The 72,089-nt window shown below is 37.4% G+C and overlaps 2 pseudogenes; one reads left to right on the plus strand and one right to left on the minus strand.

Annotated features, from left to right (window-relative positions):
- Positions 1 to 2,836: 2,836 nt before the first annotated feature.
- On the minus strand, positions 2,837 to 2,956 carry LOC129883787 (5S ribosomal RNA; annotated as a pseudogene).
- Positions 2,957 to 12,581: 9,625 nt separating this feature from the next.
- Positions 12,582 to 12,699, plus strand: LOC129883932 (5S ribosomal RNA; annotated as a pseudogene).
- The last annotated feature ends 59,390 nt before the right edge of the window (positions 12,700 to 72,089 follow it).

Raw genomic sequence — 72,089 nt, forward strand, 5'->3', positions numbered from 1 at the left:
ATGTGTTATGTTTTACATAATCAGTACCTATATCGTCCTGACCTCCCTTTATTCGGGGGGGGGGGGGGGCATTTTATGCCCACAGGTACAAATACTTACTTTGGAGATCTGCCAGCTTAGGACTCCCTCTCAGCTATGTCAGAAGTGCTCCACTATTCCGGAGCCTAGCTTTTGGTGCGATCATATAATATATATGGTTGTTTATTCAGAGGTACGATGGGGGACCTGCACCTCCATATATCACTGTTAATATTCTTAGAGGTCTGTAGACATATGTAGGTGGGTTGTTTACGAGTTTGATTCAGTTGTGCCTATATGGCATAATAAATGTTATTGTGTTAAGGCAGCCTTGTCGTCCCTTGCATGACATGGTGCAAATGAAAGAGGCTATATGCAGAAGAATTTGCTATCACCCTCTGGATTCTTGTGTATAGTTCTTATAGTTGAGATTTATGTATACGGGGGTCCAGGTCAGGCCCCAGTCACGGCCTATGGAGTTAGGTTATAACAGAAGTGGTATTAGAGCGGTCCTTCCTTGGAATGTCTACAGACCGTGTCTAGTAGAGTCTTCTTTATCAGTGTGTTGCATGCCACATCTATAAAAAGGAGGCTACAGGGCATTTAGGATGTCACCTTTCCTTTATATCTAAGATCGTGCAATAGAGCCTAGCCATAGGACATGAAATTCCTTTTTCTAACTTTTTGTTTAAGCTGAAGAATGACATTGACAGAAGAAAATGACGGATGATATTAGAAGCTACCCAGTATACAGGTAAGTAATGGTGTGAAGGAGGCATGCTGGATAAGGTAAGAAGATTAAAATGTAAAGTCAAAGATTGAAGGGAAAAGTAGACAGGAAAGTGTAACGGCTGCAGTTCTAGTTGGACATATGAGGTAAGTCCATTATTTTATACTATTGTTGATATTGGGCGCCTTGTGTGGCAGTGATATGAATATCTATATGTTGGCCCTATGAGGAACTGTTGCTATTTACTGAGTGCATGTTTAGGATAGTAAGGAATATAGAGGAAACTCTGCCGAAACTTTTTTGAAATAAAAAGAGAATGAGATATAAGGTTGTAGTATATCTTGAGAGATTGTATCCACGGTAACAATAAGATCTGACTAAACTAGGAGTACAACTAACTTTGTGAAATAAGTAAATTGCGTTATGGATGGTAATTAGAAGGTTTATATTGATATGTTGAGAAGAATGATGATGGATATGAACATCTTAAGACTACCTATAAGGTATTAAGGATGAGAATGATGAGGAAGGATAAGGTGGTTAAGTACGCTTTCTCCACAAGGTAGAATTAGTCCAGTGTAAGGATCGTGAATAAAGGTCAAGAAATATTACCCTCCAGGATTAACCATGAGCAAAATATAGTGTGAATATAATGAGGATCTTCATGGAAGTACGTAGGTACTAGTAACGAAGTAACTAAAGAATGTGATTGTGAGTAATATTAGGAGTTAGCATCGAGTACACGATAAGGATGAAAGCGCATGAAACAGAAAGGGGTATTGTGTATATGTACCTCCACCATGGAAAATAGTAAGACCCCTCAAGGATGAGGGAGGTAGCTCTGCAAGATCATTGATGCATTGTGAGTCCATTAAGAGGAACAAGTGGTATTCAATGGGATGAAGATAGTGTTATAGAAAAGCTAGAAACACATGTCATTAGAGTATAAGTAACCCTGAATGGAGAATTGGACATGATTATAAGCATTAGTGACGTACTGATTGGGATGAAGAAAATACGGCTTCGACTAAGCTACTACATTAGTTATATGACTCGAGTACCAGTAGTTGGACTAGATTGTGTACTATTTATCGAGAATTCTAAGTATTCCATAGTTGTATTAAGGTTTCTTATATGGGCAACCTAAAGTATAGATGAGTGAACAGAAGGTGTAGACATTTTGCAGTATGTCAAATGTGTTGGAACAAAATTATATGCATATGAATAGTTGAAAATAAATAGAGGATGACATGGGTACACCCTAAAGAGAGGAAGTGGATAAGAGAAATACAAGCGTAAGAGAAAATCAATTAACACTGTCATATGTTGACAGGACCGCTTAAATTTCAAGAGAGATCCCATACTAGTACGAGTTAGCAAGAGCTCAAGTCCAACAATAAATATATAGAAGCCGCGGTATCTGAGATCATGTGAAGAATCATGGGTGCCTACAAAAAGGGGTGAATACGATAAGAGAGTAGGACTGAGCAAACTAAGGATCGTGTAAAGGGTAGTAGGGTCGTGTTTAGGAAAAGATTAAGAGATGGCAACAACATCATTGGCTGCTGATATGGTGACATTCAAGTAGCAAGGAGAAAGAATAGAAAAATCTCTTATGGTAGAAAATGAGGAGACCAATAAGTACGTAAACGAAGAAAAGAAAAGAGTAGGACAAAATAGCATTGACGCGAACAAGTTCTAGTGTGAAGTCAATATGTAAAGCAAGATAGGTCGGGAAATGAAAAGATTATGTCTATCTTGTACAGGTTGTATCAGAATGGTTATGCAACCTATGGATATATATATGTTGAGTATAGGGTCAAGTGAAAAGTACACAAGAAAAGGAGATAAGATATTTTGGATACATTACAGAGAGATGTCAAGATGGGTTAGACCAAACTACCAAGATGGGGTGAGTACTAAGGGAAAAATAGGACCTAGCCATGGTTGAACCAACAATCTATCCTGATGTCGAGTGTAAGACAGAGGCGAAGAGGGCAAGGTGAAGCATGAAGACTAGCGAGAAGATGCTAAGGTAAATCTTGGGCTAGGTTGAGTGCCTTCGAACATTATCACAAGGATTGCAATGGAACATGACACGAGGACTTCCCAGGGGGGTCACCCATCCTAGTACTACTCTCGCCCAAGCACGTTTAACTTCAGAATTTAGGTGGGATCAGGTGTGTTAGTGCTATTATGATCGCACAAGAGCAATGACATGAGATTATGTACCTAGAGTGTTATAAGTTACGGTAAGGGAATTGTAAAAGAGCTTAAGCAAAAAAAAAGGATTAGTCGATTACTAATAGATGGCGCACTTGTATGCCATAGTTCTTCAACATAATACTAGTTAATGATAGGAAAACCACGGAATGGCTATATAGGTCATTGTGTGAGGGGACTTCAACAAAACTTGGTAGCCAACTCTAATGGGCAAAAAGTAAAAACCTAAAAAGGTTAGGGTACCAATTGATGTCATCTAAAGAAGGTAAGAAGTAATATACGAGGTCGAAGATTCCACAACACGACCTTGGCTACAAGACTCAGTTTGCACTCCCTGGATAGATAATTCTATATGTAATGTTATCTGTATATTAACAAGAACAACCCATATTCCTCCAATCAAAGACTACCTGCTCAGCCAAGATGGTGTGAAATTATAGGTCAAGAGGGTGGTAGGAACTTACGGAGTTCCCATAAGCTATTGTCCTAGACGAAGGAGCCCAAGTTACAGTTAACTATCGAAGATCAGTTTACGAAGAGATTGGGAAGACAGATAGGTCTTCTTACACCATTTTACCCTCAGACTGATGGACAGACTAATCTTACTAGATAAATATTAGATGATATGTTGCGGTCCTATATAGTTGACTCTAAAGGTAGCTCGGACAATTTCCTACCACCTATCAAAAGTACTTACGATATTAACTATCATTCTAGTATCCAGATGGCCCCATATGAGACTTGTTATGGCGGAAGTGTAGGTTGCCAATTGATTGGTTTGATGGTAGTAAAGCGCAACTAATACGCCCAGATAAGGTTCAATAAGTGGTATAAAAGGTGAGGCTTATTCGAGAGAGATTATTAGCAGCTCTGAGTTGACAAAAATCATATGCAGATAATCGACATCGATATCTAGAGTTTCAAGTTATAATTAAGCACTCTCAAAAGTGTCATCCACAGATAAAGTAATGAGAGCCAACAAGAAAGAGGACCTTAGTCCGAGATGCATCGGCTCTTATTGGACCCTCTGCTGAATAGACAAGGTTGCCTGTGAGTTGGACTTACCAGCGGATCCAGAAGCAGTACATCCAGTCTTCCAAGTATCGATGTTTCGCAAGTGTGTTGGTGATCCGTCCCAAGTATATTCCGCAAAGGATATCCAGGTCATAGAGGAGTTTTCCTATGAGAAGCAACAGGTCACCATCCTAGATTGGTGGAGTAAGGGGTGGTAAATTAAGGACGTAGCTTCCGTCAAGGTGTTATGGCAAAACGAGAGTCGCGAAGAAATGACCTGGGGAGCTGAAAGGGAAATGAAGCACAAATATCCGTACCTATTCTCTACATCTATAGGTAATCCCAACCTTTGGAACTCTGATATTGATTGCTCGGTGAAAGTATGTGTTATTGTGATAGAATAGAGAAACTCTCTATATAGTCGGTATAAGATCTTGAGGAGTGTTTTGGTTCACATTCAAGGACGAATGTTCTGAAGGGGGAAAGGATGTTACACCCCGTACTTTTATACCTTTGAAGGTTCTTAAGCTTTTTAAGTATCTTGAAAGGTTCTTAAGTTTTTGGAAAGATTCTTAAGTTTCTTAAAGATTCTCAAGCTTCTTAGAAGTTACCATGGGAGCCGGATTGCCCATAATGCTATCAAATAACTCTAAGGAGGGGAAAATATGACACATCATGATAGAGAAGATTGGAAATAGCGTTGTAAGAATCCGGAAGAAGTTGGAGACCAAATAATGAGTCGTAGGACTCGACTTACTTATGTAAGCTACTAACTTGAAAATCTTACATACTTAAGCTACTTGAGTACATACCAAGTTTAGGTAGCAAGGATTACATAGGTTCGTAAAGTAAGACGAGATTATGAACCCATGAGGAGGAAAAAAGAGTAACACGTGGAAGCATGAGAGAGTGCCACATGGCATCAGTAGGAGCAAGGGGTAGACCCCACCTTGTACATTACAGCCTATGGTAGGAGGAAGGGATGTGCTGGTCTAATGAGGGCTTGACACATGTCACTACTTAGGGCTTGACATGTGTCACCACTTAGGGGTTGACACGTGTTACCCCCTAAAGTAGACTATATATATATATGTTATGACTCATTCTTATCTACAAGAAAGTCATTTATTTCCCTAGTCAAGAGACTTCTAGAGAAAGAAACAAGAGGAGAAAAATCTAGAACTTGAGAGAGAGTAGGTTCGGCCATGGAGAAAGAAAGGTAAGCCTCCTATTTTGTTCTATAAATTAATTATCTAGGGTATACCATGATGTTATAAAGATGTTAGTAATGTAAATTTATGGTTTGGAGCAGCACCAAAATGTTAGCAAGAAGCCACAAAGGTTTGACGAGTTTCAGGCAAGATAAGGTTTTTCCTTTCAAATTGGAGTTAATGATGATGTTATAAAGTATATTACATGTCTTAAATAAGGTTGGAAGTGGAAAAATTGCATAAGGATTCTGGATGTTATAAACAAACTGAATTGTGGTGCTGTAGTTGTAGTGGTTGGATGGAGTGTTGCAGGGCTGGAAAGTTATCTAAAAGGGGTTTGGGTATTGGTGGTTTCATCCACACAACCCTCCATTTCGTACTGTTAAAGGTTTTGCGAAATAAAGATTAAAAACTCTATTTTGATATCGTAGCTTCAGGCGAGTTGTTTGGAGTTTATATTATGTAATGTTGAAGTAATTTACTTGTGTATATTTTGCTGGTTGTTTTTTTGGTATGGTTTTTGACATGGTGGTCGAGTTGAAATATCAGGGATGTTAAAGTTATAGGGGAAATGCTACTCAATTTTTGGTAACTTCGGAACTAGTAATAAACTAGTCGAGGGTATTGGATACGGAAATGATTCCTATGGGTACTTGGTTGTAGAGTTGGAAATTGGAAAGTGAAATTTTATTAACCTTAGTATTACTCTCATATTAATAGGTTAAGTAGATAACGAGGTGATCTAGGTTACAGTTAATCCACAGAAAGTATGTGAAGCTTACCCTTTCTTTTCTTTTGGCATGTCTTAGACTTAAGTTATATTTATACAAAACTTGAGAGTTATTCCATTCATAAAGCTCTGAGTATGAGTCAATACCCTTGTTCACTTCTGGATATTAGAACTCCTGCACTAAGTTGACTCGTCGCCTTTCAAGTCTTCTGTAGGATGACGAGTAGTACATATAAGGCCTATCTCTTTCTTTCGTTGAAATTGCTTAAGGTATGTGAAATCATGTCTGATATGAGTTTAGAGGTAATTCTATTTATAGGTTCCGAATATAATTCGTGACTCATAGTAACTTCTGAATACTAACGGTCCTAAAGTAGTTAAATTACTACTCTTGAGCCATATATATGTTGAATAGTAAGTGGAGATATAAGCTCCTATTCTAAAAGGCTCTGAGAGGATAAATATCTCTAATTTCATAAATTGTATCTTGCATTGCATAAGCTATGTGTATGATTGCATAAGTTGTGTCTTTGATTGCATAAATTGTGTGGCATTATCTTGGTACATGCCTATAGATCCTGAGGCCTTAATTGATGTAATCCCTAATAATATCTAAAGGGTACCTCGGAGAATTACTTTCCTGGTCTTCAAGTGACGGTTCACTTGAGTGTTTCATTGAGTCTTAGGAGATGATTTAGTTGCATATGGTTTTTCACTACTCTACTCGTGCATATGGTAACCTTCTTTCACCGAGTCCCATAAGGGGCCGGGCCTAATATAGTGCGCAGCTTTACAACTTCTTTCATCGAGTCCCGAGCCGGTTGCGGTATGCTACCGTGACGTGATGGGTGATACCACGTATAAGGATGGGATGCTATATATGATGATATGATGATATAATGATGCGAAAATAATATGAGTATTCACTATATCCTGGTCCGGATAAAATATAATGATTATGACACCAGTCTATAATGCTTTGGGTACGGTATATGGTGATATAAGGAAGGAACACTTAGTCCCTCACTAGATGGCTGGGTATGGTATATATATATATATACGACGCGGGTACGCTATAGATGTACGCTACTCTCCTCACCGAGTCCCTCACTAAATGGCCGGATACCGTAGGTAGGCATACATGTGCAAATATAATAATACATTTATGACACCGAACCCCATAATGGGCCAGATATGTTATGATATATATACGATGAGGCTATGCCATGTACGATGGTATGATGCCTTATACGATGACACGATGAAGAGATATATATGATGAAAAAAGATGATGATATGATATTATGATGAAAATGATTTTACTACATAAGATGCAGGCACGGTAATGGGTTAATTAATACAGTTGTCCCCTGCATCCTTATTTCAGTTATGGTCTCAGCTATCAGGTGTTATGTTTTACATACTCAGTATCTATATCGTACTGACCTCTCTTTCTTCGAGGGGGGGCTGCATTTCATGTCCGCAGGTACAGATGCTTACTTTGGAGATCCACCAGCTTAGGACTCCCACTTAGCTATATCGGAAGTGCTCCACTATTCCGGAGCCAAGCTTTTGGTGCTGATCGTATAATGTATATGGTTGTTTATTTAGGGGTACTACGGGGGCCCTGTCCCACCATATGTCACTGTTAATATTCTTAGAGGTCTGTAGACATATGTAGGTGGGTTGTTTACGAGTTTGATTCAGTTGTGCCTATATGGCATATTATAAATGTTATTATGTTAAGGCAGCCTTGTCGGCCCTTGAATGACATGGTGGAAATGAAAGAGTCTATATGTAGATGAATTTGCTATCACCTTCTGGATTCTTGTGTATTGTTCTTATAGTTGAGATTTATGTATATGGGGGTCCAGGTCGGACCCCAGTCACAGCCTAGGGAGTTGGGTCGTGACAAAAGTAAAGAGTATACGGCCCGAAGTATATACATGCTACAACCCTGGAATTTATTTTTAATTTGATTAAATCTCAGTAAAATCATTGAATAATTTTTATAGTGTTTACAATAGTTTAGAATTAGAAATACAAAACTCAACTCTTTTCAACACACACAAGTAATTTATTCATTGCAAAGTTAACAAGAGCCTCATTAAAGTCCTTTGGGTTCGATAATAAGGCTCTGAAAAGATTTATTTTTCTACTTGTGAGATCGCATACACTTGTGTGGGCTTTGGTAGAAACAGTTGCTACTAGAATTCCCTTAGGCAACTACAATGTCTACCGAACCAAACCCCATCTTAAAGTCCTCTCGGTGCTAAGTCATTATTCCAATGAAACTTTCATGAAAATATAGTCATTAACATCATTTAGAAATATAATAATAGATATCAAGTCATCTCTATAAAGATAATATAAGAGTAGCTCATCTATCTACTTCATCATAGTAAAATTATAAGAATAGCTAATTAACTTGCTTGATTCATATAGAATCCTTGAATTGGTGAGAATTGTCCTTATGACCACTTTTAACATGATAGTGTAAGAATTGTCCTTATTACACCTTAACTTTTCTTATAGAATCATTGAAACATCATTCATACTTTCTTTGCTTGAAGCATCTTTGAACATCATTCATAAAGCTTTCATTTAAATAACTTGCAAATGATGACAACTCATAAATCATGCTTGGAACTAACATATAGAATAAGTCTTCGAAATTCATCTTGAAATCATGCAATGCCTTGTCAATAATGCACAATTATGCTAATATCATTGAAATATATCATAATTAAGAAGACCCATTGCAAATCATGAAATTAGGAATTTTCAAAGAAGAAATCATAAGAGATTTTAGAAGAAAACTTTTGAATTCCATGGATGAAAGGGTACCAAAGATAAAATCCCACATACCTTGACCTTTAGGAACCCTAAATTGCAGAGAATTGAGGCCTGAACTTGAAGAAATTCTTAGAATTGACATGAGGAAGAAGGAGACTTGGAGAGCATATTTTTAACGAGAAGATTTTGATTTAGAGAGTTAGGGAGAGAATGAGAGGGTTAGGAGGACTTATGATAGTTAATAGGTTATAATAAACGCAACAAAACTATCCATATTTATTAATGAAAACATAGAGAAAGACCAAAATACCCCTAACTTAAAACTAAAACGGTACCTGGATGAGATACTTACCTCGGTCTGTGAACCTTATCACAAGTCATGATGGTGATCGTGGTCTTGGACTTGAGTTCTGGGAAATAAGGCTTTTTAGGGGGTAGGACTTCACGAACGTCACTACGGCAAGTGGTGCCTTCGCATGATAGGCACCCGGATAGGGGCTTGGGAGTTGGGTTTCATAGACCCCACCACGACATGTGGTACACATCACGAGACGTAAAACGATCCATGAAGCATTTTGGAGAGAAATACGGGCCATGAAGAGTCTCATGAAGGATCATCTGATGCTAAAAACTGAGATTTTTCTTGGAAACTTCTTTTGAACCTTGTTTCCTGACTTTCCAACTTCTGGGTGTTATAATATCTCCCCCTTGGGAAAATTTATCCTCTAATAGGACTCAAACTATCATAAATGGTATAGGAAGGGAACTTAACAGCCCAACATGAATGCAAAATATCTCGATAGTGCATAAATAATGAAATAATCAGTCTCAAGTTAAAACGTGACTTTAAATCTATTTTCTAAACATGAATGCATATGAAAACATATGAATGACTGATACACATTATTTGGGCTGAATGGATTATGAAGAATTAAATACCTCAACTAAGAATGAAACAAAAGAGATGAGTATATCAGGTCATCATATCAGCTTCCGCTTCCAATGAAGCGCCCTCAACCTGTTGTTCCTCCATAAGACTTTAACTAAAGCCACTTCTTTATTTCTCAACTTCCCGGTCTAAGATCTCAATTGGAATTTCCTTATAAGTGTCATGACCCAACCTAGGACCTAGTCGTAACACAATGATCAAAACCCCGAAGGGCTCCAACCAAGCCATTTGTACATATCATAAGAACACAAAGGTAAAATATAAAAGCATAAACATCATACAAGAGTCTAAAACATGAATAGAAATCTAAAAATGTCTTATGACAATATAAACTCAAACATATGTCCAACTAGATACCTCTAAATATGAGTGTGGGCGGGGGCTAAGATATGTCCTTAGCTCACCCTTAATACACGACATAAACAAAAGTCTTTTGAAAAGAAAATAATAAGTAACTTGAAACTAGTCCCAAGTCAATGAGGACTCACCACAACACCATCAGATGGATAACACCTACTATTACATGGAAGATTAGGATCTTCAACCTAAACCCCTACATTATGAGACAATGTAGATAAAAAGTATGCATTAGTACATTGGAATGTACTAAGTATGAGGGCGTGACATGCAACGTAAATTATGGAATGCAAACGTCAAGTAAATCAAATGAAAAGATGGAATACGTAAAGTCATAAAAAAATTATATTGACCAAAGCATTTCAAAACATAAATTCAAAATGATAACATACTTAAGAGATCATATATATGTGGGATAGGAACCATAAATGACAATAAAACTATGCGAGCTATAACATGGAATTCGATGATCCCCACATCGAGAAGGGGGAGGCTACTTTGCCAAGGTAGACTCCTAATCATGAAAATGTGCTATTTGTGGATCCACTAGCTAGGCCAAAAGGCAACCCTACGGTGGTGCGTAGTTATAAGACAAGAGACTTTATATAAGGACTCCTTGATTCGAGCCCCCACCTCAAGTCCACATTCGGTGGTAAGTTAAATCTCACGGAATACATACATAACATAATATCATAATTTCATATATCATAATCTTGATCATAGGCTTGAAATCATAGAGTAGCTCATTTTTATAACATAAGTGCAATGTGGGTATTGTTCTTCCACATTACAAATCATACATACATACACATGATTCATACTTGAAAATTAGGGTAAAACTTGGACACATAATCAATTGAAATTAGGGTATGACATGAATGCATGATCAATTAACTTGAAAATCATGAAATTAACTTGAATATATGCATGGTCATAAACTTTATATCAACCCATACATAATTCATATAGATAATATATTTTAGAAGTATAAATCAAAATACTCATAACTTACATAATGAACCCTAGAAATCAAAATAGGAGAATTTATGGAAAAACACTTTAATTTAATTCAATAACCATCAATTTATATCAAAATAGAATCATCACCATATTTTAAATTAAAATTCATGAAATTGGAATAGAGATCACAAAACCCATAAAATACCATACTTTAATTTGATTGAAAACCTTGAAAAATTGATTGGCCTTCATGGATGAAAGGATCTATGAATCAATACCCACATATCTTCAGTGGGAACACCAATTAATTTGGAAGAACTTGAGAATTTTGATGGAGAAATTGAGTGAATTTGCTTGAAATCTTCAATAAAAACCCTTGAGAGCCTTTTTGTTGAGAGAGAAATATTTGATAGATGAATTGTAGAAGAATGAATAGAATTAGAGGTTTAGGTTAATTTATAGAGTTGAATTAGGCCCTAAAAACGTCTAGGTTCATTAACTAATAATTTGAGAAAAGTCTAAAACTCCCCTTTAAAAAAACTCAATTCGGACAGAATTGCTTCCCAGGTCTGGAACGTAGACCTGTCGCAATCAACTCAGCTGGAAAACTGTCCTAGGTCCGCAATGCGGTCCTGCCGTGGACCACACTGTTTTGTGGTTTCTTCGAAAATCCTTCTTCCGATCTACGGGTCCTAAAAATCCATCGAGACCATTTTCCTGCAGGTTTTGACCCCCTGGTCAATATTCTAAATTTGGATTTTCCAAAAAGATTAAGGATAATGCGTTACGTGAGCGGTCTATTTTTAAGGCATTCTTAAGGCACTAATGAGTATTTTTTTATTTTGAGGGATGTTACAATATCTCTCCCTTGAAAATATCCGTTCACGAATGAGATTCAACTAATACAGGAATGACATGGCAAAAGGATTTAGAAATCCGACATGGATATGATGACCTTTTAAAAAATTCATACAACTTGAGAGAAATCTTTTTCATGAATCATGCATGCATATGAATGACATATGGAACTGAAGCATAGAAGTTTAATCGATTTGATCATGACATAGTAAAGAAATATAGAGGAAACTCTGCCCAAAATTTCCTAGAAATAAAAAGAGAATGAGATATAGGGACGTAGTATGTCTTAAAAGGTTGTGCCCACAATAATGATGAAATTTGGCTAAACCACGAGTATGGATGACCTCAAGAAATAAGGTAATTGCTGAATTGACGGCAATAGAAACTAGGAGGTCGATATTGATATGGTAAACCGAAGTTGGAAAAGACTGGTGACCCTAGGAAAATGATTTAGAGAAGACTGGTAGTTATGGATAGAATGATATATTGAGGCACCGACAGAATTGATACACAGGAATAAGACTAACTAAGAAGGGTAAGTAACCCATGGTAAGGATCGTGAAAAAGGTTAAGAAGTGTTATACTATGGGGCGAAATACGAACAGGATAAGATATGAATATAACAAGGATCGTTAGGAAAATAAGTAAGTCCAATGAGAAAGTGGCTAATGTATGGTCTACTGGACCAGCTGCTGGGTCATCATCTTCATTGGTAGTTATGCATCCCACAGGGAAGGATGCAATCATACCAGCACTAATGCACCAGATCCCATCAGAACTTCGAAGTTAAGTGTGCTTGGGCGAGAGTAGTACTAGGATGGATGACCCTTTGGGAAGCCCTGTGTGGCTGTGATTTGAGATGATATAGATGTATGTATACATTGGCTGTGCGTGGCATTATTGGTATAAAAAAGTATTGTGGAAACGTGCCTCCACCATGAAAGATGATAAGATCCTTTGAGATAGGGGATGTAGCTTTGCAAAAAGACTAATGCACTGCGAATCTATTAAAGGGACTAGTGGTACCCACTAGGATAAGACTAGGGCTATGATAAAGCTTGGGACACTAAACGTCGGAATGTAAATACTGCCTATTTAAGAATTGGAAATAAATATAAGCACTAGCTAGTTATTGATCAAAATGAATGGAAAGTGGCTTCGAATAAATTGCGACATGACTTGAGTACCAATAATTAGACTGGATTAAGACCTCACAATTATGTTAAGCTGTCGTACATGGGAAACCAAAGGTATAGATGATATAAATAAAGTCATAGATATGGTGCAGTATATCAAATGTGTTGGAAAAGAATCATATGTATTGGAAAATTGGAAATAAAGGCGTACGGTAAAACACAAACAGATAGTGACATGGGTACACCCTAAAGGGGGGAAGTGGTTTCAAGTGAGATCCCATACTGACATGAGTTAATAAGATCTAAAATCCAGTAATGAATGGATAAAAGCCATGATATCGGAGACAGTGCAGAGAATTATTAGTAAGGACTTTGAATAGTATGACATCAAAGAATAGGTGCATACAAAGGTGATGAATACAACAAGATAATCATACTAGGTACTTAAAGATACAGATGAGATATCCGTATGTATTCCCCATGTCTACAGGAAATCTAAACTTCTAGATTAGTTGACTCGATGAATAAAAGGTCTATGGGTGACAACCGGCACAGAGAATTTCTAAAGTCCTCGTCAGATCCTATAATATGAGTTAACAATCAAGGACGAATGTTCTAAAGGGGGAAGGATGTTATATCCCATACTTTCATACCTTGGGACATTGTATTAAGTCTTGTAGAAAGTACCATGTGATCTAGATTATCTACCATGCTATCAAATAACTCTAAGAAAGGGAGGACGTGATGCCCCATAAGAGTGAAGATTGGAAATAGGGTTAAAAGAATCTGAAATGAGTTGGAGGCTAAGTAATAAGTGGTAGGACTCAATGTACTTACGTAAGATACCAACTTGGATGTCTCACATAACTAAGCTACTGGAGTACATGTCGAGCTTACGTATCAAGGATTGCATAGACTCTTAAAGTGAGACGAGATTACGAACCCACAGAAGAGGTGAAAGAAGACGTAGTACCTACTCGGAAGCAAGTAGGTGATGTACCTACTTGGAAGCAAGCAGGTGATGCACCTACTTGGACCAAGTAGGTGACACACCTACTTGAGGTGGGTCCCACATGGCCACGTGGCAGCCCCTAATAGGTTGCATGGATGAAGTGGCCCAATAAGAGTTTGACACATGTCACCCTTAGGGGATGACACGTTTCACTTTTAAGAAAGGATATATATGTTCCCTTTGATGACTAAGTCATCTTATCTTCATTTTACACTTAGAAAAAATAGAGAGAGTTGAGAGAAAAACTAGAGAAGCCAAGGGAGGGAGCTACGAGTTGGCCAAGACAAAAAGGTAAGGCCCAATTTTATTCCGTGAATTAATTATTTAAGGTATCCTACGGTGATATAGCAGTATTTAATAATGAAAAATTTCAATTTGGGGCAACAAGGAGGTTTTTGTTCATGTTAACAAACCTGTTTTTGAATGATACTGTTGTTAGTAAAACGAGTATAACTCCTTGTGTAAGGCTTCATTACAAGTGATTCACAGATGTTTTGAAAAGATATTTAATAGGGATATAACTTATATTTAGACTCTAAAACCCAGTTATGCATTTATCTTCTCGAAAAGGGATGAGTAAGTATAGGTGAGGTGCTGCCCAGGGTTCGTTTTAAAAATTCGATAAGTACTGCTGTTGGTATTTGCGGTATATCGTTTTGTACAAAATTGATGTAGGGGTGATTTGAAATTTTTTTTGACCCTAATACACATGTCTATAACTTTCATTGAGGACACAAATACTTTTTTCCTCAATTACCCCTTCGAAACTAAGTGACAATACAAGAAGTAGGCCGTCCAGAATCTACGTTTTGATAATTTTGGCGAGTTTGATGAGTTTAGGTTAAAGTAAGGGTTTTCCTTTCAATGTGGGGTTTATGGTGTTTTTATGAAGTGTATTATGTGTTGTTTAAGTGGATGGAAATGTGAAAACATCATAGAAATGCTTGACGTTCGAAACAAACTAAATTGGAGTCGCTATAGTTGAATTGTCGTCAAAGTAAAGTATTATGCTTGTGGTGTACTGCTGCAGGTGTGTGGGAGCTTGTTTCAGGGCCTAAAGTTGTTCCATAAAGGGTGTAGGTGATGCTTGTAGCAGCCACACGACCCTTTATTTCGTATAAATAATGGCTTGCAAAATAAAGACTAGAAACCCTATTTTGGTGTCGTAATTTTCATCAGGTTGTTTGGAGCTTGTGTTGTGTGATGTCGCCATGTTTTAAGTGTATATAAGCTTCAGGGTGTTATTGTTGGTTGGCTGTAGTGATTAGGGATGTAATTGGAAATTTAGATAGGGCACTTTATATGGGAGGTGTTGCCCAATTTTTGTTAATGCCTTAACTAATTAAAGAACTAGTCGAGAAGACGAATAAGGAAATAGGTTCCATGAATACTAAGGTGCAACTGAGGGAACTGAAAAGTTAAGGTTGTTCATACTCGCATTTTTTCCATGTTAAATAGGTTCGGAGGATGACGACGTGGATATGATTGAGAGAAGTCCATATGAGGTATGTAAAGATTATCTTCTTTTCTTTTGGCATGTCTTAGCCATAAGTGGTTGGTATATATAATGTGGAGATAGTCCCATTCTTAGAACCCCGAGCATGATTCATTAATCTTATTCACTTCTTGATGTTAGAACTCCCACAATAGTTGAGTTATGATTCTGTAAGCCTTTTACGTGATAAAAAGTAATACACGTGAAGCCTATCTCTTCCTTTTCTTAAAATGGCTTAATGTAAGTGAAATGATATATGATATGAGTTAGAGACAGTTCCATGTACAGGCTCTGGATGTGACTCATGACTTGTACTCACTCTTGAATAATCAGGGTCTTAAAAGTTGAACTACGACCCTCGAGGCTTCTATAGGCTGAATAGTGATGGAATGTGTAAGCTCCTATACCTAGGGGCTCTGGAACATGTTTTATGGGGATACCTGAGGGATGTTTGACATGTTGCTAAGTCTTATAGGCACGTATATGCATTGTTAGGTGATATGTAGATCGGGCCATCGTTCTTCGGCATTATTATATGATATGCATGTATATGGATTGGGCCATCATTCCTCGGCACTAATATATGAGATACGGATCGGACCATCGTTCCTCGGCATTATTACACGATATATGGATCGGGCCATCGTTCCTCGGCATGTGCTTGCTATATATATGAATCGGACTGTACGTTCCACAGTGCTAACAATGTGCATATGCCTATCATGATGGATGATGTATTTGTGATACTGATTCCCCGAGAGGGACGGATATGGTATGTGATATTGGTATACAGGATTTGTTTTTATGAGGTGTAGGTACAGTACCCTATTAAATGCTATACTTGATTTCGTGCATCCCTGTTTCAGTTGTTATCTCAGTAATGTATGCTTATATACTCAGTATGTGTATCGTACTGACCCCCTTTCTTCGGGGGGATGTGTTTCATGCCCATAGGTACAGATGTTCAGTTCAGAGATCCGCCAGCTCTGGATTTCCGCTCACCTATGATTGGAGGTGCAGTACCCTATTAAATGCTATACTTGATTTCGTGCATCCCTGTTTCAGTTGTTATCTCAGTAATGTATGCTTATATACTCAGTATGTGTATCGTACTGACCCCCTTTCTTCGGGGGGATGTGTTTCATGCCCATAGGTACAGATGTTCAGTTCAGAGATCCGCCAGCTCTGGATTTCCGCTCACCTATGATTGGAGGTGCTCCACTAATCCGGAGCCTAGTTTGTTTTTACTAGTCCTCCGATGTATATTTGTTTTTTTTATTCAGGGGTATGGTGGGGCCCTGTCCCGGCATATGTTACCATACTATTCTTAGAGGTCTGTAGATATGTATGTGTGGGTTGTTCATGAGTTTATTTCGGTTGTTCCTATACGGCACATTGTGAATGTTTTTGTTATGGTAACCTTGTCGGCTTGCATTCTCTTTCATGATATGATACAAATGAAGGAGGCTACATAAACATGAAAAGGTTTTGACCTATTGGTGTTTTGGTTATATTTGAAAGTTACGTATATGGGGGTCCAGGTTGGACCCCAGTCACGACCTATGGGGTTGGGTCGTGACATAGTTCCTATAGAGATTCCTCTTGGTCTTATTCCAAGCCTTATGATGAAAGGGGAGTCGGCGTGGCATAAAGTAAAGATTGGGGGTAGTAGAAAAAATCCCTTATGGCATATTCCGAAGGTGTAACCAGAAGGCTAATGTCCTGGTCTTTTAATAAAAGACCAAGGACGATTTCAGCTCACTTCTAAAACTTCCAACTTCAATTTCTCCTCCATTTCTTACTCAAATTTTGTTATCCAAATGTCTAAACTAAAGAGATTTTTATGGGGAATCCAGTGGTGAGATCAGAATCTCAAGGGGAAACTCCATCCGAGGTAAGTTTTCCTAATTAGCTACTAATTTGGTCATTTTTGGAATGAGATTTTGTTGAACTTTGGGAGATTATATCTTGATCATATGAGCTCCATTTTTAGTAATATTTTTGGCAAAGTTATGAAATTTTTAACAAGGAACGACATGGTATAATTTTTTTGGATTGGGAAAGTTCCATTTTTGAGGAATCTTTGAACAACGAGGCTTCCTTTTTTTCACCTTTTAAGTTTAAATTATGAGAATTTTGTTGCACGCTAATTTTGCATCATTCCCCAATCCCTTAGTGTTTATCAATTTAATTTTTGAGCTGGGGATACTATTTTTGACATGTTTTTAGAGTCAATTCTGGAATTCCAGATGCAGGCCCTACATTTCCTATTTTAGACCCCAAAATGGGCCTGTCTCTTAATTCGACAATTTTAGCATCAAAATGATCTTACTCACAAGGTAATTAATATTTTGTTAGTGTGGAGGCGATTGGAGGCAATTTGGAGGGAGAGATCTTTATCGTGGTGGATTCAAAGCATGCTTAATTAGTTTCGAGGTAGGCTACGGTATCCTTCTTTTGAATGAAATTTATTATATATTGTGTAGTATATTTTACATGTGACTTAGGTGTGTATTTACCGAGATTAGCATTCCCCTCATCTAATTCTATTTTCTTGTTCCCAAGTGAACTTTAGGCTAGAATAGTCCTTTAATATCCTTAGATTAGGTTGTGGGACTTGGTTGTGGTATTGAATTAGCATTACTATCCTGTTTAGGATTGTTATTGATGGCCTTAGGCTAGGTTTGATCCTTAGGTGCTTTATCAGGGGTTTATTGCCCTCTTAGCTACGCGTAGCTTCTAATAGCACTTATTATCGATAGGATACTCTTTATACTAGTGCATGTGGCCTCTGGCTCATCGTAGTCGTAGGTTTGGCTTTCCGGTGGTTGTTAGGAGATGAAGTGGAATATTTTGGGGTAAGGCATAGATCCAAGAGTTATTTATCCCCTCCTCTGATTTTGAACCATGTCTCGATTATCTCAATTTTGTTTAGTGATAGGTTTATGATATCATCTCACCTGTTATCTATTATTGGGTCCAAGGCCGTATCTGAGGAGAGATTAGATCCCAAGTTAGTCCCTTGACTCTTTTGTGTTCTAGGACCTGTTATTTCCTTATGGCTGCATGTATCTTGTTTGGATGCTCGTGATGGTATGCTTGCATTGTTTGAGAATATTAACTTATTTTATGGTATAATCTCGGTATTGACATTGGAATTTTCACTACTACTCTTTAGAAGTCTTTCTCTCATTTTTACTACTTTTAACTTCTTTTAACGGGAATCCTACCACCTGTATACTTCGTTACTGCTTTGGAAACTTATGAGGCATCGGGGACGTGCTTCTTTTTCTACTTGAGGCAATTGAGGCATCTGGGATGCGCTCAGTTTTACTTAGCTATTCGGCACGTCGACACTATTTCTTTGCCCACTAATTCCCTAGGGTTTACTCTTGCTAGCTGGGCCAAGCCCTTGGGAGTTGACTGGCTGGGTAGGCAATCCCTTTTCAGGGGTGCTCACAGTGAAGGTTACTAGTTTATTGATATTCAGTTCAGCGTCTCCTTTTCTAAATTGACTTGGCTGCTTACTCTTCGGTACCACTATGGGGATACTATTTGTCTATATAAGATCTAGTTTGGTCCCAGGCAGTGTATATGGACTTTCTGCATCCCCTATGGGGTCCTTTAGATAGTGCACCACTTAATTGGATGAGGGAGTCGCATAGGTCCCACCTGGTAGGCCAAGAGAGGGGTGGGTCATTACACTTATTGTTGTTGATCTTTGAGAGCCACTGATGATGTCAATGGTTTTTACTACAGACTTGCATTCATTAGCATCGCCTATCAAAAAAATATTTGTACGGTGTGGTCGCACAATTTTGTGGGGGCCAGGGGTATGTTTGCCCCTTTTTGTACCTTCTGGAGGTATGGACATCCAATAGGTTATTGTCTGATTATACTTGTTCTTATCTCTTGTTGTACTTGTAGTTGGTATTTTGGGTTGTATTTGTAGTTTGTCTTCCTGGTGTTTGAGTTGGATGTGGTTTGTTATTCCTTCTAGGCTTAGTCAGAATAGTTCCTAGGTGATTACGTGGTTAGGGCTACCAGTTAGCACTGTATTTTCATTAGTACACTCCTATGATATTTTCTTCTTGTTAATAATTGTTGGATTTCGATTCAGGTGCATTCTTTGACTTTTTTCCTTTATCTATGTTCTCAGTCTTCTTGTCTTATTTTCTGTCATTGTTGTAATAATTCTTGATTAGTTACTTCTGCAGTATTTACCTGTTTATATGTTAATTATACTTGCTTTATTTATCGAGCTCAATCGGCCTATGCCTACTAAGTACTATTTATTTGGTACTCAAACCACATTTTTTCCCCTAAAGATCATAGTACGGGTTATCTCCGTTGATTTGGTCTGGGTGGAGTAGTATTTAATTTAGAGATTTGGGGAGCTCCTGGCATTTTGAGTTGTCTATATCCTTCTATTTTGGCTTAGACTAGACTTTATTTAGTATTAGGAGACAGTCTACATTATTACTACTATTATTGTATATGTCTAAACTATGTACTTCTGTTTTGGTTTAGATGCTCGATCACTAACTGATGTTAGGTCTTAGGTTGGTTTCTTGTATTTGTTTCAATTTTCCTCTTTCTTCTTATTACTACTCACTTCCCACTTTATTTATTCATCTTCCGCTTGATAGTCCATTGCCTTTGGTTTTGGGTTAAGAATTTAGGGTTAGGATTACCTATTGGTGGATGTTAGCAGGTGTCATCACGGCCTATGAAATTGGGCCGTGACAAGGAGAGTTTTGTTTGTGAGAAAACACTAATCAAACATGCTGCCATATTAATCTTTTAACTTAAAATTTGGGAATTTTTCGCATGATCATCTTGTATTGTTTTTACATCCTAAATTGTGTTGTAATTCGATTCTAGATCTTAGGGTGTTGTTTAGAACTTATTTTTGGGGTCAATTTCAGAATTTTAGGCGCGGGTAAGACATTTTCTGTTTTAGACCTCAAAATTAGTCCATCTCCAAATATTATAAAATTAGTGTCTAAATGATGGTAACGACGCTACGATTCAATTTTTGACATTGTGGTAGCATTTTAGGTCATTTGAAAGGCAAAAGCTCTAACATAGTGATTTAGAATACGATGTTCAGCTTACAGGTGGGCTACGACTTTTCTTTCTTTAGAATGGACTGAAATGTGTGAAAGCATGTTGAGATTGTTGGAATTTGGGTCGGGTAGCTAGTTTTTACATCTTAGGTGTTAGAAACCATGTTTTAGACATTTACTGAGTTTTTTAGGTAATTAAATGCATGTGACACTTTCTGAAATTTGTTAGTATTGTAAGAGGAGATGGATGATTATGTTGTTGATATTGTGGAGTATGCTAGCCTTAGTATAGGTTGTAAACTTGCCTTAGTTGCCTCGTCATTGCTATGGCGGGCTTAGAATCTTGTAGAATGGGGTAAAGGGCGAGTGCCTGGAAGTTTAACCTTTGCTAGGGGGTAACCTTTCTCTGAAGAATACCCTTATCTATACCTCATAAGGATCATGAATTTCGAAATGGGACGGTGATAATAGACCTTGTAATCATTCTGTTTTGGCTCCAGTTCAAGCTTTGGTGGTTTATCAGCTTACTTGTTGGGAAGGAGATTCTCAAAATGATTAGCGTTCAATTGGGGAGGATAATATTCAGCAACATCAGATAAATCATCTGTGAGAATCCTGGTACCCAGTGCAGGCCTCCATTCTGAAATTGTATCGAGAAGCATCCGGGTACCCAGCCTCGGCCTCTACCGCCTTACTAATATGATGATGTCACAACCCGACCAAGGGCCTAGTCGTAACACGGTGATCGAAACACCAAAGGGTCTCCAACCAAGCCTCTTTTACATATCATAAGCATACATAAGGTAAAGTAAAAGCAGAAATATAAAAAGAGACTCTAAATCATGAATAGTAATGAAGAATGTCACATGACAACATAGACTCAAAACATTTTTCCAACTAGATGTCTCTACTCATGAGCATGGGCGGGAGATAAGACATGTCCCTAGCTCACCCTCAATATGAATCATAACAAAAGTCCTTAAAAACAATAACCAACTCAGTAACTAGTCCACGATAAATGAGGACTAGCAAGAAACACTGCCGGATAGGAAAGCTTAATTACCCACGTGGATGAATATGACCTTCAATCTCAGCCCCTATATTATGAAATAATGTAGGCAAAAAGTATGCATTAGTACGTTGAATTGTACTAAGTATGTGGCCATGACATGCAACGTAAATCATGGGATGCAATGTTCAAGTAAAACACATGATGAGGTGAGATAAATAAAGTCATGAGAAAATAATAATGACCAAAGCATTTAAAAAGCATAATTTAAATCATGACATACATAAGAGATCATACATATGTGGGATAGGAACCATAACCGACAATAAGACCATACGAGCTATAACATGGAATCCCGTTGTCTCCCCACACAATGAACAAAAGGGAAATCTACCTGCCAAGGTAGACTCTACCCTGCTAGGCGGGCCAAAAATTGCTATATGAGGATCCAATTGCTAGGCCATGAAGGCAACCTACGATGGCACATAGTTTAAAAGACACGAGGTTGATACTAGGTATTTTGGTAGGCCTTCTACCTTAAGTCCACTGTCTGCTAAGTCAAATCCTACGGAATACATACATAGCATAGAAATCATAATTACATGTATTATAGTCATCATAATAGGTTTGAAATCATAGAGTAGCTCATTTTCATAACATACTTATAATGTGAGAATTGTCCTTTTATCATTACAATCATATTTGCATAATTCATACAGTTAGGTCCTAGGTTACAACATAGGGCCGTAAATCACCTTACTTTATAACTTGCATGAAATTCATACCTTGAATGTACCTGTGATTTTTGTAAACAGTTCAGACTTAAATTTAGAATAAACTTCAAATGCATAATCAATTTGAATGACATTCATGATAATACCTTTGAAATCATTAAATAAAACTCTCATAGAATATAACTTGAAAAATCATGATCATAGCTTATACTTGAAATTAGGGTAAGACAGAATGCATGATCAATTGACTTGAAAATAATAAAAATGACTTGAAAACAAGAATGATACTTTCTATCAGCCCATACATAATTCATAAAGATAATATCATTTGGAAGTATGATTGAAAATACCAATAATTCACATTATGAACCCTAGAGATCAATATAGGAGACTTCATGGAAAAGTTTTTCAATTCAATGAAATAACCATCAATTTATATCAAAATGGACTCATAATCATAATTTGAATTATAATTCATGCTATTGGAATAGAGATCATAAAACCGATAAAATACCATACTTTAATTTTATAGAAAAATTGAGAAATTGATTTGGCTTAATGGATGAAAGAATCTATGAATCAATACACACATACCTTAAGTGAGAAAATAAAATAATTTGGAAGAACTTAAGAGTTTTGAATAAATTTACTTGAAGTCTTCAATGGAGTCTTTGAGAGTCTTTTGTACTGAGAGAAATATTTGAGTAGCTGAATTGTAGAAGAATGAATAAAATTAGAGGTTTAGGTTAATATATAGAGCTGAATTAGGTCCTAAAACATCTAGGTTCATTAACTAATAATTAGGAAAAAGTCTAAAGTGTCCTTACTAAAAAAACTAAATTCAAAAAAAAACCATTGCCCAGGTCCGCAACGCGGAGGTGTTTCCTGATAGGAAAATTTTAAGATATTGATATTTTGGCAAGATTTTGACTCAAAATTTTTTTGCACTGAATGGGAATAAGTCTGCATCGCAGACTTACCACGCACTTTACTGTTTTGCATAGTTTCTTTAAAAAATATATCTTTCGATATAAGGGTTCTAAAAATCCACCGAGACCATTTTTCCATAGGTTTTGACCCCCTGATCGATATTCTGGATCGGATTTACCAAAAAGATTAAGGATAATGCATTACGTGAACAGTCTATTCCCAAGGAATTCTTAAGGTACTTGTGAGCATTTTGAGGAATGTTACAATATCTCTCCCTTGGGAACATTCATCCTCGAATAAGATTCAACTAATATAGGGAGGATATGGGAAAAGGACTAAAAACCCAACAAGAACACGAAGACACATCGAAAAATGCATAGAACATGTAAAGTTCATACTTAACAAAAGACAAAGTCTTTGAGAAAAAATTATTTTGATGAATTATGCATGCATATGAATGACATATGGAACTAAAATGTAGGAGTTTAATCGATTTGATCATGAACAACTTAGTACCATTAGGCTTGATTGGAAGGAAAAAAATATGGATAATGCTTCACCATGTCCTATTCTACTTCCCACGTAGAACTCTCTACTTGTTGATTCCTTCATAACATTTTGACGGACACAACATCTTTATTTCTTAACTTATTCACTTGCCGGTATAAATTCTCAATCGGGACCTTTTCATAAGTCAAATTCTCTTCAATACTCACATTCTTCATTGGCATAATATAATTGGGATCATCCATAAACTTCATCAACATTGACACATGAAATACTGGATGAACCAATGCCAACTCAAGTGGAAAGTCTAATTCATATGCCACTTTGCCAATGTGCTTCAATATTCTATAGGGTCCTACATATCTAGGACTCAACATTCCTTTCTTACTAAACCACATTACTCCTTTCATAGGTGAAATCTTGAAATATACCATATCATCCACATCAAACTCATGCTCTCTCCTCTGACTGTCCGAATAGGACTTTGGACCTATTTTCAATTTTACTCTTATGAGCCTTACTTTCACCATTGCATCAACTACAACATCTGGACCAATCAATGACATCTCAGTCACTTCAAACCACCCCACTAGAGACCTAAATCTTCTCCCATATAAGGTTTAAAAATGAGCCATTTGGATGCTAGAGTGATAACTATTATTGTAGGAAAACTCAATCAATGGCAAATGCTCATCCCAACTTCCTTTAACATTAATCACACATGCCCTTAACATATCCTCCCAGGTTTGAATTGTTCTTTCAGCTTGTCCATTAGTTTGAGGATGGAAAGAAGTACTTAGCTTGACTTTAGTTTCAAGACCTTTCTAAAATGACTTCCAAAAATATGACGTGAATTGGGTACCTCTATCCGATATACTCGACAAAGGAACACCATAAATTTTCACAAGTTCTTAAATGTAAAACTTAGCATAATCTTTGGCACTATAAGATCTCTTTACTGGTATAAAATGTGTTGATTTGGTCATTCGATCCACAATAACCCAAATAGAATCATGTTGTCTTTTTGTACGAGGCAAACCGGTGACAAAGTCCATACTATTTTTTTTGTAAAGTTTTTGTAAAAACGATCCAATAATGGCCAGTCTTTAAAGGCCCTTAAGAAAGAGGCTTAAGTCATTCACATCTTCCCATTTCCAAGTAGGGATTTCGATTTCTTGAGATAGACCTCCCAGCCTTTGATGTTCAACTTTCACTTGTTGACAATTAGGACACTTAGCCACGAACTCTGCTATGTCCTTCCTCATGCCATTTCACCAATACACTTACCTCAAATCACTATTCATCTTGGTGGATCACGAATGAGTTGAATACCGAGAAATATGGGCCTTATTTAATATCAACTCTCCTAATCCATCAACATTTGGAATACATAAACGACCTTGGTAATATAGTACCCCATCTCCCCCTAGGGAGAAAGCCTCAATGGCATTTTTGACAACCGACTTCTTCAATTCAACCAAAATTGAATCATTGTCTTGCTTGGCCTTGAGGTCTGCCGCAAGAGATGATTCTGAATTATTATGTATACGAATGCCTCTATCATTGGAATCAACCAAATGCACACCTAAATGTGCTAATCTATGGACCTCTTTAACTAATTCCCTTGCCTTCCTCAACATGTGCAACACTATCTATAGATAACCGACTAAGAGCATTGACTACAATATTTGCCTTACCCAGATTATACAATATGCTCATGTCATAGACTTTTAGGAGTTTAAGCCACCTCCTTTGCCTAAGGTTCAAGTTACTTTGGATAAACACATATTTCAAGCTTTTGTGGTCAGTAAACACATCAATATGCACCCCCATAAAGATATTGGCGCCAAATTTTCAAAGCAAACACAACCGCCGCAAGTTCAAGATCATGGGTTGAATAGTTCCTTTCATGCACCTTAAGTTTCCTAGAATCATAGGGTATAACCTTACCATGTTGCATCAAGGCACAACCCAGACCAACATGTGAAGCATCACAATAAACAACAAACCCATCTGAACCTTCGAGCAATGTCAAAATAGGAGCCAACCTAAGATGATCCTCAATATTTGGAAACTTTTCGCACATTCATCTGACCATCGAAATTTTGCCTTCTTTTGTGTCAACTTAGTTAAAGGCGAAGAAATAGATGAAAACCTTTCAACAAACCTTTTATAGTATCCGGGTAAGACCAAAAAGCTTCTAATATCCAAAGGAGATATTGGTCTAGGACAATTCTTAATCACCTTCATTTTCTTTGGGTCTACTTTAATCCCATCATTGGACACCACATGGCCAAGAAATGCTACTTCCCTCAACCAAAACTCGCACTTACTAAATTTAGCAAATAATTGCTTCTCTCTAAATGTTTACAACACAATCCTCAAGTGACCCAACCCATATGATCTTCCTCATTTTGAGAATAAATCAAGATGTCATCAATGAACACCACTACAAACATGTCCAAGTATGGCTTGAGTACGATTCATCAAATCCATGAATATAGTGGGAGCATTAGTCAAACTAAACAACATTACTACATATTCAAAATGACCATACCTTGTCCGAAAAGTAGTTTTGGGAAATCACACTCCCTTACCCTCAATTGATGATAATCGGAATAGATGTCAATTATAGAGAAGTAGCTTGCTCCTTGTAATTGATCAAACAAGTCATCTATCCTTGGAATTGGATACTTGTTCTTTATGGTGACATTATCTAATTACCGGTAGTGTACACATATTTGGAGTGACCTATCTTTCTTCCTAACAAATAACATGGGAGTACCCCATGGTAAAATACTCGGTCTTATAAAAGCCTTATCCAATAAGTCCTTCAATTGTTCTTTCAACTCCTTAAGTTTTGCTGGAGCCATACAGTAAGGAGGAATATAATAGGTTGGGTATCGAGAAAGATATCTATGCCAAAGTCAAATTTCCCTTTCAGGAGGAATACCAAGAAAATTAATGGAAAACGCATCGAAAAAACTCATTAACTATAGGGACTAACTCAAGAGTAGGAGTTTTGGAATCGATGTCCCTAGCTCGCACAATATGATAAATATACCTCTTGGAAATCATTTTTTGGGCCATAATTCATCAGTTGAATCGACCCTTAACCATGGAATGATTACCCTTCCATTCAAGAATAGGCTCATAAGGAAAGTGAAACTTAACCACACGAGTCCTACAAAATATAGATGCGTAGGCGGCATGTAACCAATCCATATCAAGAATGATGTCAAAGTAAGTCATATCAAGTTCAACAAGATCACACGAAATAACTATGTGCAAGACCCATACTGGACAATTTCTACAAGCTCTCTTGGCTAATACCAAATCATCAATGGGAGTATAAACCGAAAAAGGTTCTATTAATACTTCGGGGAACACATCAAATCTCATAGCAATGTAAGGAATAACAAAAGACAAGTTGACATCTAGATCAAGCAATGCATAAACATCAAAGTTAAAGACTCATAACATACCCATGACCACATCGGGAGTCTCATCAATATCTTGGCCAGTGTGAAGAGCATAGAATCGATTTTTATGTTGGCCACCCTTGGGTTGAGCTTGGGCTCCTTGTTGTACTTGGCCTCCTAGAGGACGATCTTCTCCAACCTTCTTGGAAACGTGAGGGCACCTGGATTACCTATGTCCTATCTTTCCCCATCCATAACAAGCACCCATTCCCATCAAGCACTTTTCTCCATGATTCTTTCCACACTTTGCACACTTAGGAAAAAAAGGGAATACTAGCATTCACACCTCCTCCTCCTTGAGCTTTAGGGTATGGCACCCTATCTTTAGCAAACTTTTTCCTCGAGATTTGGCCTTGTTGAGAGCGTCCACTACTACTACCAGTCCTAGCATTGGAGAACCCACCTTCATAATGGACCCTCTTAAAATCCCTCATTCTAATCTCCTTGAGCTTTTCTCCTTTAATTTATTCGGCAAAAGTCATGAGCCGAGATATGTCCATCTCCTTAACAAGCATAGAGGTACGACATTCCTTAGCAACCAAGTCATACACCTCCAATATGAATTGACTCATTCGGGTACGTGGGTCAGCAACCAAGGAAGGAGCATATTTTGATAGCTTAGTAAACTTAAGGGCATAGTCCCTCATCCCCATATTTTCTTGTCGAAAATTTATGAACTCCAACACTTTAGCCTCCCTTAAATAAAGAGGTAAAAAATGATCAAGGAAAGCATATTTTAAGTCCTCCCATTCAATAGAAACTTCATACACCCTCTCCAACTTCCATTGAGTGTACAAAACTTGGACAATATCCTTAAGTTGGTAAGCCGCCAATTCCTCTTTTTCTTCCAAAGTCACCCTTCATAATACTTACTATCTTGTAGACCTCATCAATGAACTCTTGAGGATCCTCATAAACCTTTGAGCCATGACACTCTAGAGGATTCATTCATACAAAGTCCCTCACCCTTGAGGCCAGAGTAGGAACATTAGAAGGAGCCAAAATTCCTTGGTTGGTCACCAATTGGGCTAGCATGGTAATGGAGGTTTGGAACTCCGAATTATCACTTTGTCTGGTAGAGGACCATTTTTTTGAGTAGATGGGAGAGCTTAGGCATTATTAGCATTATTTCCCATTTGAAATTGTGGTCTTCTTGGAGACATTCTTCTGAAAATCACAAAGAAACACCGTTAGAGAAAAGAAATCTTATGGTAAACTCTATAGAATGACATAGATCATGAAAAAAGTAAGAATTACTAAAACATATCATAGCCTCCTATTCATAGATGTGGAGCACTTCATAACCATGAATAAGACTCTACTTGACACGACATGTTGGACTCTCTTGGACACTTGAACCTTATGCTCTGATACCAAGATTTTCATTATCCAACCTAGGGCCTAGTCGTAACATGGTGATCAAAACCCCGAAGGGGTTCCAACCAAGCCTTTTTTATATATCATAAGCATATATAAGGTAAAGTAAAAGTGGAAAAATCATAAGAGAGTATAAATCATGAATAGTAATGAAGAATGTCATATAATAACATAGACTCAAAATATTTTTCCAACTAGATGCCTCTACTCATGAGCATGGGCGGGAGCTAAGACATGTCCCTAGCTCACCCTCAATATGAAGCATAATAAAAGTTCTTGAAAACAATAACAAACTCAGTGACTAGTTCACGATAAATGAGGACTCACTACAAACACCGCTGGATAGGAATGCTTAACTTAACTAGCCATGTGGACGAATATGACCTTCAATCTCAGCACCTACATTATGAGACAATGTAGAAAAAAATATGCATTAGTACGTTGGAATGTATTAAGGATGAGGGAATGACATGCAACATAAATCATGAGATGCAATATTCAAGTAAAACACATGATAAGATGAGATAAGTTAAGTCATGAGAAAATCATAATAAAATAAGCATTTAAAAAGAATAATTTAAATCATGACATATATAAGAGATCATATATATGTGGGATAGAAACCATAACCGACAATAAGACTATTCTAGTTATAACATGGAATCTCGTTGTCTCCCCATAAAATGAAGAAAGGGGGAATCTACCTTCCAAGGTAGACTCTACCTCGCTAGGTAGGTCATACATATGCTATATGTAGATCCAATAGCTAGGACATGATGGCATCCTACGGTGACATGTAGTTTAAGAGAGGTGAGCTTGCTACTAGGGATTTTGGTAGAGCCCCCACCTCAAGTCCACTCAGTGCTAAGTCTAATTCCACAGAATACATTCATAGCATATAAATCATAATTATATATATCATATTTATGATCATAGGTTTGAAATCATAGAGTAGCTCATTTTTATAACATACTTGTAATGTGAAAATTTTTCTTTTATCATTACAATCATATTTGCATAATTCATATAGTTAGGTACTAGGTTACCACATAGGGACCTAAGTCACCTCACTTCATAACTTGCATGAAATTCATACTTTTAACGTACTTGTGATTCTTGATCACAATTCATAATTGAATTTAGAGTAAACTCAAATGCATAATCAATTTGAATTAGATTTATGATAATACCTTTGAAATCATTAAATATAACTTTCATTGAATATAACTTAAAAATTCATGATCATAGCTTATACTTGAAATTAGGGTAAGACATGAATGCATGATCAATTGACTTAAAAATTATGAAATTGACTTAAAAGCATGCATGATCATATGCTTTCTAAGACCATACATAATTCATAAAGATAATATCATTTGGAAGTATAATTAAAAATACCCATAATTCACATTATGAATCTTAGAAATCAATATAGGAGACTTCATGAAAAACCTCTTAAATTCAATGCAATAACCATCAATTTATATCAAAATGGATTCATAATCATAATTTGAATCATAATTCATGCAATTGGAATAGAAATCATAAAATCCATAAAATACCACACTTTAATTTGATAGAAAACTTTAGAAATTGATTGACTTCATGGATGAAAGAATTCATGAATTAATACCACATAACATAAGTAAAAAAACCAAATAATTTGGAAGAACTAGATATTTTTGAGTGAATTTACTTGAAGTCTTCAATGGAGTCCTTGATAGTCTTTTTTAGAGAGAAAAATATTTAAGTAGGTAAATTATAGAAGAATGAATAAAATTAAATGTTTGGGTTAATTATAGAGCTGAATTAGGTCCTAAAACATCTAGGTTCATTAACTAACAATTAGGAAAAACTCTAAAATATCGTTACTAAAAAACTAAATTCAGACAAAACCATCGCCCAGGTCCGCGACGCGGAGGTGTTTCCAAATAGGCAAATTTTGAGCAAATGAGATTTTGGCCAGATTTTGACTCAGAAAACAATTGCACTGAATGGGAGCAAGTCTACGACACAGACTTTCCGCACACTTTACTATTTTGCGTAGTTTCATTGAAAAATCTTTCTTTCAATATACGGGTCCTAAAAATCCACCGACACCATTTTCCCACAGATTGACCCCCTAATCGATATTTCGGACTCAGATTTTTCAAAAAGATTTAGAATAATATATTACATGAGTGGTCTATTCCCAAGGCATTATTAAGGCATTTGTGAGTATTTTGAGGAATGTTACAGATGAGCATTCGGGTACCCAACCCTAGCCTTGATCATATCGAGGTGTTACGACAAGCATCCAGGTACTTAGCTCCGGCCTCAATCATACCGATGTATTATGGTGAGTATCCAAGTACCCATACTCAGCCACATTGAATGTTTGAGCGAGAATCTGGGTCTCAGTCCTGGCCTCGACCCCTAAAGCATTCTTGGATCATCGATTCTTGGAGATTCTGGGTTTGCAAAATTACACGATTCTTCAGTTCGTGGCATCACAGATTCTTGGTTCCTAGCGTTAGTAGTTGTATCTATTTTGTGTACTAGGCAGGATTATAGGAGTTCATCTGGGTTTTTTTAACTTGTACACAAGTGTTTCGGCTGGGCTTATTAGGGCTAAATTAGATGTAGGTAGCTATAGTTCTCTTAGATAGTACTCTTTTTATTTTAGATACTTATTATGATTCCTACTTAGGCTTATTCCTTTTTTACATATTGTTTTTACCTTTTCTTCCCAGTCAACCTATGATGCGTACTATGTACTTTCTATCTTGGTACTTATACTACACTCTGCATCTCCTATCATAATGCAGAACCGAGCACCAGCTACCGTCACGAATAGAACGAGCGTGTTGTAATCAGCTTTGGAGACTAGGGTGAGCACTTGACATTTTGGGATCATATTTGTCTCCTTCAGTGTGGATGACCCGTCTTCAGATTTTTTGAGACTAGCCAATTGATGTATATATTTTTGGTCCACTTTTGGGACTTGTACTCATATTTTATATTGTAGTAGGTCCGCACTTATGACCTCCAGGTTCTGGGAGGGATCTTAAGTTGTATATATATATCATATTTTTTTTTTACTTTCACTTATTTATTCTGGTTATTTTGGTATTTTTCATTCTTGATTAGTTTCTGCCCTCAAACCCATTACTTGTCATTCTGGATTCATAGTTTGACTTACCTACTTGTGGTTTATAGTAGGTGCCATCATTACCTAAATAATCGAGTCGTGACATAATTAGTGTTTAACTTTTACTTAGGACCTCTTCTCGAAATTGGACCTACAAGTGGTAGGTCCATCTATGGTTCATCTCGTTTATTCGTGGTCTGAGCATTCTATTTTGACTTCTCTAAATCTCATGTAATAACCAGTATGTATGACTAGTAGAAGTGCCTATAACTCATAGTAAGACTTCATGGTTAGGGAGTCTTCAATACTACAATTCTTTATTCTACGACCACTGACCTATGGCTCGTAGTAGTTTTGCATGGCTCAGACTTGTGGTTTATTTTCTATACTTCTCAACTATGAGCTGGGACCATCACTTGTAAAAGGACAAAAATACACTACCAATATTGTATATTTATCTTTGCTAGTGAAACCCATTTTTCTACAAAACCAAGACAAAACACAATAAAATATACTAACAAATTCTTAAAAGACTCGCAAAATTCCATGTTTAAAACATTACAAGTACCATAAATCCATGGTACATCTAAAGGTCTAAAAAATTCTATTCAATAGCCAGCTTCGAGTATATCCTTGGACATTTCCTATGATAAAAACAATTATCGCTAAGAATAAAGCGTAGTGGTATAAAAACTATAGGGATGAAGCCATCAGATTCACTAATTTAGCTTTCACAAGTCATGGACAACACAGTTGAAACATAATAAAAAAATCAAGTAAACCAATATATCAAGAGTATCAAATTTGATATTTAAGAATATTCTAAGTGTCATAAATGCTCATAGCACCATTTCACGAGAGATCAAATAAACAGTCTTGCCCAATATATACATAATGCCATTACACTAGGCATATTTAAGTATCAAGAAGGACTAACACCTTATATCAAGAACGGTCAAGAACCAATAATCAAGAGAACCAAGAATCATATTAAAAATGTTTCTCTAGTTCTTACCTAAAATGGACAACTTCTATAATTAAGACGAACAAAAATTCAGAATTAAGATGACAAAAGATTTGAATCAAGAGGCATGTCAATAGTGACAAAGTCACAATCATAAGATGGATAAAGTCATAAAAAGAATGGCAAGCGATCGATCAATCCATACAAGTGGGCGAGCAAGTGTCTTGCAAGTCTCAAGGATGCCAACACAAAAATAAAAAGTGACAAGAAGTAACCAAAGTACCAAGATAACCTTTCAAATACACAAATAAGTAACAAGAGTACATGTATGAGTTTATACACAAACCATAGCCTTTTAGTGTACAAACCGTCTAAACACAACTTAAAGAGTCCAAACCATAGACCAACCAATATATCAAGTTTCTGAATTTGCATACGAGTATATACAACAAAGAGGTAGGGGTGAGACTTTAGTTTTAGCTATAAGGAACTAGATTTTCTTGTGATTTTTGTGATGTAAATGGTTATGAGATATTTAGAAATGTTTCTTAGTCATAAAGAACACGACTTCCTTTAAAAATATATGATACACAAGTGATATATATATATATATATATATCTAGAGTTTGCTGGAAAAAGGTGACTGCCCAAAAAGTTAATTTTGTCTGCCCAACTTCTAAAAATATCATAATTTTTTCTATTATTAGAAGTATATGCATATTTCATGAGAAATTACTAAACTATCATGACACAATTCTTTATAATAGCATCATAATTCAAGGAAATAAAGTTCTCACATCACAAAGTTTGAGTCAAGGAATTGTAAAGTATGAGTTGATCTTATCATCAAGAAATAACCTATTGAAATATTAATATTTGATTAAATAATTGGGGTTTTACATGAAAACTCAAAAGGAACATCAAGGTGAGTCAACCTAGTTAAAGGCGCTTCAATCACAGAGAAGCCCTCAACAAATTATGTCACGACCCGAACTATGGCCTAGCTGTGACAAAATAATTAAAACCCCAAAGGATTTCAACTAAGACTCTTATCATATCATTGAAGAGATTACATAAGGTAAATAAAGAAAGTAAATATAAATCAACATATGAAAGCATAGTCTCAATCAAAGGAGCATAAGTCTCAAAAATGAGTAAAAGCGGCAACATAGACTCTCACTTTCTAACATGCCTCTACTAATAGATAAGTGCATAAAACAAGATTCTAGCTCACCTATAACAACATAAGAGAATAGAATAGTCAAATGGCACTAATGAAAAAAAAGTGTCCTGTATTCAAAGTATGAGGACTCACCAAAAGTGCTAGTCTAGGCTCATTTCTACTCACGAATGAGAGGTGCGCGATGATCGTTCGTCCCTAAATTTTATGTATTTGTTAATGGAATGCACTAAGTATATGTCACAACTCGATTTCTCACGTCATGATGGCACCTACTATAACCCACTAGTAGGTAAGCCAACCTGTGAGCCAGAACGACAAGTAATGGGTTGGAGGGAAGAAACTAATCAAGAATGGAAAATGCCAAAATAAATAGAATAAATAAGTAGAATTAAAAACAAAATATGATATATAAAACTAAGATCCCTCCCAGAACCTGCATGTCACAATTATAGAGCTACTATAAAATAAAATATGAGTACAAGTCCCAAAAATGGCCGAAAATAAATACAACAACTGACTAGTCTCAAAAAGGCAAAAGACTAGCCATCCATACTGAAGGAGATATAAATGATTCAAAAATGTAAAATATTCACCCTAGTCTCCGAAGCTGACCATATTTGACTCGATCTATTAGCGAAGGTAGCTGGTGCTCGGTGTAATGACCCTCTAGGTCATTTTTAAATATAAGCATTCATTTCGTCTGTTTACAGCATTCCTATAACTACCCTAAGTCATTTATGACTTGCTAGAAATAACAGTTTGGTCGCCTAGTCATTCACCTAGATTTTAGGTTTGTTTGCCTATTTTGAAGTTTTTATAACCTGAATAGTTGACTTTGGTCATAAATTCAAGAAAATACCTCAGAATGGAATTTTGATAGTTCCATCAGCTTTAGAATGGACAAATTAGGCTAGCAGCATAGTCAATATGAGTATCGAGGCAATCGATACGTATTTAGGACCATTTGGCATTTTTGCCTTCAAAATTTAGCCTATAGTTGACTTTAGTAAACATTCTTGGAAAACATGCTCGGATGAAAACTCTGATAGCACGGTTAGTTGTAAAATGTTGAGTTTGGTCTAGAACGACCCTTTATTTGCTTTTTAAGTATTTTGACATAGTCCCGAGGCTCATTGTAGAATTTGTCTCAAAATGACCTTTGGGTGTGGGACCCACTTTTATTTATAATAATCTTGTATGAAAATTTTGAATGCGCCATTGAGTTTGGAACACCGAATTTGGTGAGGTAGCATATCTCGTTTGCACGTAGGAGGTTATGAACAAATCTAGAGTACCCCATCAGAGTTCTTAAACATGGTGAAAAACTCAGCTTTGTTGATATCTGGGGAAGCACTATTTGCTCTCTGCGATCACGGGCCACAGGCAGCATTCACAGAGGCTTAATTCATTTGTTTCCACGATCCCAAGCCTATGGCCGCATTCGCAAAAGCCAATTTTCCTGGCCTCTACGTTCGCAGAGCACTGTATCCGCATTCGCGAAGGCCATTGACCTGCTCTTTTTAATGAAAGGCAAAGACGACTTTCAACTCCATATTCAATTAAACTTAGTTTTCTCTTCCATCTTGAGGCCAAATTAAGTAATTCAAGGGCTCATTTCAAAAGAATTTCATAAGGAAGTCGGTGGTGGGCTCAGAAACGTGAGAAGAAGCTTAGGTAAGGTTAGAAATTGATATTAGCTACTACTATTGTTATTTTGGGAGGAGTTTTGTGGATTTTGTGGAGGTTGTAACTTTATAAATTTAATTCCATTTTGGGAGATTTTTTAGGCCAAATTATGGGGGGTTTTGCAAGGATTATCATAGTATAATTTATTTGGGTTGGAAGAGTGTTGTTTCTTCAAAATTACCTAATCAAGAAGTTGCCTTTTCCTTCTTTAAATTGGAATTTTATGAATTTTGGTTGCATGCCCGTTTCGTTCATTTTTTACCCTGAATTATTTATTAATTCTAATTTGTGAGGTTGGGGTGATGTTTAGAACCTCTTTTTGGGGTTAATTCTAGAATTTCAGATGCGCATTCCACTTTTCCCATTTTAGACCCTGAAATTGGTCTATCTCTGAATTCTATGATTTTAGTGTCATAATGATCATATTAACATTACGATTCTATTGTTGATAGCATGGTAGAATTCGAAGGCAATTCGAAAGGGAAAATCTCTAGTTTCATTATTTGGAGCACGTGTGGTCAGCTTTCAGGTAGGCTACAATTTTCTTCCCCTTCGACTGAGCATGTTTAGGCAATTGTACATTGTTTTGTTTGAGTTTGGAGGGGTTTGGGTGTAGGCATAACTCCTGTTATTCTTGATCATTCATGTGTCGAGGTGAATACTATGAAAGTGGATATATATTTGGAAGCATGTTTGGCCTTAGAATAGGCCTCCCCGTGTTGCACGGTTTGATGTTGATTCTGAATCAGTTCGATCCCTTAGCTATAGTTACCTGGTGGAATTCTGTGGTGCAAATCACTAGTGTTCATTTCCTTAGCCATAATTACCTGGTTAAAGTTCGTGGTCTATATTACTTGTTATCAATTCCTTAGCTATAGATACCCAGTTCAAGTCCACGGTCCAACTTACTTATGTTCAGGCTTTTTAGCTACAACTACCTAATTAAAGTTCACAAACTAGGTTACCCATGCTTGACCTTTGTCTACAACTACCTGGTTAAATTCCGTGGTCTATCCCACTCATGTCAACTAATTATCTACACTTACCCGATTCCAATCCGTGGTCCAGCTTGCACATTGTTAAATTCCTGATTTCCTGATGAATCTTTGGTTAATTCTTTGTCTACTCTTAGTTATAGGTTGAGGTGTTAGAGTTGGATATGGTTCGGCTCAAGTCCAGGAAATGGTGATATTAATGGAGTCCTTTAACATCATGTTCTTTCTCTTTCAACTATTTTTGCATCTGTCGGACTTTGGGGGGTTCGTTCGGGTGGCTACTTTTTATTTGTGCATGAGCATAGTTGTCGGGTTTATGGGAGCCTAATAGAGTTAGTTAGATTCCTTCTATTTGTTTGCTTGTAAGCTCATGTATATACCTATATTTACTTCCTATTCTGTCGTTAATTGTGATCTGTTACTCGCATTTTAGTTTTCTTTTGCTTGTCTTGCTCAGTCGACCTATGATGCCTACTAGGTACCTATTGTTTTGGTACTGATACAACACTCTGCCTCTATTTTCTTGATATAGTCCGAGTACTAGCTACTACCATTGAGTTCGAGCCAGCTATGGTCGTGTTCGGAGGAAAGGGTGAGCATATTGCGTCCCAGATTTACCCATCTCCTTCTATATATACATTTTTCTTGTCTTCTTCATTTTGAGAAAACTTTGTTTCTGTGGTCCACTTTTGGGATTTGTACTCTTTTTACTAGTAGCTCTGTACAGGTGATTTCTAGGTTCTTGGAGGGACTCATTTTGATTTGAATTAATATTTAGTTGCTTCCGCCATTCATGTATGTTCCTGTTATTATCATTACTATTTTAGATAATTTTTTTGGTCTTCTATCCTGACATCCCATTACTTACAGTTCTAGGATATGGGTCAGTTTTCCTACTAGTGGGTTATAGTAGGTGTCATCATGATATGAGAAATCGAGTGATGAAAAATTCATATCAGAGCACAAGGTTTATCGGTCTCACTTGTACAAAGCTAACATCTAGTAGAGTCTTACAGATCGACGCATAGATGTCTATGACTTATCTTCAGTAGGCTATAGAATGTCTTTAGGAACGTGTCTATTTTATACCGCTGTCGTGCAGTGTGTGTCTTGTTGGTTTCTTGAAATCTCACTTGTTCCACTCTTTAACAGGATGGCTCACATACGCGCCAGATATAGAGGCCGACCACGGGGCCATGAAAGGGCTGCAGAACCAGCCTGGGACTGAGAGTAGACTCCGAAGCCAGAGGTGGAGCCATGAGTAGCTCCATTACATCTGCCACCGATTGGATGGGGACCAGCCCAGCCAATGCCCGAGCTAGCAGCAGCTCTAAACCTATAGATGATACTCACCTAGATATTATCTTCCATTAGGGACATGCGGTAGGAACCAGCTCTAGCCTCTTCAACCTATACCAGTTGTTTAGTAGCCACCGACATCGGCTATTCAGCTTAATGATTTAGAGGGCATTATGCCACTATGGGAGTAGAAGCTGCTTTGGGTGTTCCTTCTACTATCACCGATAATATTTTATAGAGTTGTAGGTGAGGATGCCCATGAGTTTATACTTACTTACCGCGAGCGGCAACATATCTTAGGTTTGGTGGAGTCGAGGGGAGATGACTTTGTTGCTTACCACTTAGATAGTCCCGTCAGGAATTAGTGGCGCACCTACCTAGAGACCTGGCTAGCTAGGTCTCTACCGGTCACTTGGGCTGAGTTTTTAGAGGCCTTCTTTGCCTAGTTTATCCCTAGGATTGTTAGAGATCAGCTCCGGGATCAGTTCTCGTGGTTGGAGCAGGGTTCCATGACAGTGTCAGAGTACGAGGCCTAATTCCACAAGCTCTCCAATCATGCCTCTATAATATTACCTACTCAGGAGGAGAGAGTTTGCTGCATAATCAGGGGTTTGTGGCTACATCTATGGATTAAGACTCAGTCTTTAGTCACAATGAGCCACTTATTTCTAGAGGTGGTAGGCCATGCCCGCACGCTCAAGAAGCTCTATCGCGAGGCCCAAAGGGGAAGCGACAAGAGTGCTAGGCTGGAGGATAGTCGTGATGGGCATTGTTTTAGACGTCAGGAGTCGTACGATAGATCTCGCCAGAGATTTCAGCTAGGTCAGTCCAGTGTCACGACCCAAGGATAGGGCCTAGATGTGACACGATGAATGAGTAATCCAAAAGTAACTCAAATAAACCTCTTAGCATTCATTTTTCTTTTCATAGGTAATGATAAAAAAACAAGCGGAAACCATAATAGTAAATCTTTAACTTAAATATGTCCAACAATACTTCTAACTTTTAGATTTATCGGGGGCTAAGACAAGTCCTTAGCTCACCCACAATCAAAATAGAATGAACTACCACAGTAAGTGTCTAGAGGTCTCAACATATCATAAGCTTGAAAGATAAAGGAGTATTGTTCTCGAAACATGAGAACTCACCAAAATTAGCCTTTAAACGAAATCTCAACTAGCCACGTGAAAGAGAATGAGGAGGAGCATCGGTCCATACATGGTGATATTATGTAGGCAAAAGAGTACGCGTTAGTACGTTGAATGTACTAAGTATGTAGGCATGCATTACAAAGTAAAACATTTATATGGTAAAGTACATAAATGAGTGCATGCATGATTAATCAAGTAGGTATCATTTAAATTATACATCTGTGGATATATATATGCATGAGTAATCATGTAAATAGCATTTGAAAGGTTTATTTGTGGGAATTTGACTATAACCGACATTAAGACCAGGTGAGCTATTACATGTAATCCAACATAACCTCCTACGTTGGGCGTGGAGTCAACCTACCTAGGGTAGAACTCCGTCAATTTTACATTCATTCTTTAACTTTAACTTTAAGGGCTCTCGTGGATCCATTAGGCTAAGCCTACAAGGGCTCCTATATTGGCGAATAGTTAATAAGATAAGAGATTGCTACTAGGATTTTCGTACTGAATCCCACCTCAATGACCCATTCGGTGCTAAGTCAATCCTACAGAATACTTTAATACTACAAAATAGCTCATTAATTAATAGATTTCAAAGTTTTAATTAAAAATCATGCTATAAATAGCCCACCATAAATTTCAAGAACCTTTAAAGATCTAAATAGAGAAAATACTTGCAAACCATTAATTCATACATATGAAATCATTTTGCATCAAAATAGACCAATAATCATTAGTTTAACCATGATTCATGTTGTTAAGTAGAAATAAGAATTGCCCATAAGAAAATCTTATTTAAAATCAAGAGATTTAGTTGAAAGAGTTTTAGACTCCATGGGTGGAAGAATCCATGGATAAACAACCACATATCTTAGAGTAAAGCTTAAAGAAAATAAACATAATTTATCATATAATCAAAATACTTTAGTCATGAGATTGGAGAGAATACTCTCATTGAACCCTTACGTACCTGGAATCCGAAGCTTTACTCAAAATCGAAGGACTTAATGAATACTTTTGAATCTTAGCCTTTTCTCTTCGTTGAATCTTTTTGTGTACAACCGAACTATATGAATTACTGGAATAGTATTTCTACATTACTACGAACTATATTTTGAGAATGTATAAAGAAGTGTATAGAGAGAAAAGTTGCTTGAGAAAGCTTGATAAATAAAATAATGATATAAGGTGGGTATTTACAGGTGTAAATAAGGGACCTCACAATAATTAAAATAATTATAAAGAAAAATATAAAAATTTAAAATAGGATTTTGATGTCATGGGTGATGTCAAATGGATGACTATTGATGTCACAGGTGACGTCAAATGGATCTAGATCTTCTATGGTTGGTGAGATGAATCTTTTTTTTTATGGAATACCCTTTTGCGGAGATATATTTGAATAAGATAACTTCCTAAGTAAGATTTGATGTCTTCAGCTGAATTGTAGCTTTGGAATTCTTCCTTCATGTCATTTAAAAATCAACTAATTTGGAATATCCTATACTAACATATGAATTTTCTTCTACAAATACTTTATTTCATCATAGCACCAGGTCTTGCAAAGATTAATTTATTTGAATTATTTAGACTCTAAATCTTAATGTATGGTATTCATAAAAGTTGTAGGTAATGATATTGGGGTTATTTATTAATTTGAATCACATAATTTAGACAATTCTATGAAAAGTTATGCCAAAAAATAGAACTAGTATCATTTTCGTTGAGAATTGGAACACCATATACAATATTTTCAGGGGGTGTTACACCTACCATCCCCTTCCGTGCCTCTACTTAGACATCTCAGGGCGATCATCACCATCAGATTTGTTTTAATTCTAGATCAAGTTAGGACCGAGGTGGTTCATAGACGGGTTCATCAGGAAGAGGCAGTCGGCCCCCAGCTTTTAGCTGACATGCTTAGGGTTTCTATGTGTGTGGGGAGTTAGACCATTGTTCCATTGAGTTCCCTTAGCACAAGCTAGCCTTACCAGCTCCATAGGCAAGTAGACCAGCACCAGCACCTCTAGTTAGAGGCGGAGGCCAAGACTAGGACCGCAGGGGTGGTAACCAAGGTGTACGGGGTAGTCCCTAGGGAGGAAAGTTAGGGGGGAAGAGTCGACACACAGGGTAGAAGAGGCCAGGACCATTTCTATACAGCTCTAGTTAGGGCAGATGCTAAGGCTTCAGACAATGTGATTATAGGTATGTTTTTGTTATGCCATTATACATATTTTTACATATTTGTATATTGTGCCCCTCAACTGAGTATGAGTAAAGAGACATTAGTTGAGATACTACGTGTTTTGACCCCGGTAGGTGATTCTTTAGTAGTAGATCAGATCTTTTGATCCTGTGTGGATCTTATTTTATGTGATATGGTGGATTTTGATTTGATTCTGGGCATGGACTAGCTATCCCATCATCGTGAGGTCTTGGATTGCTATGCCAAGACCGTACCTTAGCCATGCCTGCCCTTCTACTAGTGGTGTGGTAGGGCTCCTATAGTCGTATGCATGTTAGGGTGATCTCTTTTGTTCAGGCTCAGAGATTAGTGGCTAGCGGGTGTTTGGAATACTTGGCTTATGTTAGAGATGTGAGTAGAGAGGGACCTATAGTTGATTCAGTGCCTACTATCTAAGAGTTTGCAGATGTGTTTCCTGCGGATCTACTTGCCTCCCTCCTGACTGCGATATCTACTTTTCTATTAATGTAGAGCTGGGTACTTATCCTATCTCAATCCCACCATACTATATGGCCCCCATAGAGCTCAAGGAGCAAAGTGTTCAACTTCAAGATCTCTTGGATAAGGGATTCATTTAGCCTAGTATATCATCTTGGGGTGCCCCTGTCCTTTTCCTTAAGAAGAAGGATGGTACTATGCAGATGTGCATCAACTACAAGTAGTTGAACAAGGTGACGGTGAAGAGCCATTACCTCATGACTAGTATTGATGACCTATTCGACCAGCTTTAGGATTCCATGGTATTTTCTAAGTTTGATTTGAGATCCGGATACCACCAAATGAGGATTAGGGTAGTAGACGTCCCTAAGACAATATTTAGGACTCAATACGACCACTATGAGTTCCTAGTGATATCTTTTGGGTTGACTAATTCCCCTACTGCATTCATGGATTTAATAACCTGAGTATTTAGGCCGTACTTGGACTCATATGTCATAGTCTTTATAGATGACATTCTGGTATACTCGCGGAGCCGGGAGAAGCATGAGCAGCATTTGAGAGTAAAGCTCTAGACTTTGAGAGATCAGCGGCTTTATACCATGTTCTCAAAGTGCAAGTTTTGACTTGAGTTTATAACATTCTTAGGGCACGTGGTGTCCAAGGATGGCATTATGGTTGATCTGGTAAATATTGAGCCTATTCGTGATTGGGCTAGGCCCACCTCTATCACTGAGATTCGTAGCTTCATTGGATTAGCAGGCTCCTACAGGTGTTTTGTTGAGGGGTTTTTTACTATAGCAACGCGTCTGACTTGGTTGACTCACTAAGATGTCCCATTTGTGTGGTCAGAAAAGTATAATAGGAGCTTTTTGAAGCTCGATAAGTTGCTTGCCACTACTCTTATATTGACTCTTCCAGTTAAGGGAGAGGGATTCACCATTTATTGTGACATATCCGACATTGATTTATGCAGCAGGGCCGGGTTATTGATTATGCATTAGGGCATCTTAAGTTGCACGAGAGCAACTACCCCACTAATAATTTAGAGTTGGTGATGGTAGTTTTGCGCTTAAGATATAGAAGCACTACCTGTATGGAGTTTGATGCGAGATTTATACTAATCACAAGAGCCTTTTGTACATTATGATCTAGATGGATCTTAATTTGAGGTAGCTCCATAGGATTGAAATCTTGAAGGACTATGACCTCTCTATCCTCTACCATCTGGGTAAGGCAAATGCAGTAGCGGATGCGTTGAGTCAGAAGGTGGTGAGTATGGGTAGTCTATCCTTTGTTTCTACTATGGAGTGACTATTAGATTTGGACAACCAATCCTTATCTAACTGGATTATTTGGTTTGATATTTTTGATTCCCAATATATGTTTTCTTATGTGGGAGCTTGGTCATCTCTATTAGACTAGATTCGTGGTCGTCAGTTTAAGGATGAGTATTTAGTTTCACTTTGAGATTGGTCTTTGGAAGGTAACACTAGCCTGGCTACCTTAGATTCATATGGGGTTTTAAGGTTCGGTGGTCGAATTTATGTTCCGAGAGTTGGGGGTTTGATTCAGATGATCCATTACAAGGCCCATGACTCCCGATATTCTATCCATCTGGGCACAGCTAAGATGTACCATGACTTGAGGTAGCACTACTCGTGGAGCGGTATAAGGAGATATATTATAGATTATATATTGTATTTCTTGAGTTGTCAACAGGTTAAGGCCAAGCATTTGAGGCCTTGTGGCGAGCTTGAGAGATTAACCATTTATGAGTAGAAATAGGAGTGGATCACCATGGATTTTATAATAGGGTTGCCTCGTACTTCCCATTGCCTTGATAGCATTTGGGTCATTATGGATCGATTGACCAAGTCAACATACTTTCTTGCCGTTCATACTTACTACAGCGCTTAGAGGTTAGCCCGTATCTACATTCGAGAGGTGGTTCGCCTTCATGGTGTACCTGTTTTCATCATCTTAGATCGGGGCCCATAGTTCACATCTAGCTTTGGGAGGACCTTTTAGGAGGACTTGGGGTACCCATATTGAACATAGCACAGTTTTTACCCATAGACTGATGGTCAGTTAGAGTGTATGATTCAAGTTCTCGAGGATATGTTGCAGGCTTATGTTATGGACTTTGAGAGTCTGTTGGATAAGTTTTTTCCCTTGGCAGAGTTTGCATACAAAAATAGCTACCACTCTAGCATTCATATGGCCCCTTTCGAGTCATTATATGGCAAGCATTATCAATCTCTAGTTGGTTGGTTTGAGTCTATAGAGCCTAGGCTGCGCAGTACAGACTTGATGCAGGAGGACTTAGATCGTGTGAGGGTGATCCAAGATAGGCTCAAATGGCTTAGAGTAGACGTTGTAGCTATACGAATCATAGGTGTCATCCATTGAGATTTTTCATTTCTGATAGAGTATTCCTTTATGTATCTCCCAAGAAGGGAGTGATGAGATTTAGAAGGCAGGGCAAGCTTAGCCCCAGGTATATTGGCCCTTTCGAGATATTAAGGACAATTAGTGAGGTTAAATATGAGTTAGCTTTGCCTCCAGCCCTTTAAGCTATTCATTCAATTTTTCATATTTCAATGCTACGTCGGTAGGTTTCAGATGAGTCCCATATGATCCAGTATGACGCGGTTGACTTGGATGATCGTTTGAGCTACATTGAGGAGCTAGTTTCTATTTTGGCCAGAGATGTCAGACAGTTGCATTTCAGAGTCATTCCTATGGTTAAGTTCTATTGGAGGCATTTTCCAGTTGAGGAGGCTACCTGGTAGACCAAGAATGAGATTTGTGCATAGTTCCTCAATTTATTTAACCCTTCAGGCACTTCTTGACTCTTACTTTCGCGGATGAAAGTTGTTTTAGTAGTGGATGTTGTAATGACCCTCTAGGTCATTTTTGAATTTAAGCATTCATTTCATCATTAAGATCATTCCTGTAGCGACACCAAGTCATTTATGACTTACTGGCACTGACTGTTCGGTTGCCTCATCATTCTTTTAGGTTTTAGACCAATTTCCTTGTTTTTGAGCTTTTATAACCTGAAAAGTTGAATTCGGTCATAACTTCAAGAAAATAAACTCAAAATGGAATTTTGATGATTCCATCAGCTCTGAATGGTAAAATAAGGCTAGCAACATGGTCGATACGAGTACTACGGTAATCGGTACGAGTTTACGACCATTTGGTGCTTTTGTATTTGAAATTTGGCTTATAGTTGACTTTAGTCAACATTCTTTGAAAACACACTCGGACGAAAATTCTAATAGTGTGGTTAGTTTCAAAATGTAGATTTTGATCTAGAACAACCTTTTGTACGCTTCCCAAGGGTTTTGGTTTAGTTTTGTGTCTTGTTGTGGAATTTGGCTCAAAATGTCCTTTGGGTGTGGTGTCACGACCCAACCCCATAGACCGCGATTGGGGTCCGACCTGGACCCTCTTATGCGTATTTATCAGCTACACTTAAGTTGAAGTGTGTGTGAGGTGATACTATACACAAAAACCTCAATAGTTTAAAACTTTTTCATGTACCTATAGCCTCTTTCATTCGTATCATATCATGAAAGGGCACGCACCGACGAGGAAGCCATAATATAAACATATTTACAACATGCCTTATAGGCACAGTCGAAACAAAATTATAAACAACCCACATATACATATGTCTACAAACCTCTAAAAATAGTAACAACAACATATGGCGGGACAGGGCCCTCGCCGTACCCCTAAATGTACAAATATATACATTAAGTGACCAGTATCAAAAATTAGGCTCCAGAACAGTGAAGCACTTCCGACATAGCCGAGAGAAACTCCTAAGCTGACGGATCTCCAGAATGAACATCTATACCTGCCGGCATGAAACACAGCCCCCCCGAGAAAAGGGGGGTCAGTACGATATATGTACTGAGTATGTAAAGCATAAAACATCATAATTGAGACCATAACTGAAATAGGGATGCAGGGGACAAGTATAACAATTAACAACTTATTGTACCTGCACCTTAGGACACATAATCCTATACATCATCATATACTGTGCCCGGCCCTCTAGGGTGTACCCACGTCATCCTCTGTTTATTTTCAGCCTTTCACATGCGAATGATTCCACTCCAACATATTTAACGTGCTGCACCATGTCTACATTTTTTGTTTAATCATCCATACGTTAGGTTGCCTTTATAGGAACCTTAGCATAACCATAGGGTGCTTTAGTATTGGTAATATATCGTATAAAACCTCATCTAATGGTTGATACTCGTGTAATATCCGTAATGTAGCAATGCATTCCAAGCCACATTCCATTCATCCCAATCAGTAATTAGCTCGTGCTCACCCTTGGTTCAAATCCTCCACTCGAGAGTACTCAAACTTTAGCGATTCGCGTTTCAAGCTCTGTCATTATACTAAACTTATTCCCATGGATACCTCTTATTCTTCTAATAACTTAGTAATGCAGCAGTTGTTCTGCGAATTGATATTCCCTTTCCTTGCAGGATCTCATTAATCGTCAAGGTGGAGTCACATATACACAATACTTCTTTATGCCTCCTGAGCTTTCATCTTTGTCGTGTGCTTAAGGCTTACTTCTAATCCTAATTAAAACCATATCAACTTCATTGTAGTAGTGGCCTTGTCTTATCACCTTTTCATCGTACTATGCCTTCAGTTCATAACTGTCTATTTCCCTTTTTGTTCGATACTCATACTTAATTAATCAAATCTATCTTGAGTGCCTCTATTAGAACTTCTCTATTCTTCTCCCAGTTCATATCCATTTTTGGTTGTGCACAAGGAATTCCATATTACTCTTTATTTCTTTGCACTAGCTATCCTTTTCGTCACAACATAACCTTTACTCGACACTTTCCTTAGAGGACTTGATAAATCTTCCTTATTTGTTCCATAGCTTGCTTTTCCATTTCACACCTATCTTTACATTCTATTCGCATGGACCACGTCATACCTTATAGTTATTTCCTTAATGAGCTTTACTTATTCTCATAACGGTTTTTGTTATGTTCACCTGGTACCATGTTCGCATTCAATCCCATAATATAACATCGCTTGACCTTCTTCACGATTCTTACTATGGGCTACTTACCTTTCTTAGTTAGTCTTATTCTTAATGTTTCATAAGCTGTCTTATGAACACTTCACTTCCGTCATAATTCGTTTTCCCTCGCATTCTTGTCATAATCATACTGTTACTTCTTTCAACTATAACTTGTCATAGTTTATCCCTATGTATCAATTCAGGAGATGCCTTACTATATCATTTTATCCCGATCTATCAGTCCTCTCTAAGTCATCTTCTTTGGCTTATAACTCTTTTCCAACTTTGTTCTACTATATCAGTATCGACCTCCTAATTTCTATTGCCATTAATTCAGCAATTAACTCATTTCTCGAGGTCAGCCATACTTGTTTAGTCAAATCTCATCATTGTGGTGAGCATAACCTTTCAAGACATACTATAGCCCTATATCTCATTCTCTTTTTATTTCTACGAACATTTGGGTAGAGTTTCCTCTATATTTCTTACTATCCCAACACCTGCATGCAGAAAATGCCAACAATGCCTCACAAGGCCAACATATATATTCACATCATATCGTATCGCAGCCTCACAGGGAACACATTATATATATTCGTATCGTATTATATCGCAGCCACACAGGGCGCCCAATACTGACAACCAACAGAGATATATATAATAAGATGAAACCTGGATCTATTAATACATATACATCCTGAGAGGAGATTAATAATATACCTGTAACTACATTTGAAGACACATTCTAATCCTGTCCACTAGCCAAAGCATCAATGCGGTTCGACGAGTTCTTAGAACTAGAAGGTCTGCCACAGTCTCTACCATGGCCTGCTGAGGTATGAATATCCTGTCTTTTAGGGAACGTAGCCAACGAAGAAGGAAATCCAAAAATTGATCAAATAGGTTGAGCTACAATATTTAAATTTTTTTCTGAATAGGCACTCTCTCATAAAATGGCCTTGACGGCCGCAGGCGAAACAAGCACCTGTAGTAAGACGACATTCCCCAAAATGAGTCTTGCCACAGTGAGGACACCAGGGCAAAGGATGCTTCGACTGACGCGAACCTTTGCTCATTGGTGAACCCGAATCCTAGAGCTTTGACCGACTCCTGAACATCCCGTATTATTGAATCTTCTAGTTGGGAACTGAAGAGGCACCCTCCAGGCTGGTTGGGTAGGGTATCGACTATACTGGTAAGGCTGTCTACCTTGAGACTCCCCCGAATCACCAGCCAACCTAGCCTTCTTATGCTGGCCTCTGCCGTAATCTTTATCGGGTTGTTGCCCACTGCATTGCCTCTTTTTCCCCAGCCCATGCCTTTGAACCTGCCCTGCCATTAATCTGGTCAATAATTGAACTGCATCCCTCATTGCCCTATCTTCTGGCCCTAGCTGTGGGGCTAAAGTCCTAGGCACTAGAGTCTCGGGAGCTGCAGCTACTACTACTCTAGGCTCCTCTAGGGGTGGCGACATAGTAGAGCTCGCCGACTGGAGCATGATTCTCAGCATAGGCTGGGCATGAGCCTTAATAACCCTCGGAGTCTGACGTGTTTCATCCGCTATTGACTTGCCATTCTGAGCAACTGTCGCTTTCTTTGGAGACATTGCTAGAAACATAATGGTACGTTAGTGAGAGATCATACTACTAACATAACTCTAATGCACGATCTTAGATCTGAAAGAAAGTAACATCTTAACTGTCCTGTAGCCTCCTGTCTATAGATGTGGTGCACAACACACCGATAAACAAGACTCTACTAGACACGGTTTGTAGAAATTCCAAGGACAAACTGCTCTAATACCACTTCTATCATGATCGAACCCCATAGGCCGCGACTGGGGTCCGACCTGGACCATCTTATGCGTATCTAACAGCTACACTTAGATTGAACCGTGTGTGAGGTGATACTATACACAAAAACCTCAATAGTTTAAAACTTTTTCATGTACCTATAGCCTCTTTCATTCGTATCATATCATGAAAGGGCACGCGCCGACGAGGCTGCCATAACATAAACACATTTACAATATGCCGTATAGGCACAGTCGAAACAAATTTATAAACAACCCACATATATATATGTCTACGGACCTCTAAGAATAGTAACAACAACATATGGCGGGACAGGGCCCCCGCCGTACCCCTAAATGTACAAATATATACATTAAGTGACCAGTATCAAAAATTAGGCTCCAGAACAATGAAGCACTTCCGACATAGCCAAGAGGAACTCCTAAGCTGACGGATCTCCAGAATGAACATCTGTACCTGCGGGCATGAAATGCAACCCCCCCGAGAAAAGGGGGGTCAGTACGATATATGTACTGAGTATGTAAAGCATAACACATCGTAATTAAGACCATAACTGAAATAGGGATACAGGGGACAAGTATAACAATTAACAACTTACTGTACCTGCACCTTAGGGCCCATCGGCCCTCTAGTGAACTCGGTGTTATAATCATATTCTCATATTTACATATCATAGTATCATCATGTATTTCATTTCATCATATCATCATATACGGTATTATATCATCGTATACGGTATCATATCATCGTATACAGTATTATATCCTCGTACACAGTATAACCTTATCACGCATGTCATTATATTACACTCGGTTCACTGTGGGGCTTGGGGTCACAATGTATCACTCTAATCTCGTATGCATGCCTACATAAAGTATCCGGCCCTTTAGTGAGGGACTCGGTGAGTGAAGTGGTGTATGTCTATAGCATACCATCATAATATACATACGTACCTGACCCTCTAAGAAGGGACTCGGTGTTCCTTCCTTATTTTTCCACATATACTATCACATTACAGCCGGCCTGGGACTCGATGAATAATCGTATCGTCATAACATATAACATATATCACACCTCACATACGGCATCGTCTCCTCGTGCATGGAACTATATACATCCGTCCCGAGACACAGTGAAGGAAGTAGTAAAACTGTGCACGATAACCTTCCTAGCCCATCGTAGGACTCGAGAAAGGATGGGTTACAGTATACACGAGTAGAGTAATGAGAAACCATATGCAACTAAGTCATTGTTTGAGAATTGATGAAATAGTCAAGTGAACCGTCACCTGAAGACCAGAAAGGTACTTATCCAAAGTGCCCTTTAGATGTCATTAGGGCTTACATCATTTGGGGCTTCAGGAATCACAGACATGCATCAAGACAATGCCACGCAGTTTATGCAATCAGAAATATAGTTATGCAGTCAGAGACACAATTATGCAATCACAGACACAGTTATGAAATTAGAGACATAGTTATGAAATCAGAGACACAGTTATGAAATTAGAGACATTGATCGTTTCATAGCCTTCAAGAAAAGGAGCTTGTAACTCCACTTACTATTCACTATATAGAAGGCTCGAGAATAATAGTTTGGCTACTTTCAGACTCTAAATGGTCAGAAGTGACTACAAGTCACGAGTTACTCTCAGGGCTCATAAATGGAATTACCTCTAAACCCATATCATATATCGTTTTACTTAAAATTAATTCATTCTAAAGGAAAGAAGAGATAGGCTTTGCATGTACTGGTTTTCATCACAAAGAAGACTTAAAGGCAACGACTCAGCTATTGCAGGAGTTCTAACATCAAGAAGTAAATAAGAGTTTCGACTTATATTCAGGGATTTATGAATGGATTGAATCCCACATATCATATACATATCGTTCATAACTTATATCTAAGACATGCCAAAAGAAAAGAAGGATAGCTCTACATACTTATTCCAAAAACATGCCAAAAGAAAGCTTCACATACCTTGTTTGAGTTATTCCTTATCCTGTTCGCCTCGTCGTCCTTTGAACCTATCCAACAGGAGAGTAATATGAATATAAACTCTTCTTAACTTTCCAGCATCTTAGGTTACACCTTAGTATTAATGTAATCTATTTCCTTAGTCGTTTCCTCGACTAGTTCTTTAGTTTGTTAAGGGGTTAACGAAAATTGGGTAGCACCTCTCCTATAATGTGCCCTATATGAATTTCCAATTAGGTCCCTAAGACCTACAGCCAACCAAAAACAATAACCTGCAGCAATTCACACCAACAATATATAACATAAACTCCAAACGACATAATCAAAAATACGATATCACAATAGGGCGTCTAGCCTTTATTTTGTAACGCCTTTAATTATACGCAATGAGGGGTCAAATGGCTTCCAACAGAAGAAACCTAACCCACATTATAACATATTTAGGCCCTGAAACAATACATCACACCCCTGCAGCAGCAACTCACAAGAACAACGCCTTACTTCGACGATAATTTGACTATAACGACTACGATTTAGCTTATTTCGAACGCCAAACTTTTCAAATATTTTCCCCAACTTCCAGCAGACCAAAAGTTGTGTAATACACCATATAATAACATCATAAACTTCAAATTAGAGGGGAAGACCTTACCTTACCCGAAATTATCCAAAACTAGCTAAAACTTGCTTCGAAAATCGTTTGCCGTGCTGAAACGGAGCGGACTGTTTTTGACACTTCTTTGCTGCCCCAAATTAAAATATTATTTTATTAAACATCATTATACATCTTAGGGGCACTTTAAATAATTAATTCATGGAACGAAACCCGGAAGCTTACCCCAAAAGGGCCAAACGCATAGCCCTCCTCTTTGCCCCTCTACGTTTTTCTCTTCTTCTTTTCTTCCAAATTTCCAATCGTAAAGCTGAATTTTTGATTCCATAAACATCATAAATCACATATATACATATCCACCTACTTAGGGAACAACGTGGATAATTAATTCACGGAAGAAAAGTGAAGAACTTACCTTAATTTCCTCCAATTTGTGGCTGCTCTTGTGAGCTCTCTTTCTCTCACGTTTCTCTCATTCACTTGGCTTATTTTTGGACTCGAAATGAATTAAGAGTTATTAACATACATACATAGGGTCCCTTAGGAAGTGACACGTGTCATCCCCTAAGGGTGACACGTGTCAAACCCTTATTGGGCTACGGATCCACCCTTTCAAGGAGGGGCTGCCATGTGGCAGTGGGGCCCACCTCCCCCAAGCAGGTGGGTCACCTATTTGACCCCAAGAAGTTGGTTCACCTGATTGCTTAGGTGATTCCACGTGTCACCCTCCGATTGGCTTCCCCGCATAATTTTTTTTCTTTTCCTAATGGATTCGTAATCTCGTCTTAATTTAAGAGCCGATGTAATCCGTACTACGTATGCTTGATATATCCTTAAACAACTTAAGTGTATAAGACTCTTAACTTAGTGTATTACGTAGGTAAATCGAGTCCTACGACTCATTTCTTAGCCTCCAACTCTTTCCGGATTCGTATGACTCTATTTCCAACCTTCCTTCTCACGAGGTATCACAATCTTCTTTCCTTAGAGTTGTTTGATGTGTGTGGATAGTAAGGGTCTCATGGCTACTTTCAAGATGATTAAGGACACATGTCAAGGTTCAAAAGTGTGGGGTATAACATGTGGGACCCACTTTCATCCATAATGACCTTGTATGGAAATTTTGATCGCACCATTGAGTTTGGTACATCGAATTTGGTTGGGTAGCATATATTTTATGCACTCACGGGGTTCCAAACGAGTCTCGGGAACCTAGTTAGAGTTCTTCAACTTGGTTAAAAACTTAGCTTTGCTGATAACTGGTGTAGCACCATTTTCTCTCCGCGATCGCGAGCCCTAGGCCGTATTCGCAGAGGTCTAGGAATTTGGTCTCCGTATTTGCAGAGGCTTGAGTCATTAGTCACTGCGATTGCGGTCCTATGGCCACCTTAGAGACGGCCAAGTTTCTTCTCCTCCATGTTCGCAGAGCACTGTAGCTGCGTTCGCGAAAGCTATTGACCTAGTATTTTTTAATGAAAGACCAAGACGAATTTTAGCTCCATCTTCAATATTTAAACTTAGTTTTCTCCTCTATCCTGTGGCCAAATGAAGTGATTCAAAGGGCTAATTTCAAGAGACTTTTGTAAGGAAGCTAGTGGTGGGATCAGAAATACAAGAAGAAGCTTAGGGTAAGGTAAGAAATCCGTTTTAGCTACTACTTTAGTTAATTTAGGAGTTGAGTTTTGTGGATTTTGTGGAGTTTGTAACTTGATCAATTTAACTGTATTTTGAGTGATATTTGAGGCTAGACTGTGCTGTTTTTTGCAAGGATTGTCGTAGTGTAATTTATTTGGATTGGATGAAACTCGTTTCTTTGGAATCAACTGAGAAAGATGCTACCTTTTCCTTCTTTAGTTTGGAATTTTATGAATTTTGGTTGCATGTCCATCTGCATTGTTTTCCACCTCAAATTTTGTTGTAATTCTGATTTGTGATCTTGAGATGATGTTTAGAACTAGTTTTCGGGTCAATTCTAGAATTCTAGATGTGGGTCCCATTTTTCCCATTTCAGATTCCAAAATTGATCTATCTCTAAATTCGATGATTTTCATGTCATAACGATCATATTAACATTGTGATTCTATTGTTGATAGTGTGTCATTATTTGAGGCCACTTAGAAGAGAAAAACTCTGGTTTTGTGAGTTGGAGCGCGCATAGTAAGCTTGCAGATAGGCAACAGTTTTCTTTCCCTCGTAAGACTGAGCATGTTTAGGTAATTGTATATTGATTTGTATAAGTTTGGAGGGGTTTGGGTGTCGAGCATGATAATTTCCTAGAATCCATATCCTAGGCCATATTTTGTGTAATTATTAGACTGTGTAAGCATGATTCCTATTATTGTTGATCATTCATGCCTTAAGGTGAATACCGTGCTTGTAGTTATATGTTTGGAAGTATGTTTGGCCTTACCTTAGGCTTAGACTAGTGTTACCTTAGACTTACGCGATTTTGGGTAGGGCCTTAGAGCTTTTTCGACATCATTTCGGATGGTTAGCTCTCTGTAGACTGATATAGCAGACTTGAGTCTGATAATCTCGGCCATACCTAGGTAGTAACTCAACTTGTGATTTTACCTCCATAATTCCCTATTCTCCTATCGGCCCTGTATCATTCGATCTTTGATTTTTGGAAGTTCCCTTGGTAATTCGGGGTATATTTTGTTCGGGATGGAATGACATATGGATGGCACTTGGTTTGGAGGCACTCCTCATGACGCACGATTAGACATTGATTCAGGATTGGTTTGATCCCTTAGCTACAGTTACTCGATAGAAGTCCATGGTCCAGCTCACTGGTGTTCGGTTCCTTAGCTACAGTTACTCGGTTAAAGTTCGTGGTCTAGCTTACTTGTTATTTGTTCCTCAACTACAGATTCCCAATTCCAGTCCGTGGTCCAGCTTACTTATGTTCAGGTTTTCTAGCTACAGTTACTTGGTTACAGTCTGCAGTCTAGATTATACGTGCTCGACCTTTCACTACAACTACCAGGTTAAAGTCTGTGGTCTAGCATACTTATGTCCACTCATTAGCTACAGTTACCCAGTTCCAATCTGTGGTCCATCTTACACATGGTAAAATTCCTATTTTCTTGACGAATCTTCGATTAATTCTTCATCTACTCTTAGTTTTGGGTTGAGGTGTTAGAATTGGATATGGTTCGGTTAAAGTCCGGGAAATGGTAATATTAATGGATTCCTTTAGCGCGGTTCTCTTTCTCCTTCAACTATTCTTGCATTTGTCAGTATTATGAGGGTCCGTCTAGGTGGCCACTTTTTATTTGTGCACGAGCATACCCATCGTGTTTATGGGAGCCCGACGGAGTTACTTAGATTCCTTCTCTTTGTTTGCCTGTACGCTCATGTACATTTCTACATTTACTTTATGTTCTGTCGTTGGTTGTGATCTGTTACTCATATTTTAGTTTTGGTTTACTTATCTTGCTTAGTCATCCTGTGATTCATACTAGGTACCTGTTGTTTTGGTACTCATACTACACTGCATTTGTTTTTGTGATCCAGGTCTGATTCCTAGCTACTGACATTGAGTTCGAGCTATCTACGGTCGTGTTTGAAGGCAAGGGTGAGACATTTTGTCCTGGATTTACCCGTCTCCTTTTGTATATATATTTTGCTTGTCTTTGACCTTTTGATACAACTTTGTTTCCATGGGCCACTTTTGGGACTTGTACTCTTTTTACTAGTAGCTCTGTTCAAGTGACTTCCAAATTTCGGGAGGGATTCCTTTTTATTTGTATATATATTTAGCTGCTCCCGTTATTCATATATGCTCCTGTTATTTTTGTTATAGTTTTAGATAGATTTGTTGGTCTTCTACCCTAATATCCCATTACTTACAATTCTGGGATATGGGTCAGCTTCCCTACTGGTGGGTTATAGTAGGCACCGACCGAAGAAATCGGGTTGTGAAACACGGTCCTGCATCACGAAAGGACATGTAGAGAGTAGTATGATAGGCACACTAAGCAGAAAAGGTAAAAACAATATGAAAAAGAAGAATAAGCCTAAATAGGAATCATAATAAGTATCTAAAGTGAAAAGAGTACTATCTAAGATAACTTTAGCTAACTAGATTAAACTAGGCCCCCATAAGCCCAGCCGGGACACTCGTGCACAAGTTAAATAAAAATCCCAGATAAACCCTTATAAGCCTACCGAGTACACAAAATAGCTACAACTATCAAGGCTAGGAACCAAGAATCTATGATTCCAAGAGCCAAAGAACCGTGTCATTTCTTAACCAAGAATTTCCAAGAATCGATGAACCAGAATTTCTTTAAGGGTCGAGGCCAATATTTAGACCTAGATGCTCGCCCGAATATTCAATGTCGCGAAGGTCGGGACTGGGTACTCGGATACTTTCCATAATACATTGGGATGGTCGAGGCCAAGACTAGGTACCCGGTTGCTCTCCAAACACATCGGTATGATCGAGGCTGCGGATGGGTACCTAGATGCTCATTATTCTTACAAGCCGGCAGAGGCTGAGGCTGGGTACCAAGATGCTCCCCGATTGAATTTTAGAATAGAGGTCGGGACTGGGTACCCGGATACTCACAGATAGTTTATACCATAGGGACGGATGTTCTTCTACCCAATTGGACGCTAATAGATCCAAGAATCTGTTTGCTAATGAATCACTTATATACTACCAAAACTTGAACCGAAGCTGCAATAAAACAATCATAAATTCTAGCATCGCTGATATATCTCGAAATTGGTAATCAGGCTGAGTTATGGATGAGGGTATTCTTAAGGGCAAGGTTACCACCTAGCAAAGGCCAAACTACAAGGCACCAGCCTGCTACATCATTCTATAGGGATTTTAGCCCATCGGAGCAACTCAAGGAAAACTAAGGCAAGTTACAACCTATACTAAGGACCACAATATCAACAACATAAACATTCAACTCTTCTTACAACACTAAAAATAATAGAAAAGAACACATTCTTAGAATTACCCTAAAAAACCAAAAAATCCTAAAATATGCTTTTTAATACCTAAGATATAAAAAGAAGCTACCCAACCCAAATTCCATCTAGTCCAACATGCTTTCACACGTTCCAGCCCAATCTAAAAAAAGGGAAGTCGTAGCCTACCTGTAGGCTGAGCACGTGCGCTCCAAATCACTCTACCAGAACTTTTTCCTTTTGAATGACCTCGGATCGCTGCCACACTGTCAAAAATAGAATCATAACATTGTTATGTTCATTTGACATTAATTTTATAATTTTTAGAGATGGACCAATTTCGGGGTCTAAAATGAAAAATATGGGAACCATATTTGAAATTTTGGAATTGCCCCAAAAATCGATTCTAAACAGCATCCCTAGCTCAAGGATAGAATTACAACACAATTCGGGGTAGAAAAATAATACAAGACAATCATGCAACAAATTCCCAAATTTTAAGCTAAAAAGATGAATATGACAGCATCTATTAAATCCCATAGTTTTGTACATTGGAATATTTTTAAGCTCCTCTAAAGCTTCTGTGTAATCCATATTATCCATGACGTTATCAAATGATCCTAAGGAGGGGAGGATGTAACGCCCTATATTTTGCCTAGATTAGTTCTATGTGATTAGTGATGGTTTGAAATAGGGTTAGAAGGATTTGAAAAGGCTTCGAGGCCAAATAATTTATCATAGATAATGATCTACTTGCTTAAGCTACTAGTTCGGATGTCTTACATAATTAAGCTACGTTATTACACATCTATCTTAAGTAGCAAGGATCACAAAGGTTCTTAAGGTAAGACTAATTGCTAACCTCCTAAAAAGAACAAGTAGGCGATGCACCTACTTAGAATATGTGGACTGCATTTTAAATGAAAATGGCAAGTAGGTGATCAACTACTTACAAACTTGTGGTAGGAATTAAGGTAGTGATGCACCTACTTTCTTAAAGTAATGGACAAGATCATTCTGAGATGCGACATAGAGATGTTTATTCCCGATTTTAATTAATACACGAATTGATTATAAAGTTTATTTGGTCTAGAGATATTAGTGAAAATTAAGAATTAATTAATCATGGTTAGACCCCTAAGTGGGCCCCATTAAGACACATGGCAGAAGCTAACTCGTGTGTGGATGATAGTGGGATACATGTCAACTATGGACACATGTCATAAGGGTGTACACATGTCAAACTCCTAAGGGAGCATATATAAGCCTAGTAATGACTAATTAGCTAGTCATTTATCTCATTCTTCTTCAACCTAACCTAGAGAGAAAGAAAGAGAGTCCAAGCCATGGCAACTCACGGCCATGGCTGAAGCAAATCAAGGTCCCAAATTTTGATCCATAAATTAATTCTCTAGGGTATTTTCAACCAATCGGAGGTGATTAACAACGTGAATTAATCATTGGAGTAGCAAGAAGTCCTAATGTATAATCCATGAGTTTCAGCCAATTTAAGGAGCCAATTTGTTAGGGTAAGAGTTAATAATTTTCTATATGTTTTTGGATGAATTTGGACATTTGGTGAATGTGTAAATGTGATTTGGATGTATGCAATTATGTATGTTGGTGTTAGAGTGTTGTTGAATCCGTAAGGGTTGTTTTAATTGATGTTGGCAAGCTGATTTTATTTAGTATTTTAGTTGTTATTATCATGGATTATGTGATGAGGATGAAGGAATTAAATGGCTAAAATGAAGTTGTAATGGTTTGAGGGCTGTTGTAGAACTTGGTGTAATATTAACAATGTTTTCTTGCATTTGAATGAGTGATGTTTCTATCATGTGGGTTATGTTATATGCCATTAAATTAGATGAAAAGCTTGTATTAAATAACGTATAAGAATCGTAAGTGGGTTGCTTGGCATGTTTGTAGGTGTTCACAAGGTTTTCGAGCAACTTTTATGTTGCTAGTTAGAGGCTGTTTTGATATGTCATTTTTGTTCTTATTGATCTTGGAAGATTAAGTATGACTATAATTATTGTATTGGTTGGACTTCTAGAAAATCGTTTGATGAAATGCTAATACTATGGATCATTAAAGATAACTTGAATATGTGGTAGTCGTATGTGGATTATTATCGAATGTTGTGAATGTCGAGCTATTTAAAATGTTATGTGGGTTGTTCGGAGTATCCTTGAATTTTTTCTTGGCTAGACTTAACATGGCATTTGAATGTGTGATTGTTGATGCTACTTGATAGTTGTATGGCAGGATGGGATGTGAGATGAGTGAGGTATATAAGGGAGGTATTGTCCAATTATCTAGAAATAACCTACTAACAATAAAGTACATTTAATGCCTTTCCATAGCTTAACCATATTGCTTAACATATTAATATAGGATGAGACACTACGGGCAGCATATACATATTGTGGCGAATAGTCGCTAAAGGTATGTAAAGCTATCCCTTCTTTCTTTTGGCATGTCTTAGATATAAGTGATATATGATATGAGATTTGGGGTAATTTTATTCATCGTTTCCGAGTATGATTCATGATTCTTATTCACTTCTTAACGTTGAAACTCTTAAAGTAGTTGAGCTACTTCCCTTGAGTCTTCTATATGTTGGATAGTAGTTGGTATATGAAAGTCCCCAATCTTAAGGACCCTATAATGATTAATGTCCTTAACTTTCATAAGTTATTCGCATTCTCTTTATACGTGTCTATGATCCTTGAGGCTTTATCTAATATGGTTCGTAATGACATTCAAAGAGTAATGAACATGACTATCGCCCTGATACTCAAGTATTGATTCGTCTACTTATCTATTGAGTCACAAATGATAATCTAAATACATATGGTTACTCACTGTTCTGCTCGTGCATACTGTTATTACATCTCTCATCGATTCTTGAGCTAAGTATGTTATCACACACATTTTACTATATTATCCACCGAGTCCCTTACTAGGGAGCCGGGTACACTATATGATGATATAATGATGCAATGATATGGTTATGGCACCAAGTCCCATGATTGGACAAGTTCGGTATATGTGCGCACAACTTTGTTCACCAAGTCCCTCACTAGAGGGACGGATACGGTATATGTATATGATGATATGATAATATAATGACACGACTTTGTTCACCGAGTCCCTTACTAGAGGTCCGGGTATGATATATATATATATGATGATATGATAATATAATGATACGATTATGGCATTGAGTGCCATAATGGGTCAGGTATGGTATGCGATAATGATATGCATGATTTGTTTCATAAGGCACAGGTATAGTGAGTTCTTTATTATCATACTTGTCCCCTAGACTCTCTACTTCAGGTATGATATTTCTTACTGTATTTCATGTTTTATATACTCAGTACGTTTCTTATACTGACCCCTTTTCTTCGAAAGTGGGGATACATTTTATGCCCACAGGTACAGATACTCATTTTGGGGATCTACCCACTTAGAATTTCCATTCAGCTATTTTGGAGTGCTCCATTATCCCGGAGCCTAAGCTTTTGATACAGATCCTTTTGATGTATATATTTGGTTATCCAGGAGTATGGTGGGGACCTATCCTATCATATACTACTGTTAATACTCTTAGACGTCTATAAACATATGTATGGGTTGTGTGTATATGTTTTCAGTTGTGCAAATATGACTTGTATATTGGGATGTTTTCATTCGTAGTGGAAGACTTGTCGGCTTGCGTACATATATATTTTGGGATATTGTATGTAGTGACAGCCTTGTAGGTTCGTGTATTATAATGTTTTAATTTGATTATGATTCCCGAGGAGATATGTTACCCTGATACATGTATGTAATGCTTGAGATGACATCCTATTTTCACAAAGCCTCCATATTGTTTTTGGATTCAGTTTGATGATGTCTAATAGATATGTATACGAGTGCTCATCTCGGGCACTTGTCACAGCCTATGGGGTTGGGTCATGATTGCATCTTTGATCAGTGATTAGTCAAAAATGAAGTTCTCCCTCTAAAAACAAATTATACCATGACGTTCTTTGAAAAAACTCCATAACTTAGCCTAAAAAATTACTAAAAATGGAGCTTAAATGACCAAGATGCAATTCTCCAAAGTTCACTAAAATTTCGATCAGAAAAGACCAAAAATAGTAGCTAAATTCATATATTTATCTCACCTGAAGTCTCCCCTCTAGATTCCGAGCTCACCAAAGGATTCCACACGAAATTCTCTTGAACTTAGACCTTCAAATTGCCTAATTTGGTATTGTATTGAAGGAGAAAATGAAGTTTGAATTTTAGAAGTGATGCTGAAATTCGTCCTTATTCTTTTATTAAAAGACCAAGATTTGGCCTTCGCAAACGGAACCTAAGTGGCCTGCGAATGCATAGGTCAAGATGGCTAACCTTCGAGAACGCGGAGGGAAAAGCCTCACACCTCCAAGAATGCAGAGGCAAAACACACATACCTCCACGAACGCATCCATGGCCTCAGAATGCAGAGAATAAGAAAGTGGGCCTCCGTCAATGCGGCTAGGGGCCTGCGATCACAAAGAACAAATTCTCCTGCACCAGATATTAGCTAAAAATCTAATTTTTCTCAAGTTCAAATTTTCTGAAGGGGCGCTCACAATTCATTCGGAATCCCATGCGTGCAAATGAGATATGTTACCCCACTAAATTCAATGTTCCAAACCCAATGGCATAATTTAAATTTTCATACGAGGTTATTATGAGTGAAAGTGGGTCCCACACCTAAGGGTTATTTTAATTCAAATTCCACAATAAGACTTAGGATTAGATCAGAAACCTGAGAAGCAAATGAAGGGTCATTCTTGACCAAACTCGACATTTCGGAGCTAACTGTGCTGTCAAAATTTTTCTCATAGCGCATTTTCCAAGAATATTGACCAAAGTCAACCATGACCAAAATTTCAAAACCAAAAGCGCCAAATGGCCTCAAAATCATATTGATTACCTTGTTACTTGTGTCAACTATGGTGCTAGCATAATTTTTCCATTCTGGAGCTTATGGAACAATCAAAATTCTATTCTGAGGTCTTTTTTTCTAAAGTTATGACTAAAGTCAACTTTTCAAGTTATAAAATCTCTAAAATAGGGAAACAGTCTAAAACCCAAATGAATGAGTAGGCGACTAACCTAACGGTGCCAGCAGATCATAAATGACCCAGGATCGCCATAAAAATGCTATAAATGATGAAATGGAAGAAGTATTAGAAAAATGACCTAGAGGTTCATTACAGTACACGAGAAAATGCATAAACAATAAACATAGGAGATAATCAATATGAATCATGGAATACAAGACCAATATCTTTAAAACATGAGTAAGACCATGAAAACCTTGAAAGATCATAATCATTGGTCTATGCATCAAAAGTTTTTCATCATAAGAGTCATAGATATGTGGGAGATAACCGTAAACAACGTGAAGACCATGCGGGCTATTGCATAGAATTCGATGATCCCCACATCGATAAGGGGGAGGCTACTTGACAAGGTAGACTCCGTCCAATATTATCATCATATCATTAAAATCATATTGGTAAATAATCCTACAGTGGCAACATAGTTTAAGAGACTAGAGGTTGCTACTAAGCTTTAGGTCAAGCCACCACCTAAAAGTCCTCTCAGTGGTAAGTCAATATCCCACAAAATACATATTATTTCATAATCATAAATCATAATTGGCATAAATCATAAGCCTTTCATAATCATACTTCATAGAAAACTTGTTCATAATAATAGTTCATTATCATGTGATTCATGTAATGTGGGTGTAGGCCTTCCATCATTATGAACCTTTTTCATGAAACATCATTAGGGTCTTAAGTCACCCTCATTCGTAAAGCTTGCTTACATACTTCAAATTTATGGTCATAGCTTATACTTGAAATTAGGATAGAAACATGAATACATGATCAGTTTACTTAGAAATCATGAAATTGTAGTGAAAATATGCATGATCATATACTTTATATCAACCTATACATAAATCATAAAAATAATATCACTTGGATACATAATATAATCAATAATAATAGAATATATCATAAATAAGAAGACCCAATGAAAATCATAGAATTAGGGCATTTTGAATGAAAATCATATAGAATTTGGAGAAAAAAATTGAGATTCCATGGGCGAAAGGTACCCATGGATGAAGTTGATAACGTCTAAATATACTTCTCGAAAAGAAATATAAACGGCCATTTGAAATATATTTACCCAACTATGAGTCGGGGCCGATTCCACTGAGAATACGAAAGAATATTGTCAATAGAAAAATTTAACTTCATAGTCATTATTTAAAAGGGGGGGATTTAATATGAAATAAAAATAAATAGAACAACAATAGCTTGGACTAAATAATTATTTATATTTAGATTATTAGAAGTAACTAGGAATGTGTTCCCTGTGATTTTATAACTCAGCAAGAATATTGTCTTAGTGATTGATTTTAGTTCTTAGCATGTAAGATCAATAAGTTAATTTCACCTAATTTCTTAGCATGTAAGATCAATAAGTTAGCTATCTCTTGATCCGTTCAACCTAATTAGATGAGGACTATTAGCCTCAAATCTTGTTGTTTAATCTCTTTTCCATCTGTTGCCTCCTTAATCCAGCAAGTAAAAATAAGGTGAGTTCTAATTTTTGCAATTGTCATAAGACAATCAAAACGAAAGAAAAAACAATACATACATAAACATATTCAAGAATCGCTTTTTACATTAACTTACTTTGATATTTCATCGTGGATCCCACAAACCTAATTATGTAATTTAGCTACTCATAATTTAAAATTTTTAGATAGAATCTTAATTATGAACTTACAAATTGAATAGAATAAATTTAAAATTTTGAATTTTTGAAGAAAATTTATCAAAGATAGAGAAGAAAAGAATGAACAATTTTTTTGGTCTTCATGATGGATCATTCAAATATACTTCTCGAAAAAAAATAGAAACGGTCATTTGCAATAGATTTACCCAACAATGAGTGGGGTCGATCCCACATAAAATATGGAAGAATATTGTCAATTGCAAAATTTAACTTGATAGATGTTATTTAAAAAGGGGGGATTTAAATTAACAAAAAAATAAAAAGAACAACAATAGCTTGGACTAAATAATTATTTGTATTTAGATTATTAGAAGTAACTTCGAATGTTTTCTCCATAATTTCATAACTTAGCAAGAATATTATATTAGTGATTGATTTTAGTTCTTAGCATGCAAGATTGATAAGTTAATTTTACCTAAGTCCCTGATCCGGTAAATAAGTGAATATAACCACGCAAATTGATCTGTCTACAGGTGTATGTTTTACTAACCCTTATCAGTGATCCTAGATTTAGCTATCCCTTGATTCGTTCAAGCAAATTAGATGAAGATTATTATCCTCAAATCTCGTTGTTTAATCCCCTTTCCCATCCATTACCTCCTTGATCCGAGATGTAAGAATTTGGCGAGTTTTAATGTTTGTGTTATCCCCGTATTTTTGAACGTTGGAATATTTTATGCTAATCCAGATAAGTTTAAGGACAAGATCATTTTGAAATATGAGATAGAGACTTTTAATTTCTAATTTTAATTAAGTGTATGGATTGCTAATAAATTTTAATTTCTATAGAATATTAGTGGGAATTATGGATTAATTAACCATGGTTAGATTATTAAGTAGGATTAGTGATTAAACTAATACTAATTAAAGCATGAGTGGGCTAAGTGGACCCCACTATAGCATGGCCAAATCTGATTGGCCCATGCTATGAGTGGGGCACATGTAACTTCAAGGCTTCATGTATAAGACCTTATTTGATGACTAATTAGTTAGTCATTCACTTTATTCTTCTTCAACATAACATAGAGGTAAAGAGAGAGGGTCTAAGCCATGGCAACTCACGACCATGGCTGAGCAAATTAAAGCCCTCAAATTCTGATCCCTACATTAATTCTTTAAGGTATTTTTCAATCAATTGGAGGTGATTAACAACGTGAACTAGCTATTGAGGCAACAAGAATAATTATCACTTCAATTCACAAGTTTTAGCCATCTTAAGGAGCTAATTTGTTAAGGTAAAATCTAATCCTTTTTCTACATATTTTAGAAGTGGTTTAGACTTGTTATAACTTTTGTAGATACGAATTGGATATAAAAACTATGCATGTTAATGCTGAGGTATGGTGAGCCATGTAGGGGGGGCTGTTTTGAGTATGTTGTTGTTCGTGTTGATTTGACGAATTAAGAGTTAAGACTTGCATTGTGTTGATGGTAATTAATGGGCTACCTTAATCCAGAAATTATGGAGTGAATTATAATTAATGTTGATGTGATTTTTTTGGCTTATTATATAATGAGAATGGAAGAATATGATATTTCAAGTTGGAATTATAATTGTTTTAATGGATGGTTATAATGTGTTGCTGTTGTGGTGAATTGAAGGATTAAGTATAGTTACAAATATGCATTGTATGGTTGTAATTGTTGGGCTGTTATAAATTATTTTGATAAAGAATAGTGGCTATGGGTTGTTTAGAGTATTCAGAAATCTTGTCTTGGCTAGTCTTATTATGGCATTTGAATGAGTGGTTATTGATGCTATTGGTTGTTGTATGGCTGGTTGGGTGTGAGGAGACTGACTGACATAGGGGAGGTGCTGCCCAACTATCAAGAAATAAGCTACTAATGTTAAAGTATGCTTTATGCCTTTTCGTAGTTTAACTATAGTCCTGACATCTTAATATAGGTTGAGATATTTTGGACAACGTATACTTATCGAATCACGGATTAAGCATCAAAGGTATATTAAGATGTCCCTTCTTTCTTTTGGCATGTCTTATATTTAAGTGATGAATGATATGAGCTTGGGGTAATTCTACTCATATGTTTGGAGTGTGATTCACGATCCTTAATTACTTCTTTATGTTAGAACTCCTAAGGTGATTGAGCTATTGCCCGTAGAGTCATCTATACGTTGGATAGTAGCTAGTATAGAGTTCTTATTCTTACATACTCTATAATGATTAATGTCCTTAACTTTCAATAGTTGTTTTACATTATCTTGATACATGACATATGATTCCTAGGGGTATATTTGATATAGTTCATATTAATATGCAAAGAGTACTTAACATGACTATTGCCCTTATATTCGAGTTTTATTTATTCTGCTGATTCCATTGAGTCTCAGATGATGATCTGATTATGTATGGTTGCTCATGATATTCTACTCGTGCATGCCTCAATATGTCTTTCACCGAGTCCTAGGTTGGATATGTTATTATACATAGTGTTATGACTTTATTTGCTGAGTCCCATACTAGATGTTGGGTACGGAATATGTATATGGAGATATGATAATATGATTGTGGAACTGAGTCCAATAATGGGCCGGATATGGTATATGATAATGATATGCATGCTTTCATTTCATAAGACGCAGGTACAATGACTTCTTGATTATCATACTTGTCTCCTAGAATCTCTACTTCAGTATGATCATTTTTATTATATTTTATGCTTTACATACTCAGTACATATCTTGTACTGACCCCCTTTCTTTGGGGGGAGGGGGCTGCATTTCATGCCCGTAGGTGTAGATACTCGCTTTGATGATCCACTAGCTTAGGATATCTATTCAACTATCTTGGAGTGTTCTATTATCCTAGAGCCTAGACTTTTGGTACATATCTTTTTGATATATATATATATGTTTATCTAGGGGTAAGGCGGGGCCCTGTCCCGTCATATGTTACTGTTGATACTCTTATAGCTCTATAGACATACCTGTGGGTTGGGTATGGATGTTGTACGTTTGTGTTAGCATGACTTACTTTGGGATGTTCCCATATGTAGTGGCTGCCTTGTCGGCATGCGTATATGTTTAGGGATGTTTTCATATGTAGTAACAGCCTTGTCGGCTCATCTATTATGATATTTTGGTTGATTGTGACTTTTCAGGAGATAGGTTACCATGATACATGTATGTAATGTTTTGAGATGACATTATATTTTTACAAAGCCTCCATATTGTGTTTAGTTTCAGTTTGATGAGGTCTAACAGCTATGTACACGAGTTCTCCTAAGAATTATTTTTATAGAATATTTATAGATGTAGTAAATCCTAAATAAAATAACTGAATCCAAAATTAATTGGGAATTCAAAAAAATAATTGTGTTTTCCCTTTTGTACCGCTAAGAAAAGTCATGATGTCTTCAAAATGTGCCACGTGTTAGGAGGTATACTTCAATTTTTTTTGCTGATTTCAATTTTTCTACATAAGCTTTTCGTGATGGATTTAGGGATCAAGATGATGAGGAAGAAGAGGGTTGGAGATGACCGACCTTGGATCAGATGGGGGATTTTAACCACGACTAATGCCCTAGAGATGGGAGAGAAATTAAAGGATATGAGGGCCTGGGATAGTAGTGGGGATGCAAATAGTATGTGGGATAGGACAGCTAGTTGTATTAGGGTTATAGCAAGGAAAGTGTTGGGAGTCTCGACAGTAGTCATAGTCGGCATCGAGGGGACTGGTGGTGGAATAGACAAGTGCAAGGGAAGGTGGAAGCAAAGAAGATGGATGAATAAGGAACTTTATAAGATAGTGAGGAAAGAGGAGAAGTTGACAGTTGCGACGGAAAAAATAGCAGCTTTTGAATGCCTTTATGATGAACTAGAAGAGAAAGGTGGGGATAGGAAATTATTCAGGCTAGCCAGGGCATGGGAGATAAGGGCACACGATGTGGATCAAGTGAAGTACATTAAGGATAAGCATGGAAAAGTATTGGTAGAGGAGACCCTTATTAAATAGATATGACAGTCATACTTTCATAAACTCTTGAATAAAGAAAGGGACAAAGAGATTGTGTTGGGAGATTTGGAACATACAGGGAGGCATCACGATTTTAGGGGTTGATGGAGTATTATGGTCAAGGAGGTTAAGGGTGTTGTTCGTAGGATGCACTAGGAAGAGCAACCGGACCTGATGAGATTATTGGGGAATTTTGGAAGAGTATGAGCTCGGTAGGTTTGGAGTGGATGACTATTTTATTTAATGTCGTCTTTAAGATGACAATGATTCTCAAAGAATGGAGGTTGAGTGTAATGATCCCCCTATACAAAAAGAAGAGGGATATCCAGAGCTTCAAAACCTATAGAGGTATCAAGCTTCTAAGCCAGACTATGAAAGTATAGGAAATAGTGGTGGAGATGAGGGTGAGGAGAGGCGTGTCTATTTTAGAGAACCAGTTCGTATTTATGCCAGGATGCTCAATTACAGAAACCATCCATATTATGAGGAGACTGGTGGAGCAGTATAAGGGGAGGAAGAGGGACTTGCATATGGTATTCATCGACCTAAAAAAGACTTATGATAAAGTTGCACAAGAGATATTATGGAGATGTCTGGAGGCTAAAGGTATACCTATGACGTATATCAGGGTGATCAAGGACATGTATGAAGGTGCCAAAACCAGGGTAAGAACAATAGGAGGGGACTCAGAGAACTTCCTAGTTGTGATGGGATTGCATCAAGGATCAACTCTCAGTCCATTTTTATTTTCCTTGGTGATGGATAGATTGATGCGACAAATTCAAGGTGAGGTGCCATAGTGTATCCTTTTCATGGATGACATAGTCCTGATCGATGCGACTCATAGTGGAGTTAATACTAAGCTGGAGGATTGGAGACATATTTTGGAGTCTAAAGGATTTAAGCTGAGTAGGACCAAGACAGAGTACTTAAGGTACAGGTACAGTGAGACACCCCAGGAGGTTGGCACAGAAGTTAGGCTCGGTGACTAGGCCGCCATCTAAAAGAAAAGTAGTTTGAAGTACCTTGGGTCTATCATGCAAGGCAGCGGGGAGATTGATTATGATGTCACACACCGTATTAGGGCAGGGTGAATGAAATGGAGGCTCGCTTCTAGTGTGCTATGTGACAAGAAGGTGACACCACAACTTAAGGGCAAGTTCTACAAAGTGATGGTTATACCGGCTATGTTATATGGGGCAGAGTGTTGGCCAGTTAAGGTCTCTCACATTTAAAAGATGAAATTTGTCGAGATAAGAATATTGAGATGGATGTGTGGGCATACCAGGAGAGACATGATTAGAAACGAGGCTATTCGGAATAAGGTAGGAGTAGCCTGGTGGAACACAAGATGTGGAAAATGCGACTGAGATAGTTTGGGCACCTGAAGAGGAGAGACACAAATGCCCCAGTGCGGAGGTGTGAGAGGTTGGCCATGGATGGTTTCAGAAGAGGTAGGGGTAGGTCAAAGAAATATTAGAGAGAGATGATTAGACAGGATATGGCGCAGCTACAGCTTACAGAAGACATGACCTTAGATAGGAGGGTGTGGAGGACCCTTATTAAGGTAGAAGGCTAGTACATAGTCTCATTATTCTCCCTTATAAGTAGGCTTATTAGCGCACTATAATTTCTTGTTCTCTTATATTTGTTATTATCTATTACTTTCTATAGTTTGATTACTCTATTTTATCTATGTCGCTCTCATTATTTTCTTTCCCATATCTTTTTGAACTTCTTAGTCTTATCTAACCTCTTTTTATGCTTTTATTGAGCTGAGTCTTTCGGAAATAGCTTTCCTACCTTGGTAGGAATAAGGTCTGCGTACACTTTATCCTCCCAGACCCCACATTGTGAGATTTCACTGGGTTGTAGTTGTTGTTGTTCATTTCAATTTTGCTACATATGTATATATATGAATATTATTATAATATTTACTTTAATCCATTAAGTTTTCTGCCTGATTTTCTTCTTTAATCATTGATCTTTAATTTATTTTGGCTTCAAATTTTGTTATTTTTGCGTCAAATTAATCCTACAAATAAAATACATAATTTAGTACAATCTATAAAAATTTTGGTAGTTAATGATTAAAAATATGTATTTTTGGCCTCACATCAAAAGTTCCACATACCTTGACCTTTAGAAGCCCTAAATTGCAAGGAATTGAAGCTTGACCATGAAGAAATCCTTAGAATTCACTTGAGGATTATGGAGACTTAGAGAGAACACTTTAAGAGATAAGATTTTGATTTAAAGAGTTAGGATGATAATGAGAGGGTTAGGAGGGCTTCGGGTAGTCAATATATTAGACCAAAATACCCCTAGTTTTAAAAGTAAAAATCTCCTGGATGGACCCTCCCGGCCTTCTAAGTGGGACCCATGCGACTCCCTCATCCAGTTCAGTGGTACACTATCTAGAGGGGTCCTTAGGGGACGTGGGAAGTCTGTATATACTGCCTAGACCAAAACTAGATTTTACATAGATATATAGAATCTTCGTAGTGGTACTGGAGAGCGATTAGCCAACCCAGTGTAAAAAGGGAAATGCTGCACCGGATAATTCAGTATAGGCTAACGCATTTTGTATGCAGCCAACCTATAAAAGGGCGATGCCACACCGGATAATCAGTAAAACTGAGTGCATCCTTGATGCCTCAAAAATTTTCAATATAAAGGAGTACGTCCTCGATGACTCGTAGATCTCAAAACTAGTATCCAATATCCCAGATGGTTTGACTCCCTTTAAAATCAGTTTAAAAGTTGTAAAAGTGTGAGGAATCCTTCTCAAAAATAGTAGTTAAAAACCAATGAAATACCAGGATCGTACCACAAAACAAGTGAATATGCTCAATTAATGAAACCATGCCATCACAAACATACAAACAAGAAACACACAATACAACAGTAACATCGAGGTAAACCTCATTGTCAAGAAAAAAAGAAACTAACTTGGGATCCAATCGCTCTTTGAGTATGGCCTCAGGACCAATCAAAAGGTAATAAACAAAGAGGCATCCTAAGCCTAGTTCTAAACAAAAGAGAATAATCGAGACATGGATCAAAATAAGCAGGGGCAGAAATATGTCTAGGATGGGCGCCTTACCCCAAAATATACAACCTCATCTCCCAACGAGCACATCTAAGTCAAACCTACGGCTATGACGATCCCAGAGGTCTCAGGCACTATCATAAAGGGTATCCTATCCATAATAAGCCCTATGGTAAGCTACGCCTAGCTAAGAGGGCAATAGACACCTGATAAAGCACCTAAGGTTCAAACCTAGCCTAAGGCCATCAATATCACCCGTAAAAAAAGATAATAATGCTAAGTCAACACTACAAATAAGGCCCACAACTTAATCTAAAGGACTATTCTAGCCTAAAGCTCACCCGGGAACAAGAAAATAAAATCAGATGAGGGGTATGCTAATCTCAGCAAATATTCCCCTAAGTTACATGTAAAATGTACTACACGATATCTACTAGAGTTCAATCAAAAAGGGGAGATCGTAGCCTACCTCGAAACCGAACACGGGCGCTCCAATTCCACTTACCTGTAGCTTTTCTCCCCAAAAATGATTCCACATGCCTCCATGCTATCAAAATATTATTCATCTCATCAATATGAACGTTTTGACAATAAAATTGAGTTTTTTAGAGACAGACCCAAAATTGGGTCTAAAACGAACCTGTGGGACCTGCGACTTGAATCCCAAAACTGACTCTGTGAAAAGGTGTATTTTAGTTTAATGAACTTTTGTTCTAAATTACAATATTTTTCAATGCTCAAAATCAAGAAAAATAGCCCATGCATAATTTTTACCATTAACGGAGAATTCAAGAAAGAGGGCAGTCCCATAGGGCTGAAATTTACCTCACACGATACTTCAATGGACAAAAGTAATCACGCCACGACAATCCTTGCAAAAAACTACACAACTTACCCCAACGATCGCTAAAAAAAAGTTAAAACGACCACAAGATTGAAACTGATAAGAACAGCGGATAAGTTAATGATTTTACCTCACATGAAACCCTGCCCTCAAGATTCCGAGCTCACCAACAGATTCCTTGCAAAAAACTCTGGAATTGCCAAATTTGCACTTGAAAAGCTCAAGAAATCGAGTTCAAAGTTGATAGAAAATTTGGAAAAAAAATCTGTTCTATGCACCAGATTTTTGTTTTTTGCTATATTTAAAGTCTCCAAACGAACCCTCAGAATTCGTTTAGAACCTAAAAAAAATTAACCAGATATTCTACCCCACTAAATTCGACATTCTGAACTCAATGGAGCATTCAAAATTCTTATATGAGTTTATTTTAATGAAAATGGGTCCCATACCCAAGTATCAATTTAATTCACATTCCACAACGGGCCTCGAGATTAGACCGGAAGGTTGGAAAGTGAATGAAGGGTCGTTCTAGACCAAATTCATCACTTAGGAACTAACCACGCGGTCAAAATTTTTATCTAAGCACATTTTCCAAGAATATTGAACAAAGGTAACCATAAGATAACTTTCAAAGTCAAAAACCCCAAATGGTCTCAAACTTGTATGAATTGCCTTAATACTTGTGCCAACAATGCTACTAACCTAATTTGGCCACATCGGACTAGATGGAACCATTAGAATTCGAATTCGAGGTCTCCCTGACCTGAAACTCGAAAATTCACAACTAAACCATCTTAGGCCTTCAAAGTACCAAAATGAGCTTGGGACCTCAAAAAATTTAAGCAACACTTCTTCTAGACCAAAACCATCCCTCGAATCTAACGGAGTTGTCGAAATTTAATTTTGAGCATCAAAAATCTAAAAGTTGGCCAAAGTCAAACCTTGGCCTAAAATTTCTCAAATTCCTTATTCTGAAAACTCTTTTGGACAAATTTCCACATTTCGGAGTTGCAGAAATTGGCAAAATAAATTTCTGAGACCTATAGCTCTTGTTGGTCCCAAATACCATTTTTGAACACTTAAAGCCATTTAAACACAAAACTTTCCAAAACTCATCTTTTTCCTAGAATTCCCCAAAACTCACACTCGGTACCAATAAAAATGACGCAGGGTAATTATAGGAAGGGGTAAAATAGTCATTTTATAAAAATTACCACAATGACTTTAAGCCTCATTACATCGTTGAAC

This window comes from Solanum dulcamara, chromosome 3 (genome assembly GCF_947179165.1).
Source record: "Solanum dulcamara chromosome 3, daSolDulc1.2, whole genome shotgun sequence".
Lineage (NCBI taxonomy): Eukaryota > Viridiplantae > Streptophyta > Magnoliopsida > Solanales > Solanaceae > Solanum > Solanum dulcamara.